A 54,935-nucleotide genomic window follows, 5' to 3' on the forward strand; every position below is an offset into this window, starting at 1 on the left:
CAAATTGAAATTAAAGCCCAGGACTCCAGACTCTCCCAATCTAGGGCTCATTCCACTCCACCACAGATACTTTTTAACCTTTAGCAGCAGGCAACACCTCCTACCACCAGACCCCCAAATGCACCCTAGGGCCACGGTGTTGACTGTGCAGTCTCTCTGCTTTACTCTGCTCTCTCCATTCTCCTAGATCTTTCATCAGCTGTCTAGTCCAAGTCTAGAAACTAATCCCTGATGATGGATGATGTATGTACTAACCACTTTATTCTTCAACTCCTGCCTCAAAGGACCTCACTGTTCTAATAGGTAAGTGCTTCCAGATACCCACTATTTCAGAGAGGACTCCAACCATGCTTTACTCTACCCTCCAACAATCTTTTCACCAACACAGGATGCCTTGCTATGGTGATTACATTTTCTCTACTCCTTTCTAGTTCTAGAATGATAATCAAATCAATAAACTTTACCAATACTCTAAAAATAGGTGAGTCAATTTACTCCCTAAAGACTTTATTCATAAACCAAAAGACTCACCAGGGTCCCCTCACTGGGGACCACACCCCTATTAGTGTCTTGACTTGCTTTTGCTTTTGCAGCTCAACTTGATTATAGCACTTGGCACTTAGTACATATTTAATATATGCTATCCATTCATTCATTCATTCAATCCATTCTCAAAGCCTGAAATACCTCTCCTTCCTCTGCCCACTTGCCTATATATATATATATATATATATATATATATATATATATATATATATATATATATATATATATATATATATCTCCCACAAGAAAACCAACCTCAAATGTCACATCTTCCATAAATGCCTTCTCTTATTCCTACCACTCCTTTCTCCGACTTTACTTAGCTCTTTGGCTTTCCTATACTGGTCTAGTTAGCACTAGATTTCTTCAAATAATAAGCCTTTGAAGTGATCACATTATTCAAATTCAAATTTACACTTTCTATTTCCATTAGGCTGAATCCATTATTATATTTTATACAATTATAAATTTGAATAGTGTGAATTTGAATACCTGTGAACCACTTCATGAGGTTCATCATTTGTACTCTCACCTGTGGCTCCAAGAAGCTGTAGTATGTTCAGTGGCCACTTTCCAGCTCTTCTGGAAACCATTTCAGCAAACAGGCTAAACCTGTCTTGAGGGTAACCGTTGGTGGGTTAAGGGCATGTCTACCCCAAGCATGTGGGTGAGAAGGATTTGTTTCAAGGCAAAGAAGGCTGCTGATGGAAGCTTAGAGCTTGATCAGACATCCAAGATGCCAAGGTCATTCACTGCATCCCAGGCCATCCAGTTGTTCTAAAATTTGTCCTGTCACTGGACTTTGATGATTCTGGAAGAGTGAGACTGATGACTTTGTACAACTCTGCCTCACTGAAATCCAATTCATGAACAAGTCAAGACATCACCTGATGATGTCATTGGTCCTCTGAAAACGAAGAACGAACAATTTGCACTCACTATATGCATTTATACTCCCTACTAGACTGTAACTTCTCAGAGATCTTGGGAGCATGAAGTAGAAAGAGCCTTGAATTTGTAGTTAAAGAATCTGGGTTCAAATTTTTAGCTTTATTACTTCCAGCTTAAATAACCGTCTGCTTCAATTTTCTCATCCGTAAAATGAGGGGCTTGGAACCAGACTTCTAGCGCCCTTTTCCGCTCTAACTCCTAGGATGAAGTCAACAGCTGCTTTTGGGTGGAAGGTGGGAAAGAATTGAACCACAGCAGTTCACTTGCAGAAAGTCACACCTCTGCTAGACTAAAAGTCTCGGAGGCGACATTTCAACCCAAAGCCTCAGACGCTTTCCTAAAGTCCACCACTTAAAAACGCTGGTTTTAAAAACGAAATGAATTTCTCCAGCTGCCAGTACTGACCAACCCCTACAAAGGAGGATGAAACTGACATTGCTTAGCCCGCATTATGTCGACAGACGGTGCTCCGTTTGGTGATCCTACGTCTAGCTCGGGGCTGTTACCAATCAGTTCATTTGGGATAGGGTGCTTGGGAACCCCGGGACGCACATTGGGGGGGGAGGGCGCTGTGCGCATGTCCATATAAAACGCTACTCTTGAGCAACTCTGCAGTAACACCCAGGCAGAGAGGGGACAGGAGGACCAAGAACAAGTGTGGGGACTCCGCAGGGCGCAATCGACACTCGTCATTAGGCTCTCCAAGTTAATGGGCCCCCTTAGGGGCCGGGAGCAAAGGCCGCGGGACTGCAACTTGGCCAGCTCACAGCAATTCGACATCTCCGCCCCACTACGACTCCTCCACTGGACAGCTCCTTTCCCAGACGGCTCCGCCCCCTGACAGCTCCTCTAGCCCCGCCTCCCTCCTCAACCAATGGACGGCCCCCCGGTTTTGGTGAAAGGGAGGGGGCGGAGGTAGGCGGAACGACGCAGTGACGTATGATACACGTCGGGAGAGGGGCGGGTCGCGGTTTCCATCTCGCGGAACCGTCGGCCCCGGGCTCTGAGAAGGCAGCGGCGGAGGCAGCGTCGCAGGAGTCGGAGCTTGCGCCATCCCGCAGCCGCTGACACGGTCGGGCCCGGCCGCCGCCATGGGGGCCGTGCTGGGAGTCTTCTCTGTGGCCAGCTGGGTGAGTGGCCCGGCGGCAGGAAGGAGGGCGGACTACCTGCCGACCCCCGGCCGCGAACCTCAGGGTGGCATCCCGGGCCGGCCGGGGCCGCGGAGCCGCCGCTCCAGGGTGGCCGCCCTCTCCGGCCCCGGTACCACCCGCGGCTCTGGCCCGGCCGCGGTGTCCTGGAGTTCAGGACGCGGAGTCCTTTTGTTTATTTACCCGGCTCTTTGCCCCACCCACCCCAGCCAGTCCAGGCTCCCGGGTCTGGGAAGGGAAATGGGAGGGGGCGGGGCGGGGCGGGGAGGGCGGAGCGCGCTGGCAGCCTGGGAGAGATCCTGGGGAAGAGGGTGGTTGTTTCTCGTCTGATGGGCCGAGGGAAAGGGAACTGGAGCCCTTACTTCCAGCTCTGCATCTGACGTTTATGGGGACTGGGGGTGGAGGGGAGAGCAACAAGCGTTTTAAACGCCTACTGTTTATCTCTTTTGGATCTCATCTGTCGGTTGGGGGCGGGTAGGGAACAAGCATTTATTAAACCCCTACTATGTATCTCATTGGATCTCATCTGACATTAAAAGAAGGAAAGGGAACAAGCGTTTATGAAGCCCCTACTATGCGCCAGGGACTCTGCTAAGGGCTTTACAAATATTATCTAATTGGATCCCATCTGACATTCCGTTGCCCTGTTGATCTTCATTAAAAGAAAAAAGTGTCTAAAGGGAGATAAGCAGGAATGAGTTAGGAAAGATAATAACAAGAATAATTCACATTTATATAGTGCCTGTCTTATAAATAACTTCGGTAGAGTAGATGCCTCTAGTGTTATTATCACCATTTTAGAGATGAAGAACTTTCTGTTAAGTGACTTGCCTTTGGTCACAGAACTGAATGGAACAAGGAGCAGTAGAAACCACCACCTCTGGTTCTTGTCTAGTATGCCCCAAAGTATTAATAGCTGTGTGATACTTTCAGGGTTCTCGACAGCATTTGGGGCAGCTAGGGGGTGCAGCGGATACAGCCGCAAACAGGCCTGGAGTCAGGAACATCTGAGTTGAGATCGAATCTCAGAGGACTTACTAGCTGTGTGACCCTGGACAAGTTCACTTAACTTCTGTTTACCTCATTTTCCTCATCAGTAAAATGGGGAACATAATAATAGCACCTACTTCCCAAGGCTGTTGTGGGGATCTAATGAGATAATTGAAAATCGCTCAGAGACAGTGCCTGACAAAAGTAAGCTTAACAGTATTGTTGTTGACAACTTCCCCTCTCTGAGCCAGAGTTTCCTTATGTATAAAATATAAGTAAATAATTTTTAACTTTACAGGATTTTTGTGTGGACAGCATTCTGTAAACTTTAATGCTTTGTCAAAGATGGGTGATTTCCATCTTTGCATCTTCTACAGAATCTATCACAGGACTTTATAACAAGCAGATGATGTTTTTTTTTTACTTGACCTGAGTTGACTTTGACTGGCTTGGGGGGTGTGTGGTGTGTGTGTGTGTGTGTGTGTGTGTGTGTGTGTCTCTCTCTCTCTCTCTCTCTCTCTCTCTCTCTCTCTCTCTCTCTCTCTCTCTCTCGGATATGTTTTCCTATGGCGAATCTTTTTCCTTTCCCAGTCCCGAAAGTCACTGTGGCTACTAATCCTGCTCTCAGCCCAAATCTCTCCATCCTGTTTTTCTTTTGACTGGGTATCTTGTTCAGACAGTTGATGTAGGCACCATACTTATACTGTAATTGAATTCAATCAACAAACACTATTAAGCACTAACCCTTTAGGCTAGGAGAGTATATTGGAAGACAAAAGTGAAAACAGTCTCTGCACTCAAGGAGCCTGTAGTCTAGCTGGGAGTAGGGAAATACCAAATAGATGCAAAATGATTTGAAGGTAGCTTAAGCTGAATCTTGAAGGAAACTAGGGATTCTGAGAGATATAAAGGTGAGAAGGGAATGGGGGACGTGGAGGGATGTGCATGGAGAACAGCCAATGCAAAGGCACAGACAGGAGACGAAACATTATGCATACGTGTGGGTAACAGCAAGAGGAGGTATCTTGGATAGACTCTTGCCTACAAATCAAGAAAACTGGATTTTAGTCACCAGTGTAAGCTAGTTTTGAGCAACTCAGTCCCTCTCTCCTAGGCCTGTTCCTTCTCTATAAAGAAAAAAAAAAGGTAGTCCAGATGAAATAACATTAAAGGTCTCTCTTGCAACCCCATTGTTCATTTTTTCCGAAATACAGAAGATGATTGGTTATTTAAATATGGTATCTTTAAGGGCTATAGGTAATATCTTTGGTGAGAAACATTACCGGTTCAGGGGAAGAAGGTGCCTTAATTGGGAGATTAGAATCAAATTGGCCTTCATTGTTTCTTGATGACATTTCTCATCAAAGCTAAATTTTGGACTATTTGGAAATTATTCTTATTTACTTACTTTTCACCAAAGCAGTTCTGTCCCTAGCTGATGGCCAAGTTTGAGACTTTAAAAATCACAGTTGAGTGGTTTGTTTTCATCTACTTTCATTGCCAAGCAATTTGAGTGACAATATAATCGGTTTCTGAAGGTGGAAGATAGTGATTTGCTTTATTACTTCATGCTGCTTTAAGATTTGGGATTTCATATACCTGTCAGTGGTACAGTATAATATAAAGCTTTGGTTTCGAACTTCTACTTTGAGGGATGCTTACTTAGTACAGTGCAAAGAGCTTTGGATTAACAGTCAGGAGACTTTTGTTTCTTGTCCTTATTAAGCCATTAATTTGCTGTGTGGTTTTGGATAATCTTTCTTATCCCTAGGTAGATTAGATGATAGATTGGGGGATTGGAGGGGGAAACTTCAGCCTCGAGGCCACAGGTTCCCTACCCCTGGAGATGATCTTTAGAGTATTGTCCAGTTCTAAAATTCTGTGATTCTGTTCTAAATGTAAATCCTATATTAGCTGCTGGAATCCTATCAGTCAAAAGAACTAATAATATCAGCTTAAAATAACATTTAAAGATCTAGTCAGTTAAAAATTTCATTTGTCAGTTAAAACTATTTGTTGAAAGTAACAGTAGTTTTTGCTTTAGAATGCCAAGTTAGGTGGTTTGTTCATTTTAGGTACTGTAAAAATTATGGTACTAAAAGATATATGAAGAGATCCACAGGCCATCAGTCAGCAAACATTTATTAAGCATTTACTAACAGATACAACTCATTTTTCATTGAATGTGACCACAAACTTGTTTTTGCCAAATAATGGATTTGTAATTGGGAGATTTGTAAAGTGCTTTGCAAACCTTAAAGTACTATGTAAATATTGACTACTGCTATTGTTCCTACTTATGAATTGGGACCATCTGGAAAGAGCCAAAGACAGCAAGCAAGTCATGATTTACTGATCAGTTTCAAGGGCCTTCTATCTGTCATCGCCATTTGTTACTTTAAGGCAACCACATATTCAAATGTAAGGGAGGCAGTAGTGCCAACTTGGAGGAGTAATCATTCCTCTTTGGTTGCCATTAGAATAAGATTATAGACTGTGCACTGTAGGCAAAAATTATAGGCTATTCCTTTATGGGAATGCATCAAAATATCAAGTTACTGTAGGGGTATGTGAATCAGACAGAGGTCCTTTACTCATCAGAGATATATACCACAAAGTGGAAAGTTATTTTAAGAATTGTGCAGAATAAGTAAACAACAAAGAATTAACAGAATTTTAGAGAGGGAGGGAACCTTAGAAACTTCATTTGACTGGGAGGAAATTGAGCCCTAGACTGAGATCACATGCTCAAGGTAATGGTAGAGAACCTTTAAAGACCCCAGGTCTCTTGACTTCAAAACTGTTCTTTCTATTAAATGTGAGATTGCATATAGAATAAACTAACTGGTGCTATTGTCTTAACCTGCAAAATGCTAAGTTGTTGGGTTTTTTTTTTTGGTGACCAATGATTAAGGTTAGGATTAAGGTTAGGTAATTTAGATCATTGACTGGTTCCTGTCATGGGGTAGGGACCACAGTGACACTTCTAATGTGGTATTTTATAAATAACTACATGAGTTGCTATGACCAAAAATATTTTAAGGAAAGAAAATTACTTTCTCAGTGGAATGGAAGTATTTGCTCTGGGATAATTCAAGTTATGTATGGCACAGTGAAGGGTTGAAGTCTCTGGTTGACAGTCACACAACTTCCTAGGCACACAGGAACAAAAGAAAATAGGCTTTATTAAGAATTCTCATTTTTCAGTGAAGAGAAGGAAAGACATATTTCCAGCTTTGTTTAGGGCATGTGAGAAAATCAAGTTGATTCCATTTTATAATTGATTCTATTTTGAATTGCCATGGAGAAATTCAAATTGATTCTACTTTATAATTGATTCTATATTGTATTTGAATCCATTCTGTAATTCTATTCTGTAACTGCCTGAACCATATTTCTTCGTCTCTGAGTCAAGTTCAGAAATTCATGAGTCTGGGAGTTCAGTCCCCCCCCCCCAGTTAGTTTAAAATTCAGTTGTCTTATATAAACCTTAGCTCAAAGAAATGCATTAAATCTATACAGCCTTGCATACCCACTTACAAGGGAGATTCTGTTATCCTACTAACAAGCCTTATAGAATGCAGGTGGGTGCCAAGAAGACCGTTACCTCTGTTCAACTAACTGAGCAGACTAACTATTTATCAATAGGACTCATCAATCAGTAAGGAAGTAAGGGGTTGTTGCTAGCCCCAAATGTCCAGCCAATCATATTGTTTTTGCCAGACTTTGTAACCAATCATATTTGTTTTCCATCTGTGATGTTCCCTGTTCTTCATTCTCTTATACTTCCCAAAACTATATGAAGGCTAGCAAACCGTACCTTGTAGTCTTTGGTCATTGAGAAAGGCCATTTTTTGTTTACTGTTAGCCTAACTAATAAATTGATCATACTTGAACTTTGTTTCTCAGCTTACTTTTATTTTCAAATGTAATACCCAGCACTGACGTTTTTGTAACTGCTTAAATCACATTTTATTGTCTCCGAGTTAAGTTTAGAAGTTCAGCTTTTCTGTAAAATATGCATTGTCTAAGTTAAGTTTAGAAGTTCAGTTTTTCTTTTAAATCAATGGTCTATTCTTTGTCAAGGAAATCTGTTATCTCTTTCCTACTAGGGGTCCTTTAAGGAAGTCTGGTCTGTTATTTCTGTCTTTCAAGGGAAGTCTAGTTTGTTATCCATGTACCACTAACTAACCTTGCAACTGGATGCAATCAATCAGCAAGAAGATGAAAAGAGTTGTTGCTAGCCCCAATACCTGATCTCCAGTCAATCATATATGTTGTTTTCCCCATCTATGATGCTACCTTTTACAATGGACGAGCTTCCTTTCATCTACAAAAACGATCTGAAAACCCCACCTTGAGGTCTTAGCTATCAATGAGGAATCTGAGACCCTATTTATTGGCAAATTCATGTTTTGCTAATAAATAAAAAAGCTCAGAACTTTGTGCCTAAGTTTACCTTGATTTCAATTACACTAATACCTTTTTGAGCTCTGCCAGTTAATAGATACCAAGTATAATCCATTGGCTTGAGTGATGGTTGAGATGTGGCTACAGATAACAACCCAAGGTAGATATTATCTATAAGCAGTGAAGGTTATATAACTTCTGTTGTATCCTGAGAGCCAGACTGTGGATATAGGAGACCAGGGACCCATGTGTTTCTGTCTGTTGAGTCATTAATGAATATGACCTTGGAATGTGGTTTGATAAGTTCATGCCTTCAAACAATTCAGTCTGTATTTCTGAGATAAACATATATGTGATTCATGTTGTATCATCTTTCTGGAACTCTCATTGTCAGTCTTGTGCTGACTAGTAAGACCTTACTGAGTCCTGATGGCCATTGGATGAATCTCGGCTGGCATTCCTTAATCCCCAAAACTGCTGTTCCATCTAAGGGGCATTATGCTGGCAGCCCTGGATAACCAGGAGGCCCATTAAATAAACAAGTAAAGTTTTATTAGCATTTATACCTTGTAAGTAATACTATAGTAAGATGATAGTAGCTCACATTTCTTTAGCACTTTACATTTTACAAAGTGCTTTCCTCACATTGTTATCTCCATTTTTTTTTTTTATAAATAAACATGGTGCATGGTCACACAGCTAGTAAATGGGAGAGCCAAAGTTTGAATTGAGGCCTTGTGGCTCCAGGTCTAGAGCTCCTTTTACTTGATATCACACTATCTTCCAAAAATAGACAACTTTTTTTTTTTACTAATAAAAATACATCTGTGACATACTCCCAATACATTATAACCCTGTTATTACACAGATGTGTATTATTCTCTGGGTTAGATAATAGCTACCAAAATGGAACTTATGTGACAAAAACCTAATGAAATGTAGGTTTCATATGTAACATAAAGGGCTTTCACTGTATTTGATTCCCTTTTTGTGTTTCTCTGTGTATAAGGAAAACATTTTATTTTGTCACGATTCCCTTGTAGATTCCGTGCTTGTGCGGCAGTGCATCATGTTTGCTGTGCAGTTGCTGTCCTAACGTCAGGAATTCAACTCTGACTCGCCTTATCTATGCCTTTATCCTTTTCTTGGGCACAGCTGTTTCTTGTATTATGTTGACAGAAGGATTGGAAACACAGCTGAAAAAGGTATTTGGAATTAACATTAAGCTGTAATTTACTAATTTATTATCATTTTAAATTTTGAAATAACTGCTCATTGGAAAAGATTCAATACATAACCTAGTGAGTTTTAATTGATGTTCTAATTCATAATTTTCAAAACTGTATTCCTAACCTGCTATTCCATAAGGAAATATTAATGTTGGTAGTATTTTTCCTTCTAAAATATTAAATAGAAAATTACATAAGTGAAATATCTTGGGATAAGAGGAATAAAATAAATTGTTTCCTTTACTTTGCTTTCATAGTTTCCTAATCTTTCCCCCCTCAAAGGTATTTCATACTTTCAGTATACCCTTTCAACCATGGGACATGCTAGTGCATGTTAAACCTCAAGATTTCTCTGACCAAATGAGTTTGGGAAATATGGGTTTAATGGTTCACATATTCATGATTATGAGATTAGGTGTAGCCTTTTGGGATGTGTTTTAGGAACATCATGGAGCTTTCACATTTTACTTCAGAGGTAAGGAAAGACTGTCATAGTAAACACATTCACACTTTGGCCTGGCAAGGAAGAGAAACAAAACGAGAGATAGTCATCCCACCGCTTTATTTCAGTAAGTGTATAAAAATTTATCCTTTCAAGCAAGGCTAGTACTTCTAAGGCTAGAAGGTATGGCGTGTAGGCTGAGAGAGAACCACACTAGACAGAAATGATCTAATTTACCCAAAACAAAGACTTCACATCTGATTCAGAAAGTTCAATTTATTGGAATATTTAATAATAGGATTTTATGTGAGTGGTAGGGCTGATGGTAAAAAAGAGAAATTCATATAGTCTCTATACTGAAGTAGAGATAGAGAGGGTGCTACCTCTGTCACCCCAAATTAAAGGACTTTGAACCCATTGTTGTCTGAGATACCCAGGGCTCAGGTAATGGTTGGGACAAAATTTTATTATCTCTAGAGACTAACTTACAAGCTTTCTTTTTAGAATTTATGTCACTTTTGCACTATAGCTTATCCAGGCATTATTAAACTATTTAAAATAGAAACATACCTTGCCTTACACAAAAATCCCTGAAAAGTTATTAAAGCAAACTTTTTTATAAAGTAAATCTCATTTCAGCATATGGGGATGCTCATAACTTAATGGAAACCTGTGGTGAAGCCTTTCTTAAATCATCATCACCCTCACTTCATCTAGTTTGTAAATACAGGTTTTCATATGGTGTATTTTCTCAAAATGGGGTACACAATAACACTGGAATTTCTTTTTCCAGGTTCCTGGATTCTGTGAAGGGGGATTTAAAATCAAGAGTGATGATGATACAAGTGACAACATTTGTGATGTCCTCGTTGGTTACAAAGCTATCTATCGGATCAGCTTTGCCTTAGCTGTCTTTTTCTTTCTATTCTTTCTACTGATGTTAAAAGTGAGAAGTAGTAAAGATCCAAGAGCTGCAGTGCACAATGGGTATGTGTGATACCTTAGTGATTTTTATCAGGCATTCTTTGTCTCCCTGCTCACATTTTTTCATGCCACCCCTGTTCCTGTTAGGATATTGTAGTGTAATCTTGGGACAAATATAGATAAGTGGCCTAGATAATTTTGGTGTAATGTATGTGAAAGCATTTGATCATCATTTTCAAAGTCAGAGAACAGTTAACCTGACAGGAATTCCCCAGGTCAGGCTCCTCTTTCTTGGATTTCACATCATAAGCAGTTTTGCACCTGAAGGAAAATAACCTTGGATACCAGGATTGTTAGCATGAAATAAATCCAGAAATATCATAGTAGGGCGTAGATAATCAAAAGTATATTTTAAAAGTCAGTGACCAGAACAGGAACTTGCTAGCTTAGAGTTTTGTCAAAACTATGCTATCACTAAACTAACTATCCCTCTGAGCTTTGGGGGTTTGGTTTTACTTTTTTCCGTGGAGGTACTGGCTGTGTTATCTATAGAAATCCAGAGCTCCAGCTATGCAGTTCTGTTTTAGCTCGCTCCTCAACCTAGGAATGGGTTATTATATACTTATAGTCCATAATATCATCATACCTAATGTTGGTTCCACTCAACTTCTGGTTGTCAAGGCTGATCCAATTTGCAAATTCCCAACCTGCATTTGGTTTACATAGTTTCTGCCCACATTTTCCCTTGTGAGCCCTAGCTAAGGCATTACTTTACTCCCTCTTCACCCCTTTTAAGGTGTCATGTGACCCAAAGTACATCTTTATGTAAGTAAGCCCAATATTTTAAATTCAGAAAAGTACCTGTGAACGTTCCCAGTACCTTTACAGATCTCTGTTACATAGGCCTCTTTACCTAATCCTTTTCCAATCACATTTGCTACTATGGAAGCATAAGAAACAGGCCTTAAACTCTGGTTAAATTTCATCGCATATGTGCTGTTAGAGAGCGGAGCAACAGGGAAAATGCGGAACAGCAACTAAAACTGTTGTGAGAAGTGTGACAAAAAAAAGACAAGCTGTTTGTTTAGAAGTTGCAACTTTTAAGATCCGGTGCTTCCTGGGCTAGGATGCAGCAGATGTGGGCATTGAGGCCTTAAATTTGTGTGCTATGTCCTGTCTTTTGAGTTTACTTCCATAAGAGAACAATCGTTGCTGATTTGTAGCATTCTGCATGTAGGAATCATAAATGTCCACCTACGTTAATTTTCAGTATATGATAACATCTACTTGATCTTGTCTTTTTCTCATAGTTATTGGTAACTATGCAGCTACATGTAAATAAATAGTGAATTCTAACAAATCTCTTAAAAGTCTTTTTTAAACACATGTTGTTTCTTTGATATTAGTATTCTTGGGATCACAAAATTTTTTAGCTGGACCAGATGTTAGCAGTAATCTCCAACCTTTTCATTTTATGGATGAGGAAACTGAAGCTCAGCAATGAAAAAATAACTTGCCTAAGATCATATAAGTAGTTGGTAGCAGATTCAGTGCTACAGTCCAAGCTTAACTGACTCATAGCCCTAAAGGAGTATTAGACTGACAGTCAGGTAATAATTTACTTAACATAATCTATAAGAGTCCTTCTAGCTATAAAAGTCTAGTTTTTTTAAAAAAAGTTAATTCAGTAGATCTAGCATTCTTCAGATTTTCTGTTTGTTTTATGAGTTAGTCATTAGTTATGGCCAGAAGTTTGCCACTGGACAGTGTGATTAATTTTTTTTTTTATGTAGCAATTTATGAAGATACTCTGGCAAGGTATTGAGAGGTTCTGATTTGCACTAGTCTAAGGTGTACCCACACTGATAAAATTCCCGACCTATGAAGTATTAAAGAATTATGATTAGGTACAAAATTGGTAAACATTTAAAACTTCATTTATAAAACAATGTAAAATAATGACATGTTATCTATGGTCATGTTTCTCCTTAGATTTAAAATGAAGAAATAAGTATGGAAAATCCAGTTGAAGTCAGTCCTTTTGTTAATGCTTCATTTAACTGGGCACTGTGTTTCTGCTTTTTAGCAGTCTGTTTTTGTATGATGGCAGAAACATTTCAGAGAAACATTTTTATGTCTTAATAGGTTCTGGTTCTTCAAAGTTGTTGCCATTATTGGTCTCATGGTTGGATCTTTCTACATTCCTGGGGGCCCATTTAGCACAGGTATGACTTCCAAATTATAAAATACCATAGTAATCAGTTTGTAACATATATATATATACATACATATATATATATATGTATATATAAAATATTATGGAGGCTAGGCATTAATTAATGGATGTCAGCAATAGCAAATTGCCTGGAAACAAAGGCTAATTTGCTTGCTCTCCTTGCCATGTTTTAATAGTATGTTTATTGGAAGTCCTTTGTAATATGGATGAGTTAACATAAGTCCCCATAAGGATTCCAATATCTTTGCTGTTAGTTTTTTTGTTGTAATTTGATATCTTTAACATACACTGAATGATATGTATGGATTTCTGGTATAGGTTAAACAAGGGCTGAAGCAGCCCAGCAAAAGAACTCCCTGATTCTCTTTACCATGTACTCATCTGAGTTGAAACCAATGTGACTGTCTTGCCTTAACCTATAATGTGAACTAAGTACTGTCTTCCTTTTGGCTTGTAGCCTGGCATTTTATTGGAATGTTTGGGGCCACCTTATACATCCTCATACAGTTGATACTGTTAGTGGACTTTGCCCACTCTTTAAACGAGGGTTGGGTCAATCGAATGGAAGAAGGAAATGCTAGGTGCTGGTATGCAGGTAGGTGTCTGAACAGATTATTATTAGAGCTTTATTTTGTAAATGAAACAAGGTTGTCAAATCTCATTAGTTTCAAATGTGTAAAAGCCATTGATGAAAAGTTTGGGTTTTTTTTTTTAAAGAACCGTTATTTATTTCCCAGTTCAACCAAATCTCAAGTTACAGAATATTAAAGCTGGAAGAGACTTTGGAACATAGAAGGTTACAGCTGGAAAGAGACTATCCTAACTCTCTCATTTTACAGATTAGTGGAGTTAGAGAAAAAAGGGAAGGAAGAATTTAAGATTATGTGGTTTTGTATTTATGTTGTGAGATGGTATACATGCTTAGATTAGGATGGACATCCCATGTTAGGGAAAATAATTGTGTGCTTTGACTTCCTGTCCAGTAGGTATCCTACATTTGTTCCACATTTGGAAATTGGCATACTTATCTTATCTTGAAGTGTCAGGTTTTAATCAGTGAATGCATTGCTGAGAATTTCATTCTGTTCTAGAAATTGTATTTCAGACTTCTGATTTGGAATCCGGATGCTATAGCCTAGTGTTTCTATCGCCTGAGAATAGAAGGCATGACATCAAAAGAAGTCTAGTGGGGCAGCTAGGTGGCATAGTGGATAGAGCACTGGCCTCGGAGTCAGGAGGACCTGTGTTCAAATCTGGCCTCAGACGCTTAACACTCACTAGCTGTGTGACTGTGGGAAAGTCACTTAACCCCAATTGCCTCGCCAAAAAAAAAAAAGTCTAGTTAAGGACAAGCATCAGACACCTCGACCTCATTTTAATTTTATTTATGTAGCTTGCTTTTTTTAGAGAACTTGAACATTTTTGGTTACTAGTCAGTAAATACTGGACTACCTCACAAAGGTAGTGAGGCATCCCTATCACTGAGGCATCCATTGTCAGGAGTATCATACTTAATCCTTTGAGCAGGAGACTGGTCTTAATGTGACACCTATGACCTTTCTAGATCTCTGATCTTCCAAATGAATAATGGCTCACATAGAAGAGTTGTTGGGTTTGTGCTCATCAGCACTTTCTCATGTGATATAATAAAAAGAGCACTGGCTTTGTAATCTGGACACTGGGGTTCAAATCCCAGGTGTCTTGCTACCTGTATAATCTTGAGCAAGGCTCTTCAACTCTCTAGGCCTCAGTTTTTGTTCTGTAAAATGGAGTTGCAGTAAATGACCTCTAAGTTACTTTCCAGCTCTAAATCCCATGATCCTACTGCTGCTGTGCCATGTAAAGAAGCATCTCACTATAGGACAGGATCTGAAGTCTGCTATAAGTGCAGGTCCCTTTCCTGCCTGCCTTAGGATTTTTACTATGTCCACTCAGCATGGTCCCTTGCAACCAGTATTCTAGAAATTGAACTGCCTAGAGGGTGAAAGGATCCTTCCCAGGTTCTCACTGAAAATTTAGGTTCTCTGATGGTTATTAAGTTCTTATTGTATACAGTTCTAGAGATACAAAGGTAGAGAGAATACATGGACCCTGCTTTTGAGGACCTTATAATATAACAGGGAGACTGTTATAATGTACCCAAATAATTATGATACCAGGAATAGTATAAGAAGTATGCAAAAGAAGTCCAGGCAAAGTACTGTTAGGGAGAGATCACTTTCAGTTAGGAGGTAGTAGGGTCATGGAAGGCTTCCTGAAAGAGGTAGCATGTAAGCTAAGCTTTTTGAAAAGATGAAGAAAAAGGAAAAAGACCTATATGTGCAAATATGTTTGTAGTATAGTATAGAAGCAAATATATTTATAGTATAGTAGAACAGGAAATTGAGGGGATGCTTATCAGTTGGAGAATGGCTGAACAAGTTGTGATGTATGATTGTGATGGAGTACTATTATGCTATAAGAAATGATGAGGGGGCAGCTAGGTGGCATAGTGGATAGAGCACTGTCCTGGAGTCAGGAGGACCTGAGTTCAAATCCAGCTTCAGACACATAACACTTACTAGCTGTATGACCCTGGGCAAGTCACTTAACCCCAGTTGCCTCATATGGGAAAAAAAAAAAGAAATGATGAGCAGGATGCTTTCAGAAAAATATGGCAAACCCATATGAAAAGTGAAGTTAGAAGAACCAGGAGATCATTGTGCACAGTAACAGCAATATTGTAATGATGATCAGCTGTGAAAGACTTGGCTACTCTGATGGATACGGTTCTAAAAGACTCATGATGAAAAATGCTGTCCACCTCCAGAGAGAGAACTGGTGAACTCTGAGTGCAAATTGAAGTATTTTTCTCACTTTCTTTGTTCTTATTTTTTTTCTGAAATATTATTTGGCTAATTTGGAAATAGGTTTTGAATGTTTTCACATATGTATAATTGATTTATTGTTTACCTTCTCAGTTGTGGGAGGAGGGGAAGGGAGAGAATTTGGAACTCAAAATTTGAAATGATAAAGATGCCAATAAATAATGATTTTTTTTAAAGAAGGGGATGAACTTTAATAGATAAATATGGGGGCATGGAAACACCAACTTTGTCAGATGGGATTCAAACTCAAGCCATTAGGAGATATTGCAGTGACTTAAACTATTTGTTTATCCCAAGTACAGGTCTGCCTACAGGTAATAAGAAATAATTCCAACTGGATTGATAAACTGCTTTTCCAACCCAGGAAATCAGAATGACATGACCTAGTACATGGTTTTAGGTGCTTGGTGAGCATATAACATGAGCAAAATAACTTGTTCTTATAAACTTGGGGCCTGCTATGTTTCCATTTGTAATCACTGATTATACTAAAAGTGAAAGAAAGTATGCCTCAGTTTATGCAGAGGGGGAAGAAAAGACCCCTTCCTAAATCCTATTTGGTGTCTGCTTCAGATTGTGGAAGTTAACATTGATTTCCTGTTTTGTAGTTTTGCTGTCATTTACAAGCTTCTTCTACATCCTGTCTTTCATCGGCGTGGTGCTCTTGTATGTATTCTACACCAAAACTGACGCCTGCACGGAAAACAAGTTATTTATCAGTTTAAATCTGATTTTTTGCATGGTGGTATCCATTGTCTCAATTCTTCCAAAAATTCAGGTATTGACACATGTTTTCTGTTTTACTTTTCTCCTGCTGACATTCTTTTTGTTAATATTTCATTTACAAATCATTATGACTTAACTAGCGTGCATTGTTTAGACGTTTCAGGAAGCTTGGATTCTGATCTCTGCCGCATTGGGATCCATTGACTTTTTGTCTCATCTTGGATAAGTCATTTCCCTTGGCTAATTTCTCTGTGAATTAGGGTTGTATTTAGATGTTTGTTTAAGATTCCTTTTGCTCTGAAAGTCTGTTTAGTCTCTCATGAGAAAAAAGAGTGGGAATTATCTGTAGGTTCATGTAAATATAATTTGTCCGCATGGTTTTAAATGGCCTGCTTTGGCAGCGAGTTACCCATTCCTGGATGAGTTAGGCAGACTAACCATGTGTCAGGAATGTTGTAGAAGGGACTCCCGTGTTGGGTGTTGCTTTAGATCAGGCATTCTGACGTGGGCTCCACAAGTTTGTTTTTAAATTTTTTTAATAGCCATATTTCACTATAATTGGTTTCCTTTGTAATCTTGTACATGACATTATGGAAAAAACCATGGAGTCTGCTGATATAGGTACTGCTACTAGTCAGAACTATCAACGTGCAAAGATCTAGGAAGCAAAACTAAGATTTGCATTATATTCTTAAGCTCAGACCTGAAATCCTTGATAAACTTTGGGTCCCATTCAGAGCGTAAAGAAGTTTTATATAGTTTTTAATTACATCAGAGAGACAAAAAAATTTTTTTTGGTCTTACACCCATGTCAGAGGGAAGGCAGAGTCTTACATATAACTTGAGGAAAGGAGAAACAGGTTAGCCTCTGAAGACAAACTAAAGAGAATTACATTTCAAAGCTCGGTTTGTGAGATTTACATTTCAAGACTCCATCTGGAGAGTTTACAGTGGGCTAATTGAGAGGGGCAGGATTCATATACCAAAAGATAACTAAGAGCCAGGGCTTCCTTGTGGGTACATCAATAAACAGAGAGGGTTTGTTGGGAAATTGAGGACCATAAATCAAGTCATCAATTCCTTTTATGTAGTCCTGGTTCCTTATCTTAAATAAGAAATACCTGAGAATCTTCAGCAAATTTTAACACATCATAAGAAAGGCTCCAGCCAGCTAGGGGACTTTTCCTAACATAAGTGGCAGCTCTAGACCCCAACTAGTAAATGATAATAATGCTAATAAGAAACTCTTATGACACTTTTATGCATTTAAAAACATTTTGAGAAGGAGTCTTGTAGGCTCCACCAGATGCCAGAGGGGCTCATAACACTCCAAAAAAGGTTAAGTCTCCTCCCCTCCCCCATATTAGCCGAAGCAGCATGGGGCAAAAGAAAACAGCACTGCACGTGGAGTGAGAGGACCTCAATCCCAGCTCCACCACTCACTTAACCTCTCTGGGCCTTAGTTTATTCACCTGTAAAATTGGAGATTTGGACGTGGCCTCTAAGGTTCTTTCCTTAACATTCTATAAATTTTATGAGTGATCCCTTATGGATCATTAAAATCTAAAAGGTTTAAAATTATTACAGCTTTCCAGAAAAAAAAAATCTGCAGTTTTTCTTACCTGAGACAATTTGGTCTTCCTTTAAATAAAAAAAAATGTTACTTTGCATTTGGTCTTCATATTCTATTTTAATGGGTTTATTTGAGTCATAAGAGCTGGAAAGAACCTTAAATGCCTAGCCCAGTTGTCTAATATTAATTACAGAAGAGGAAAATAAAACTAAAAATGGTGAAATGATATGACCAAGGTCATACAGCAAGTTAGTAGTAGAGCACAGGCTAGAACCCATGTCTTCCAACTAACTCCCAGTCAAATACCCTTTCATTATACTATTTGTTAGAAATCCAAAGTGTTTTAATGATATACTAAAGTCTCATTATAGTAACATGATTAGGATCCTATTATAAGTAGAAGCCATACTACCATGACACATACTTCTAATAACTGAAGCCCCCCCCCCGACACAACAGGATCTAAGACAGGTTTAAGGTACCCAAATACCATGCCATAATTATGTAGTTCACATTTATGTAATAATAATAGCCCATCTTATATAAGATCATACTGTTTTACAAAGGGTTTTCCTCAAAACAGCTCTGTGAGAAAGGTATATAATAAGTTGTGTCACAGCAGAATCTGGGGGTGGGGGGCGGTGTGGGGGTTACTAAGAACATTTATTCTTTTTCCTTCACTCATTGATCTATATTAGTTTTCATTTGAAGCCAAAAATTGTCATCTTTAAAGTTCTCAAGCAGAATACAAAACCCACTTAATTAATATTTGAGTAAAGAAATTGATCGGATTTGCAAAAACCAAAAGCTGTCAATAAAATATATTGACCTTTTTTTTTGGAGAGGTAGCCTATTGTAGTGGAAAAAAGCATTAAATTGAAGAGTCAAGAGATTTAGGTTCAAATCCCAGCTTCTTTATTATGTTTCTTTTCTTCTCTTATCCTTGGTTTTATCACCTACAAACTATATATCCCTATCCCATCTAAATCGCAGAACTGCTTCAAAAACCAAATATTTGTAAAGTGCTACATAAATATTAGCATACACACACATGCATATATGTATATGTATATATTTTCCCCTCTTTTTATTAAACAGGAACATCAGCCTCGCTCTGGCCTTCTCCAGTCCTCAATTATTACAGCTTATACCATTTATCTCACATGGTCAGCCATGTCCAATGAACCTGGTAAGGGCTTGTTGAAGTGAAAATTTGGAGTTTTATCAAATTGGTTTTGGATGAAAACTAGAACTAGATCACATGCAAAATAAACTATTCCTGGATGCTATTTGAAGGTTATGTTACAACTCTACATTTGCATACATGTTATCTCCTACTTTCAGATCGAACCTGTAACCCAGGCTTATTGAGCATCATCACACAGATAACTACACCCACCTTGACTCCTGGGAACACAACTGTCTCAGTGTCTACCATTGCTCCTCCATTGTCACAGAATGGGCGGTGGCTAGATTTAGAGAGTTTTGCTGGACTGATAATCTTTGTCGTCTGCCTCCTGTATTCCACGTGAGTTTGTGATCACAGCACACACCTAGATAGTGCCTCCAAAAAGCATTTAATTTGACCCTCACAGCAGACTTGTGGGGAGGTTTCAACAGTTTTCTCTGTTATGTAAGTGAGAAACCTTGAGGTCTCAAGGACTGAAATGACTTGAATCAAATGCCAATGATGGCAGAGGCCTGAGGAGAACCCAGGTCTCCGTATCCTGGCCATGATACCACACCTCTCTAAGTTAAGAAAGTCTCACACTCAGAATGAGGTAGGGACATCATCTGCAATAATGGGACCTTAGTTTTTTGGTTTTTTTTTTTATAAGTCTCACTCCATTTAGTAGCAACAGAGCCATTTTAGGCATCCTCAAAGTGAAAACTCTCAGCTGTCCTTTCTAACGGGAAGTGCAAGGGTAGTATCTCTAAGCATACCTGGTCCTTTCCTTGTATTACTGACCCAACTTCATTTACCTGTTAACAATAAGTAAGCTTTGCCAGCAGAGAATGTCACCTATTCATCTGAAAAGTTCCCAGTCTGAATGAAACAGGAGGGATGGGCTCCTTAGCTCCCCTGGACCAGCCAGGGTGGTCATTTTAGGAGCCAGATTGCATTTCCCTGGCCTCTCCAATATGGTATGGATAGCAGTAGTTGTAAATGTTGAAGCATACTGGCTGATTTAAATGGTCTTGTGGCAATCAACAACTACAGACTGTAAAAAGACAGTGAATCCTAAAATAGGTGATAGAGTTGAGAAATTCCATACCACCATGTAATGGCAACAACCAAGCGTGTTGTCTCCCTTCTGACTTTTCTTTCTGGGGGTCCATTTGCAGCATCCGTTCTTCCAACAACAGTCAGGTAAGCAAGCTGACTCTCTCAGGGAGTGACAGCGTGATACTGGATGATGCTTCCTCACATGGCCCGAAAGACATAGAAGATGGACAACCGCGGCGAGCTGTGGACAATGAGAAAGATGGAGTGCAGTACAGTTACTCTGTCTTCCACTTGATGATGTTCCTGGCCACTTTGTACATCATGATGACCCTGACCAACTGGCAAAGGTATAAGCCAAAAAATCAAATTGTAGACCTCATAAATTATTCTCGTTATTATAATTACTGACAATATAGAGGTCGGTGGTTTACAAACTGCTTTTGTGTAATCTCATTTAATCTTCCTATTCATATGAAGAGATAGGTAGCATGTGTCCTCACTTCATCATTTTTTTTTTGTGCCAGCCCTGTGATTTCATTAGTATAGGAACCTACCTCTTAGATGCCTGGGGCCCTGAGATGACCAGGCCAGGATCACATAGCTAGCCTATCTCAGAGGCAGGACTGGCACTTAGATCTTCTGGACTCCAAGGCCAGCTCTTAATCTACTATGCAATGTCACCTCTCAGTCCCACTTTGTAGATTAACAAATGAAGGCAAAAATTAAGTGACTTACCCAAAGCCATACAGCTAGTAATGGTTGGGTCTAAACTAGACCTAAATGCTGTCTTTTTTGTCCCTCTCAGACTATCTCTGACAGCTGATGCTAAAACACTGGCCTTTGCTAACTGTTCTGGAGGCTTATTACTAGGCCTTATGCAATGATAATTCATAGTCTTTTTATTAACATAAAATCTTGGGAATTGGAAGTATCAAATTAGCACTGCTAAACTTTGCCTAGATACGTCTGAGGAGTGAAAAATCAGGACAGACACCAACCAAGATGCAGAATGCTAGCTTACCAAAATACTTTTACTCATATGTGCATACAGCCTCAAAGATTTTTTTTTTTCACACTTTTCATCGCTGCATGAATGTCTGCACACCACTAGCTGGCTATCACTGGGGCAGCTGACCCCTGATGAAGAGGAGATTGTAAGTTGTACATACATACTAGGTGAGGACGAGTAGGTAAGCTCACTGTCCTCACTGCCTCATCTTTAGGCCCAGAGAGATGAGGAGAATGGGCAGCCCTGATAGGCTATGGTGGTGGTCTCTCTTCAGCACGAGGCCCATTCTGTTTTCCAACATTTTGATTGATCATAACTCAGGCAAGCTTATGCTTGCATAACATTTACAAAATGAAATTTAGATGCATAAAAGTGGTGCAAACTGAGGTCAGTGCATGGTCTCTGAAAAGAATGTTCATTATTTTCCTAACTAGAAGAGCCTGTGGCATTTTAGCTGGGACTTAGAAGAAATTACAGAAAGCAAAGATGGTAAGGACTATTCCAGGCAAAGGCAGGAAGAAAACAAGCAAGGGACATTTTGGTAGTTGGTCCTTAGTCCTGTTTTGTTTGTTTGTTTGGTTTGTTTTTGGGTTTTTGTGAGGCAGTTAGGGTTAAGTGACTTGCCCAGGGTCACACAGCTAGTAAGTGTGAAATGTCTGAGGTCAGATTTGAACTCAGGGCCTCCTGACTTCCAGGCCAAGAGCTCTCTCTGCTGCGCCACCTAGCTGGCCCTCCTAGCTGTCCACTTCTCCATGAAACAGGAACAAAGAGAACAGCTCCCCTCAAAGCCCGAGAGCACAAATAGCAGCCTGTCTTGGCTGTGTCGGCATCATTCACAACCGTATTTATTTGAAGCCTGCTTTCAACCAAATTTCATGTTAAAATGATTCCTAATCAGATGATGGTATCCAGTTCCTAAATATGACGGATTTAGGCAACAAAATCAGTCAAGAATCCCGGGAAGTAAGGAGGATGTTGTGTCTCATGTCCTCTTCTCTTTCTAGCCCTGATGTAGAGTTCCAGACAGTGACCAGCAAGTGGAGCCCTGTGTGGGTAAAGATCTCCTCCAGCTGGGTTTGCCTCATCCTCTATCTCTGGACCCTCGTGGCACCTGTTTTCCTAACCAACAGAGACTTCAGTTGAGCCTCCGGGAGCATCACACAGTCTTTGTGCCAAGAGCCAACATCCTTGTATTTCGCTTCAACTAAAATATTAAGTGAACGCTTCCTAAAAGTTTGGCTCTATTCAGGTATACCCAAGGTTACTAGGTGAATAATGCTTTGAAGCAGGATCTAAACTTTTTCTTTTTATGTATTATGTTTATTTGTAACACATAAAGTACAAGGTGAATATTATCGCGTTTTTTAAAAAAGAACTACAGCTGTGCTGTGAAGAGAATTCTGAAAAAAAAGTCCATAGATCCCTGCAGCTTAGATTTAAATTGTTTAAAAGAAAAACATTGAGGGTTGGAAACCCTTCTTAATATATTTGGATTGAAATATCTTTAAAAAACAAAGAAGAATGTACTGCTTCACAAATGCTTTGGTCTGTAGAAGCCCAGTTTTCTCTTGTATTTTCCATACATTCCAGTGTGCAGGTTTAAAGGGCATGCTTGCTTCTTCCTGAGGGAAGCCCTGCACTCCCTTCCCCAGGCCGGGAGTCTCAGAATGGCACGTCTCTTGCTTCTGTAGCTTAGTTCTTTTCAGATTCATACATTTTTTATACTATAATAATATAATGCTGCTTGATTTCAGTCTATGGCTTTGCCAAATATAATGATTTCAGTGAATGCTTTCAAGGTTTAATTTAAGTGGAAAATTAGCCTGGAAAATGGCTTACGTCCAGTGTAATTTTCAACATCAGAAGAAAAATGTGTGAAGCAAAAATGCACGTGAACTTTTCTGTCAGCACTTACGCCATTTGCACTGTAATATGTTTGATTAAAAATATGAAGATTTTAAAGAAATTTTAGGCTCTTCCTTAAACAGTTCAACATTACCTTATCAGCAGGTTTGGTGTAGTTTGGAGTCATATTGATGATTGTACAATAAACGTGAGTGGGAAAGGAGTGGGTCTGCTCACAGCAGAAATGAGAGATAGCAGATGAGCGTTTTGAGCTGTATGCTGGTACCTGTGGGGTACTAAAGAAAAGGGAAGGTGGCCTCCTCTTATGAAAAGTTTGTGGGAAATAAATACCAGAGTCATGGGACCAGAAGATGTGAAGGATTTATCTGCATTTGGGAAAAGCCCTAACCATGCCAATGAAATAGCTCAAAGTAACATAATATGGACTCTTTTATCATGTATTTAGCACTGTGTTAGGGGCAGGTAGGTGGTTCAGTGGATAGAGCACCAGTCCTGGAGTCAGGAAGACTCATCTTCCTAAGTTCAAATCTGTGACCCTGGGCAAGTTACATAACCCTGTTTGCCTCAGTTTCTTCATCTGTAAAAGGAGCGGGAGAAGGACATGGCAGACCACTCCAGTATCTTTGCCAAGAAAACCCCCAATAGGGTCACAAAGAGTCAGACATGATTGAAAATGACCAAAAGCACTGTGTTGGTTGCTAAGGATGATATAAAGAAATATACCATGGTCCCTGACCTTCAGAGTATTATAATTGAGTAGTTGAGTAGATACATGTTGAGTGCCTGCTATGTGCAGAATATCAAGAAAAGACATGACCTCATAGACCTTTGAAGCCCTTAAAATGAGCGGCCCAAAAAATGTGCTGTGGGAATTCAATGTGCTGTGTTGGCTAAAGCAGGTGTAAAAAGGATTCCTATGGAGGTTGGACTTGAGCTGGACCTTGAATTAATATGTATTTATTAATGTGCTAGGCACTGGGGATACAAAAACAAAAATGAAACCGTCCCTGCCCTTGAATAGCTTACATTCATTTGGGAGAGATGACATGTACATATGTAAGTATGCACATAATAATTATGAGGCGATTGGGGGAAGAATATTAGCAGCTGGGTGGGGGGGCATCAAGAAAGGAGGTAGCATTTGAGCTGAGTGTTGAAGGGAAATGGAGATTCGAAGAGACAAGGTGTTGAGGAGGGCATGCCTTTCAGGCGTGAGGCCCCACCTGTGCAAGAGCACCAAGATAGGATGTGGAATGTTGTATGTGGGGAACAGCAAGATGGCCAGTGTGCCCGGACTGGAGAAAGCATGAAGGGGGCAGAATTTATAAGACCGGGAAGGTAGATTGAAAGCAAGTTACAAAGAGTTATAAACATCAAATAGAGGAATTTTGTATTTGATCCTAGAGGTAACAGAGAACTATTGTTGGAGTTTGAGTAGGGGAATGACATGGTCAGAACTGTGTTTTAGGAAAGTCACTTTGGCATTGGTGTGGAGGATGGTTTGGAAAGGGGAGGGACTAGAGGCAAGGAGACCAGTTAGGAAGCTAGCACAGTGGTCTACGTGAGAAGTGATGAGGGCTCTAGGAGTGTAGAGATGGTATGTGGGGTGAGGAAAAGGGAGGCATTAATGATGACAGACCCTTAGGTTGTGAACTTGGAAGAATGGTGGGGCTCTCAAAAGAGAGCATGGCGTTAGGATTTTGACAGGCAGAAAAATGAAAGTAAAAGGTATTCCAGGTAGGGGAAACAACATGAGAAAAAGCTTTGAGTTGTGAATACCCTTAATCCCACCAAAGTGTACTACCATCCTCCTGATTACTCAGCTTCATGTTCTCAAGACAGGACATTGGACCTGTTGGAATAAAGGCTTTTGACAGGGCAGGAAGTTGTAATAAGCAGTGGAAGAAAAGATTGGATAGATTGAGATAAAGATAGAATATGAGGCCATCAGAAGTCAGGCAGAAGTATACATGATAGGTAGCACAGCACCATAGAGATATGTTTAGACTTTGGTATATAGGTCAATGGATAAATCAAACACCTTGCCTCACTTTGTCCTTTCTGTATACAGAATGGGAAGATTACTGAAGAAAATACTTTCTTAAAAATTAGAACAGAGCAATTGGAAGCTAGTGACTTTATGAGAAATCAAGACACTAAAACAAATCCAAAAGAATGAAAAAATAGAAGAGAATGTGAAATATTTCTTTGGAAAAACAACTGACCTGGAAAATAGATCCAGGAGAGAGAATTTAAAAATTATTGGACTATCTGTATATAGAATGGGAGATGGTAAAGCTTATGCAAGTATCCGATGAAAGCTAAAGGTTTCCTTATACATAGCCATTAGCTTTGTAGGGATAAATAACATCAGAGGTGCCATCACTTTAAACCATGAAAACATTCTGAATCATCAGCTGTTGTGATGGTGGCATCATCCCATTGCTTGCTAGTCAGCTGTCAGTCCATCCTTTGCTCTGTAATGATGAAGACATTCTCCCATTACAAACAGGAAAATGACCAAGACCTAGTCCAAATGCTGCAGGCATGTTTGGTATCTATAATGTACTTCATGAAGCTTTTGGGAAAGTCAACTACTTTTAGTAACAATCATAGCTGGCATTTTTTTTTTTAGAACTTTAAGATTTGTGAAGTACTTTGTATCTAGTATGTGATTTGATCCCCACACCATCCCGTTGAGGTTGGTAGTGTAAGTGTTCTCCTCATTTTACAGGGAAACCAAAGTTCAGGATAAGTGGCTTATCCAAATTCACATGGCTAACAAGTAGCCAAACCTGTACTCTCAACCCAGATGTTCTGACTCCAAATCCTTGACTCTCTTCTCTGTTCCATGCTGCCTCTTAATTCTGCCTCATCCCTGCTGTTGAGTAAGCTGATGTGAGGCAGTGAGAGAGACACTGAGGTTATATCACTGTGGGCAAGTGATATCATGGATTGGTAAGCTGTCCCTTTTGGTCCTCAAGAGGCTATGAAACAAAGCCTTTCTTTGAGAATCAGAACAATAGACCAACGATGGCCAGGGAAGACTTGGCTAACCATGCTAGCAGTGCTTCTCCACCTCAATCCCTTGGCCCACTAAGATGGTAGGCGATGCTTAACAACTAACTTTTAGACAAACGGGGAATAATGGCATTCACACATCACTAGAAGACAAAGTGCTATGGGAGGTTTAAGAGAAGGTTGCTGTGAAATAGAAGATTTCAGGCAAGGCTTCTTGGAGGATGTGGCTTGGGCTTTAAAAAATGGATAGAAATTCACTGGGCAGAGAAGGAAGGTTGTATTCTCCATAGATGGCATTCCATCTGCAGCCTCTGGGACTACATACAAACTGCCTTCTTGTAATCTCTGGCTCCCTTTAGGACTCAGTTCAAGGGCCACCTCTTAGACAAGGCCTTTCTGATCCTGAAGTTTGTTGATGTGCTCTTTGTCAACCCATAGCCCCTGTCCCACTAAAATTTGGATTTATACACCTCCATATATGTTTTATTCCCTGAATAGAATGTGAACTCTGAGGGTAGGAACTGTTCTATTACTGTCCTTGCATCCCCAGCACCTGGCATGCTGTCTTGCATATAATAAATGCTTATGGGATACAGTGCTTGAATTACAAGAATAGGGAATGATGTGAGCAAAACATGGATGATGAGCAGTCCAAATGAGCTAGAAGATGTCTATATCTGGATATCTAACTATCCCTAATCTGTCCTGATTTCTCTAGACCTGCATCAATGATCTCCACCCGTATGTCTCATAGGCATCATAAATTCACGTCCAAAACAAAACTTGTCATCCCCCCCCCTTAAACCTGCCCTTTTAAAACCAAGTTTTCTCCATTTCTATCAGAGGAACCACCATCCTAGTCACCCACCTTCATGAACTGGAGGTTCTTGTCTCTTCCCTCTTCCTCATTCCCCATTATCCAATCATTTGCCACGCCAGGATTGTCAGTTCTTCTCCCATAACATTTCTTCATCGTTCCCTCCCTTCTACTCACATAGCCACCCTCTCACTTAAGGCTATGATCACTACTACCCTGGATGATTATAATAGTGTCCTATTTGGTTTCCTTGCTTGCAGTGTCACTCTGATCCATTCTTGACGCAGCTGCCAGAATACTATTCCTAACGCCCAGACCTGACATATTACTCCCTACTAAAAAAACCTTTTTTAGATCCCTGTTACTTTTCAGATAAAAAAAAAGCCTGGCATTTGAGGCTCTCCATTACGGGTCCAATCTAGCTGTTGAGCCTTATTCCACATTACTCTCCTCCATGTACTCTTATGTTCTGGCCAAACTAGGCCACTAGCTACTCCTCCATCTCCCCCTCCCCCCCCAAAAATGTTGTTTAGTCATTTCAGTCATGTCTGACTCTTTGTGACCCTTTTTGGGGTTTTCTTGCCATAGATCCTGGAGTAGTTTGCCATTTCCTTCTCCAGCTCATTTTACAGATGAGGAAAATTAGGCAAATAGGGTTAAGTGACTTGCCCAGGGTCACACAGCTAGTCTGTGTTACTTAGCTGCCCCAAATATTAGTATCCCTATTTTACAGGGGGGGAAATTGAGCTTCGAAGAGATCATAGGATGATAGGATTTCCAGCTGATGATTTGCCCTAAGTCTCATGGCTAACAAATATCGGAAACAAAAGTCAAACCCACATCTTCTGACTCTTCTACACATCCAAGTAGCTAGAGATATAGAAGAGGAACTAGGAAATGCTTATCCAGTTAAGGAGATGTCAAGTCTACTTGGGGTTATAGGATTTATCTCTGAAGGTAGTGAGTTAAACTAACTGATCCCTAAACTTACTTCCAGTAAAACTGAAGCTCCTTGATGATGGACTCTTTTTATTTTGACTTTGTATTCTCCAGGACGTAAGTATATATATACATAGTAAGCACTTAATAAATGCTTGTTTTATTGAAATGAAGTAATGAGTGAGCCTGTTCATTAGGAAACAGAATGTTAGAGCTGGATGGAGCCGTTTTACATTTCAACTCATGTCACTGAAACACCTCCACACACACTCAACCCAAGATAGATTTTTATTGTGTAAGCTCCAGTCATGCATAATAAAACAACACATTTTCACCACACCATATTATAAAATGCATTATAAAAATAAACATCTTGTCAAAATAAACACAGAATTAGACTCAATCCACCTCCGGATGCACACTTACACCCACAGAGTGTCAGTTTCAAAGAAAGAATGTGACAAATGACTGAACTTGTGGCCAAAACTGGCCAAAGGATATAAGCAAGATCTCCTCTGGCCACATCAGAAGCAGAGGCTGTGCTTCCAGGCTCTAGGCCATGGCATACGTTCATGTTCTCCAACTGCAAAGAGGAACAGGTCTGCTCTCCACCCTCCTCCCTCTCCCCAGCCTTATCCTCACCCCATGTGCCAAGAGAAGCAGGCCTGATCCCAAGCAGCCACTGACTTGGTGCCCAAGGAAATAATTCTGCTTGGTTATGTTTTAAAAAAAAAAGAAACAAAGAAAAGAAAAATAACATGAACTAATTGCTTATTTAACAAACAAGCAACAGTTACTGAGTTATTACCCTCATATGAGTGAAAGGTCCTTCCTTGAAGAAAAAATGTTTGTGTGACTCAGAACCATTTTGGATCTTTTTCTAAAACCAGTTGGTGACTTAATATCTCAGTTGTACATACTCCTTTTGGATCACATGTTTGGAGAGAAAGCTTTGGTTTACCAAGTCATTCCTGGCTTCCCCCAGAACGAGCAATAGTGAATGGATAAGGACTCACAAAACTTCAGAGCTGGAAGGTACCTTAAAGCACAACAAGAATGTTAGAACAGAAAGGAATGTTAGCACAGAGACTATCAAATTTGGAAGAGGCCTTTGAGACCAATTAGTCCAACTTCATTCTGTAGCTAAAGAAACTGAGCCCCAGACAAGAATGACTTGCATACAGTCACATAGCTATTTAGTCACAGAGCCAGAACTAGAACTCGGGTCTTCTGGCTCTCCATACTAGGGTTCTTTCCACTATACTAGACTTAGGATTTCACCTTTCCTACTCAGGATGATCCCTGTTCCTTTATTTCATTATCAGGACACCACTCAATAACCAAAGGATGAGCAACCATACCACCATGAATAACTTAACTGCTGAAAAGTCATTCACTCTTCAAGTAGGAAAAAAAATTTTTTTTTTTTGGTTAGGCAATGGGGTTAAATGACGCCCAGGGTTACGCAGCTAGTAAGTGTCAAGTGTCTGAGGCAGGATTTGAACTCAGGTCCTCCTGACTCCAGGGCCAGTACTCTATCCACTGCACCACCAAGCTGCCTCTAAGTAGGAAAAATTCAAAGGAAAAATGCCACAAGCTGAAACATAAACATGAGGAAGCACTAGAGAATGCTTCCCTCCAGCTTCCTGGCTACCCACAATTCATCTGAGGATAAAGCAGACAGGGCAATTCAAAAACCTCCCCAGGGGGAGTTCTAAAGATTTCAGAGTCATATGGGACTGCAGAAGACACACATGTATACATCTGCCCCATCTTTGTATTCATTGACAAGTGACCTGACACTACATGCCCACCTCCCGGGACAACAGACTTCTGATGAAAGCTGGATGAACTCCCAGGCATCTTGAGTTTTCTTGGAGTTAATAAAGAACACGTTTTTGTCTCTCCCAGGCTGGTTTGCCATCAGGTGTCGAGGATGAAACATTCACCAGCAAGAAGAAGGTCTTGTTAAAAAAAACAATTTTCAGCTAGAAGGGTTCTTATACATCATCTAGTCAAGTCACCTCATTTTACAAAGGAAGAAACTCTGGCCTGAAGAGGGGGAAAATCATGCTCTAGGTCACAGGATTCAAAAACCCATGTCTTCTAACTACAACCAGAGATTTTTCTACTAAAACAAAGCTCCCTCTTACTTTCACTTGCTTCTAAAATTTGTCCTTAACTAAGGCACAAGATGAACTCAGGAGGGGACTACAGTGTTCTAGAATTCTGAACTAGGAGAAATCAAAAGGAAAATCAAATCAATTTGAATGGGCTAATTAATAAAAGAGGCACATCCTCTAAATACAACAGTTGATCATAAAGTCATAGACTTTAGAGCTCAAAGAAGCCTTAGAGATAATCTAGTCTTCTTTTTACAAATGGAGCAACTGAGAGCCAAATTGTGGATGGTGGCAGTAAGGGTGAGTCAGGCCACGGCAACGGCACAATATAGGGTTTAGACATGGCTTCAGACATTTATAAAATTGGCTAGGACCTTTCCTCAAAGGGAGATCCAAAGGAAATAATCCTATGCATCTGTGACAGCTGGAACTCTCACTTTTAAAAGTCATGATAAGTATGATTTATGGCACAATCTGCTTCCAGTACTAATATCCCTCTTGTTGGTACAGGTCACTTCACATCAAAACCAAAGGAAAAAAGCCTGACCCACAGATGCCTTTTGCTTTCCTTATTCACTGCCCAGAAAGAATTCCTTAAAATGCCTCAATGAGAGAGTGCAGGGATCACCTGTGCTGCCATCCGATCGAGTTCCCCACTCATAATCCTTCCTCAAATCTTCTAAGACATCTAATGAGCAAACATCCTCCCGTAGTCACAGGCTTTCAAGAAAGGATACTGCAACCTTGGTCCCATCATAATGAGGGCACACATTGAGAAGATTTGGATTCTGAGACTCCTGGAAGAGCTGAGGGGAACTGGACATGACCTGATCTTTGTGTAACTTCTCTAGATTTGCTACATCATTCATATTAGAGTTATGAACAAACAGTTAATGCTGGGTAATTCAAAAGGTCATTCACTGAAGCCACTAATGCTCAGGAACCTTGGACCAAGGTAATTTTTTCCATTTACCTCTTTTTCCTTCCAGTGACCAGAAGGAACTTATGATTTTCAACTTCCCTCTGCTAATCCTACTTCTTACTACTGGCCTAGGTGAGTCTTTATCTTTACCCCACTCCAAATCTAAATCCAACAGGCCCTGATGAAAGCTTGTCTCTACTTTCAGGAATGGGTTTTCCCTTCTGACATAGATGAAATTTTCACTTCTGAGGTCTCCCAAGGCTGAAAGCCTTTGTTTTTTCCAGGCCATTTCTGGTGATCTGAGGCACACTGCCATTGTCATTTTGGCATTCAAAACATGTCATGTCTCAGCTCTTCCTAGAGAACACAGTATTAATCTATGAGGAGATAAGCTTTCCCTGAATAAGAATTGGCACCAAGGAGGCAAAGTAAATGGGATTTCACCAGAAAAAAACCTGTCAAGAAAGTGCTTTTCAGAAACTGCTATACAGATCAACTACCTGGTAGTAAAGGTATAAACAAATGGCTTCTGTATGTCTTGGTTGCTCTGCTTCTAGGGAATTAAACATATGCCTTGCTCTTGGTTTTACAGTACATTAAAATAAATGCAGAGAAGAGGCACATCAAGGGTGAGGCTACAATTTTAAACAATCTTGTATATGCAATAAATCAGACATAAACCAGGTCTAAAAACAGCAAACCTCAATCCTACAGGGGTGCAGGGCAAAGGCAAAATCTTGACACCGAGGACGTAAAGTGCTAAAACTCCCAGCCCAGGTTTAGAATGGCTGACCTGACTCTAGCTGACACACTACAGGGGCTCTCAAGGTGGGATGAGGGAGACAAGAAGCAGGGGTGGAGTGGCAAAACAGCTCAGGAATCCTAATGAGCAGGTATAACTTACATCTACAGACAGAAAGCTCACAGGAAATCTTGAGAATGTATGTGCCTTTTTAACATCCTATCTCCATTTGGTTCCCAAAGCCCTATGAATTTTTAAGCACTCAGAGGCCTTTTGCTGGCTTCACAATATTATAGGTCACTAAAAAAAAAAATGATCTTTAGCAAAGATTTCAATGTCTAAAGTCCTGGAATGCAAAGTGGTGTGGGACCTCCCTCTAGTGACGCCTACGTACAAATAGAGATGACAAGATCTCCCTAGTCTGGTCCAGCTCTTCGTCTTAGTAGGGGGAAAGGGATAAGGACTAGCCTTGGGAACTCCAAGGTGAGCAAATCTCCTCTACGACTGCAGTTCAGCACCTTCTCTGTAACTTACAGTCTTAGAGCTGACTAGAGCACCAGCAGGTTAAATGATCTGCCCAGTATGTGCCAGAACCCAGGTCTTGATGCTGAGTCCATCTCTACCCACTATACCACAGCTGCCTCCAGCAAGTAGAAGACTGATGTAGGATACTATTCAGTAACTAAACTGAGTCCCAGAATCTTACAGCCAAAAAGAATATGAGGTCCACAGAGGCTGAGCTCCACTATGAGTTAGTGGCAGAAATGAGACCAGATGCCAGAGTAAACTATGGGGATCACTGATTGGTGCTCTTTTTGTTATACTACACTAAAATCTGGTGATTTTAAGTCTATTAAAATTGTACCCCTTCCAAAACCATGCTGCCATATTGGCTACCTTCCTGGGAATGATATTCAGTAAAGAATGAGGGCTGAGACCTTCAGGGCAACTGGAAAAATGGGATCATGGCAGCAGGAGTCTCCAAGGGGCCACAACGTCTTTGGCTCCAGAATTCTGAAAGGAAACTCTCTGATGGTGCCCTGATACTTCTACACTGAAGCAAGAAACATTACAGTTTAAAAAAAGGTACAGCTGATGAATCAGCAGCTCCTGATAGGTCACAGTGATGACAGTAAGGAGGAGCGCAGGGAAAGTGACCTTTAAGACAGATGGTTGTGGAGCCAGACATGAGGGGACCTCCAATAATCTTCATAATCTTACTAGCAATCTCCACTGCAATCGAATGAGCTCATCCGTCACACACAGGCTGGTTTCTCCAGGACAGCAGACCTCTCTTATCCTTGGACTGCCCCCTGCTGGATTTCTTTTTGCAACAGTTAATGATATTCCTTCCCTCAAATCCTCACAGAGTGGCTTTGGTTCTCAAAGACAATGCCAAGGGAGCACAAGCTTTGGCTGGTCCCATCAAGACGGAAGGATTTCAAGGAAAGCCCTAGCAACAGACTAGTAGGCTTGCTATCCAAGGATAAGAATAGCTAAGTGCAGAGAGGTTCATCCCCAGTGGGTTGGTCACTAAGTGGGAGATTGCTTTTGCTCAGAAGCTCATGAAACCATCTACCAAAGCATGGAAGTGTTGAAATCTGTGTTGAGGAAGGAAATACCCAAACTGATAGAAATTACAATATTCCAAAAGTACAGCTACCAGATGAATGATTTCAAAGTGGGGTTCATGAAACTTGACCACTGGCTATATTTCCAAGGGGCCTAAAGGTGGACTACAAAGGTCTGTCATAGACTGATTTTCAAGCAACTTACCTACATGTCACCTTCTGTAACATATTTGTATTTTAAAGCTGATCATAACTTTATTAGGTGTAAATTCTGTTCAGTTATAATGGATAGGGCCAAACTCATGGGACTTCAAATTCTCCTTTTACGCTTTAGGAGGGAGAAAGAAATTACTTAATGGCTGCAATGTATGTAGAAAACTATGTGACTTCTTCATTAATAGCAGGAGTACAGTTGTGACTTTACTCCCCGAATGGAGTCATCACCCTGAACCTCAGAGGTTATTCCTTCCACCATCAGGGTGTCCTGGAGAAGGGTACTGCTGGGAGGGAGAGGCCTGCAGAACTCCTTCACAAAGTCCTCCTCAGAGGCCAGCAGCACCTCCTTCCAGGCATTTGCATCCAGCTCCCCAGCAGTGCCTCCATACTCCTTAGGAAGGATGCTCTTTGGAAGATTCAGGTGTAGAGAATTCAAGTCAGATCCATGAAGGAAAAACTGAAGGGAAACAAACAGGGAAGAGTCCATGAAGCACATATCTAAAGATGTTAGGACAGAGCTGCATTTCCACCTGCTGCTACAAAATTTCACCGAGGTTAAGGAGACCAAGGCATGTCAGTGAATGAGAACAGCTCACGTTCCATAGCCTTTTCTTATTATACTATTTGAGGCATACCCCAAGAGGTAAGTAGGACAGGGGTCATCATAACCATTTTACAGATGATGAAACAGGCTCAAGGAAGGGAAGTAGACACACAGTCAGCAAGTAGCAGAGTCAAGAAAAAGACCCAGGTCTCCTGACCCCAAGTCTAGTTCCTCTCTGACAATGCCATGTGAAAATACTTGAGTAACTGTCCCCAAAGCCGACTTTAGTAATAGCAGCACCCTAGTAGCCTAGGGCTACTTCTTGTGGAAACACAGAGTGCAAAAGCTAACTTCTCCCCAGAGAACAAAACCAGAACAAAAAGGGGCAACTAGGGAGGGAGATTTCAGTTCTCTATTTCCAGTTTCTGAAAACAAGGCCAACCAACTATAACACTGCTATTAATAACTAGGTAAATAACTTTTGAAAATCACTCAGAGAGCCTATTTATGACTAAAAGTTCCATTAAATAAGAAATCACCAAAATTCTTTTGAGTCACCTTTCTAATGACTGTGGCTCCCTCTGACCTAACTTTTTAGACATAAGTCAAGAAATTAAAAAGTAAATAAGGCCAGAAATAGTGACAGCTTTCAAGGTAAATTCCTAGACGTCCTGAAACCAAGACTCATGAAGGTCACAGATGGAAGGGGCCTTAAAACTCAGAAAGTCAGAGCTGACAACTTAAGACCTCATAGGTTACCACAGAGAGTCCCCCCATTTTACAGAAGAGGAAGAAACTGAGATTGAGAGAGAGGGGCAGTGAATCACAGGATCAGAAATCTACAGTTGGAAGGAGTTAGAGGTCACTGAGTCCAACCCCTTTATTTTAGAGATGAGACAACTGAAGCTGAGGCAGAAGTGCAAGGTCATGTGGCCAGGAGGGAGCAGAAGGTAGGGTAGCCACTGTCTCTACAATGTTTTTGGGGGGGGTTTGTTTGTTTGTTTTGCTTTTTAGTGAGGCAATCAGGGTTAAGTGACTTGCACAAGGTCACACAGCTAGTAAAGTGTGAAGTGTCTGAGGCTGGATTTGAACTCAGGTCCTCCTGACTCCAAGGCCAGAGCTCTATTCACTGCGCCACCTAGCTGCCCCTACAATGTTGTTAACCTTGATGAATTTCCTCTTTTATCCCCAGAAGGTTGATTCAGTTGTTGGATTTAGATGACACATAATTTCAGAGCTAGAATGGACCATGGATCCTACAACATCAGAATTGGAAGGAACTTAAGAATCACGGAATGTCAGAGCTAGAAGGATCCTTGGAGGACCTGGAGGCCAAACCCCCTCATTTGAAAGAGGAAGTTATCAATTTGCATCTCCACACTCAGTCTGCCCTAACAACAACTTAAACTTCATTGATCTTATAAAAAATAAAACCACAGGAAAAAAAAGATTCTATAAGGAAAACATCTACCTTGAGGGGCCACTCCATGAGAAAAGGCCAAATTTTATTTTAAACTTTACAGTAAAACTTAAAATTACACATATAAAACATAGATATAATTACTTGTGTATAATATGTTATATATTATAATTACTATATTATAATAAAACTTATATTAAACTTTCATTTTAAAAATAAACTTGTATCAATATATATTTTTAACATCACCTACATTTCCCAGTACATTCCCTCTTCCTCCCCCTCCCAGAAAGCCATCCCCTATAAAAAAGGATAAAAAAAGAGGAAAAAAGTTAAGTGAAACTAACAATTTGAAAAAGTCTGATATTATCCATACTGCTCCATACCCACAATCTTGAACCTCTTCAAAGAGGAGAAGGAAGTGGGAGAAGGCCAACATTTAAAGCTGCCATTGACAGAAAGAAGTAAGTCACTTACTCTGTTAGCTATTTTCTCCTTCAGAAATGGTTTTATGATAGCAAAAATGCCTTTGAATATTCGAGGTTCATTTACAATATTGACAGCTTTTATTCTAATGGGAAACCCATCCTGTGGTAAGAAAAGAAAAGGTATTTTAGAACATCTGGAAACCTCTGTAGGAAACAAAGTCTGTATGCCCCTCCTTCTGAGACATCTCCCACCCCTCCATGCATAACATTTACTAACTGAATTCAATAGTCATAGCTCGCATGGATTTAGTGTTTTTACAGTTTATGAAGCATTTTCATATCAAATGTGATGATTCCAACCAGCATGTGAAGCAGGCAGGCTGGGGCTTATTGAACCCTTTTACAAATGAGGAATCTGTGTCTCAGAGAAGTTACATTACTTGTCCTACTGTAAGCAAATGAGGAAGCCATGATTCGAATCCAAGTCTCCAGACCCCCAGGCCCGTGTTCTTTTTTCTGTACCGAGATGCCAACAACAGCCAAAGCAGACGCCCATTTCTGGATCTGCTCCTTACACGTAAAACAAAGCTGAGACCTAAATCAGGAACTTAACGTCTGGGCAGGTGGCCCTTCTAGAGTGAGCCAGAGTTACAAGTATGGACCTATTCCTCCTAATGTTAAATATGATGCCTGGAAAAGACCCAGGAAATGCCAAACCCTGCAAATCCAGTCCCTTAAACACCTGTAAGCTCACCTGTGCTCAAAGAGCTGGGCAGAGCAGAGTACTGATGCCAAAGAAAAGCTAAATTCTCAGACAGAACCATGCCCCAAAACAATTTAGAACAGCAACTGGATAATATATGAGCTGGCAGAGAGCTTAGAACATGGACTGCCTGTGTTGGAACTTACATGCAAATGCTGAGGGACAGGTTAGTGCAATAGTGTTCATTCAGGAAGGCTGAGGACATAGGATGTCAGAGTTGGAAAGGACCCGGACCATGACAGGTCTGAGCTAGAAGGTTCTGGGCCAGTGTGTTGGGGGTGCAGAATGAGTGATCAGATGAGATGGAGTGAATTCAGGAAGACTGAGAACCTAGACTGTTAGAACACAGAACGGCAAAGCTGGAAGAGACCTCAGACCTCATTTTACAGATGAAGTTCAGAGGAGATAACTCACTTCCCAAGGTCACACTGTGAAGCTGACAACAGGAAAAGAAATAGGATTTCCTGTTGCCCTGCAATACCTCCCACAGAGGGTGCCCAATAATGGGGCTCCTCCCAGTAAGAAGCAAAGAAAACATCTTCACTGGCCTGTGGGGGAAGGAGTGGGGCCAACAGAAGAAGGAAGGTGTCCGAGGTGCCTACAGGGCACCAGAGAACTCTTAAAGATACACTGTAGCAGAAAGCAAGGGCCTCTGCTGCCTTATTTACCCATCAAAGCTGTCTTTTGCAATAAAAAGTTAATTTAGTGATGGGGAGTGGGGAACACCCACTTCTGCCTCTGAGATGAAAATGTTCTGGGTTGGAACATGTTCACCTTTTGTCAAGATTTGGTGAATCCAGAAAGCAAGAGATTCAAACAATCAAGAAGGGAGGCTTAGGATGTGCTCTACATACACATGTGCACACGCGTGCACACACACACATACCATCAAGTATCACATGCTCAGTTCTTCTGCCACATTCCTGATTCATTAATTCAATAAACACCAAAAACCTACTATGTGCAAACCCTTTTGAAGGACAGACAGGAGTAAGAGCCAATCCCTCCTTTTAGGAAGTCTACAGTCTAGTAAAGGAGGGAAGGCCCTCCAAGCAGAATATATGCTATACACGATGCTACTGAAGAGGGTGGAGAAACGAGTTCTGGCTGTGAGTTATGGGAACTGGTCGAGTCTTTATTGGAGAGGTGACAATTGTGCAGGGCCCTGAAGGATGAGCAGGAGTTGGAAATGTAGAGATAGAAAGGGAAGGGCATTCCAGGTTGGGCAAACATCAAGGGCATGGAGGTGAAAAGAAGGAGCATACTCACCGACTGATGAGGGGCACAGTTTGGCTGGAATGTTGGGGGCATGTGGGAGAGTCACAGGAGAAGGACCCACAGGCTGGATCACACTGTGGAAAGCCTTGAGTGCCAGGCTAAAATAACAGGGTTTGGTCTTTATCTGGACAACAATGGAACAATTGTACCACATCACACCTATCAGACTGGCTAACAAGACAAAACAGGGAAATGATAAATATTGGAGAAGACATGAGAAAAATGGAACACTAATGATTGTTGGTGAAGTTGTGAACTAATCCAATCATTCTGGAGAGCAATTTGGAACTATGCCCAAAGCGCTATAAAACTGTGCATTACCCTTTGACCCAGCAATACCACTACTAGGTCTGTATCCCAAAGAGATCACAAAAAAGGGGAAAGGACCCAAATGTACAAAAATATTTATAGCAGCTCTTCTTTTTTTTTTTGGTGAGCCAATCAGGATTAAGTTATTTGCCCAGGGTTACACAGATAATGAGTATCATGTGTCTGAGGCCAGATTTGAACTCAGGTCCTCCTTGACTCCAGGACCAGTGCTCTATCCACTGCACCACCTAGCTGCCCCTACAGCAGCTCTTTTTTGTGGTGGCAAAGAATTGGAAATTGAGGGAATGCCCATCCATTGGGGAATGGCTGAACAAGCTGTGGTATATGAATGTAATGGAATTTAATTTCCATAAGAAATGATGAGCAAGCAGAGTTCAGAAAAACCTGGAAAGACTTGTACAGACTGATGCTGAGTGAAGTGAGCAGACCCAGGAGAACATTATGCACAGGAACAGCCACGTTGGGCAATGACTAACTTTGATAGACTTAGCCCTTCTCAGCAATGCAATGACCTAAGACGGTTCCAAAAGACTGATGATGGAGATTGCTATTCACATCCAGAGAAAGAACTATGGAGTCTGAATGCAGATCAAAGCATACTATTTTCTCTCTCTTTTTTTTTTCTTTTTTTTTTTTTTGGTTTTTTCTTTCTCGTGGTTTTTCCCTTTGGTTCTAATTCTTCTTTACAATATGACTAATGTGGAAATGTGTTTAATATGATTGTACATATATAGCCCTACATCAGATTGCAGGCTGTCTTGGGGGGGGAAGGGGGGAGGGGGAAAACTTTAGAACTCGAAATCTTATGGAAGTGAATGCTGAAAACTAAAAATTAATTAATTAATTAAAAAACAATAGAATCATTGGATACGTTGGGGCAGGAAAGTAAGGTGAGTAGCCTCATGGCATATTAGGAAGACTAATACAAGGCAGTACATAGGATGGACAGTAGAGAAGGCAGTTTGGAGGCAGAAAGAGTAGTTAGGAGGCTGCCACAATAGTCCAAGGAAGAGAGTGAATGGGTCAGAGCAGTGGCTGTGAGAATGCAGAGGAGCGAGGAAGGCTGTAGCAGGAGTCACCCTGCTGAAGTTTCAAAACTGGGCACACCCTTATGTGGTTTCTTATTTCGTAAGTTGTAGTAACTACCACACATTTGTCTAGGAATAAACCCAGTCTAATGCTTACCCCCAGTGCCAAGGCTCCCTTTCAGCTTCCACTGACCCCTGCTGGATCTCCTGCAAGGCTTCAAAAGGGCCAGAACTTTCAAAGTGTAGACACGCCTCCTACCAGTATGCATCTTTCATACCCTCTTCACCCCTCAGCAGGGGTATTCTGAGTAGTTCTGGCCAAAAAAAAGTCTTCAATGGGGGGGCCAAGCTTCTGATTACCAAATTGTCAAAGGCCCTGAGCTGGCCAATGCTCAGATGACAGGCAGAGAGTCTGTTACCAGCTTTGGTCACCAAGTCTTTCCAGCTTGAGAGGCCCTGTCAGAACCTGGGTACTGATAGCACAGCCATGTACAATGCAAGGTCCCTTCCCCAGCACTGACAGAGCACCAGGCCTCATGTCTCAAATGTTAACAAGGTACTTTGAAAACATTATCATACAAAAAATGCTATCTGCCACCAGAGAAAGAATTGATGGAGGCCTGCACGTCAAAGTATACTATTTTTCACTTTTATTTTTCCTGGTGCTGTCTTTTTGGTCTGTTTTCTTTTGCAACATGGTTAATACTGAAATATGTTTTGCATGACTGCGCATGTATAATCTAGATCAAATTGCTTGCCTTTTCAAGGAAGGGAAAGAGAAGGAAGGGAAGAAAAGAATTTGGAACTCAAAATGAAAAAAAACCCATAAAATTGCTTTTATGTGTAATTGGGAAAAATATGCAAAAAAGAAAACATCATACAATTTGCTTCAACAATCTGAGGCACAAAAATACTCAAACTTTTCTATAGGAGGTTTGGCTTGGAAAAATTTCATTAAAAAAAAAAGAAAAATGTCATCCATGTAAGTTTCATATAAATAAATGACGGCAAAAGTCAGATTCTACCTCCTAGGAAAAGAAAAGCCAATTTCTGAGGAGCTGGCCTTCTTTGCTTTCTGCACTTCAAACTTTCAGAGCTGATCTTGTCTAAACTACAGGAGCTCAGGGAAACCAAGAGAGACGCTGGCAAGCCTACCATGTAAGGTAAAACTTTCAAATCATCCATAGCTCAGGGGAAAAATGGGCATTCCAGATTCTGGGAGAAAAGCCAAATCATCCCCCAACCCCACCACCCTAAGAATAAAGGATAAAGTGTCAGCTGACTAATGTATCTATGTATCGTTTCCCAACCCAAGTGGGGACCTTACCTGGAGAATTCCAATCACTTTTTTAGCTATAAAAGGACCAAAATGGGAAGCCTTGGCTAAGCCAACTCCTTTGTAGTCTGCAAGGATAACAATTCCGTTCACCTGGGTCTCCTCGGATTGGATCAACTTTTCTAACGTTAAGTATATGGCACGAATGTTCTCAGTAATTGGGTAGTTACTTGGAATCCACCTATCTGAGGTTGCAAGATAAAGAGGAGAGAAATGAACAATAATAACAATGCATAGCTCACACTTCTGTAGCATTTACAATTTACAAAGCATTTTCTTCAATAGGCCTGTGAAGGAGGGAACAGGGCTTAGACCTGTGCCTGGAATTTCATTCGGACTGCATAGGGGACTTCCAGATGAGGGGACTTTGAAGCTTAGAGAATTGCCTCAAGCACAGAGGAGCTCAGTGACTTGCCTAAGTTCATATAGCCCGTGTCAGAGGCGCAGGAGTCCAAGTCTTCCTGCTGCCAGCTCTCCATCCTCTTTAGCAGAGGTGCCCAGCTGCACTATACCAGCAGCTAGATGGCAAAGAGGAAGGGGTGCTGCACCTGGAGTCCAGGAGACCTGAGTTCAGGGATTCTTAACCTGGGAATCTGTGAACCTGTTTGTTTTTTTAAATATCTGGATCATTGCATTTCAGTATAATTGGTTTTCTTTGTAATATTTTCCTTATTTTGCCTTACTTAAAAACACTACAGTTATCCCTCCCACAATGTGACTTTCTTCATTGTGATTTTGATATATAAATTTTTGATTTACCATGTGTTTTGCAAATCTTTATTAACTAAGAAAATGATATTATTATTATTATTATTATTGTTATTACACATATTGTTATCCCTATTTTGCATATGAGGAAATTAAGGCTTAAAAAGCCTAAGAGATTTGCTCACTGTTTCCATGGCTGCTACTAATGACAATGATGACTGTGACAATAGTTCAGATTCCCATAATCCCTGCTTTACAGTTCAGAGATTATAAAATTCTGCCTCACAGTTCTTTCTCTGATTATAGACTAAAAGAGCTGGAAGAGATCGTGAAGACCATCTAGTTCTACCCCTCTCATTTTACACATGGGGAAACTGAAGCCCAGAGAAATCTGTTCAAGGTATGTGACCTTAGTGACTGAACCAGGAATACGGCCCAGGTCTCCTGACTATGAGTCTGTTTTATTTCCTTTATATAGCATTGCTGACAACACGCTGTAATTTTATTGGCTTAGGAAGTATCTTACTTTCAGTTCTAGTTGTTTTTAGTCTAATGGTTAATATGTCTATAACGTGGTGAGTGATTGTAAAGAGCAGGGAGACTTTGGTCAATGGGTAACATTAACAAATTGTTTCAGATCAATTTCAAATTAATGAAAGTAAAAAATAGTGAGCCATGTTAACCAATCAATCATCAATCAATAGGCATTTATCAATTGATTACTTTTTGCCAGGTACTGTGCTAGGCACTAGGGATACAAAGACAAGCAAAAAACACAGTTCCTGTCACCAAGGAGCTAAACTAGACTTCATACCATCATCACCAGAAACACAGGCCCTCTTAACAAGCTGTAAGGGCTTCAAGTATGGGCCCAGGGTTGGCCTGCATGTTTGCTGTCCAAGCTTAGGCCCAAACTAGTGGGACCACTCAGGGGTGGCTAGGTGGCGCCACAGTGCACAGAGCACCAGGCCTAGGGTCAGGAAGACTCATCTTTCTGAGTTCAAATCTAGCTGTGTGACTCTGGGCAAGTCACTTAACCCTGTTTGCCTCAGTTTCTCTTCTGCAAAATGAGCAGAAGAAGGAAATGGCAAACCACTCCAGTATCCTTGCCAAGAAAACCCCAAATGGGGTCATGAGGAGTCAGGCATGACTAAAAAATGACTGACTGAAATGGAACTACTCACTTCTAAGCTATTCTATCTGCTTGCAGTTTCACAGCCCTCTCTGGCCTGGGTGCCCCAAGCCATGGCACTTGGAAGAGAACGGGTAGTGTCTTCTAGCCCAGAACAGGCTTTCCTAGTTCTATAGCAGCAAAGGCTTTTCTCACAACCCTGAGGGCATGCAATGCTGGTATTATTTACCCACTTGATGGTGGTGATGAGCATAAGGTTCCGATGATGACGTGATTTAGGTCCCAGAGCTGGTTAGATCTCAGAACTGTCATGGGAAGCCAGGTCTCCTGACTCCCAGCCTATGGTTCTTGTCGCCATGCTACCTGCCCACCTTCAGATTCACCCATCTGGCCTTTGCTGGCTCACGCTCAGTGAAAGCGAAACCATGGTCTCATTGGTGAGCAAGCTCCCTCTGCTGGCACAGACTCCATCTCCTATGTGGTAGCTCTTTAAATACTTACAGCTAGCTAACATGCCCCTTAGCCCCCACCACAGCCCTCTCCATTGACACAGAGCGTGAACATTTCCATGAGTTTGAGTGGCCAAAAGTTCCTTGACTGGTGGCCAGCCTTCTGGCAATGAGTAATTAGCTAAGCCAGACCTCAGACAATGGTCGCGCTGTCCACAGAGGGGCCCACACTTCAAGGTTTCCCAGCTCTATAGGATCTACCAAGGCTCTAGTAGAGGGTTCCCCTCACATGACCAAATAATCACTAAGCTAAAACTAGACAGCTCCTTTCCCTTTGCTCAACGGCCTCCAGCAGACACAAAGAACTATTGTCTCCTACTAGAAAGAGAGAGCACTGGGTCAATCAGAGTCAGATGATCTAGGTTTAAATCCCCAGATCCCCATCTCTTGATGGGACCTTAAACAAGTCCCTTTCTTCCTCTGGGCCTCAGTTTCCTGTTCTGTAAAATGCAGGGGCTGCCTAGAGGATCTCTCAGGTCCCTTCTTGCTTGAAATTCTATCACCACAAGAACCAAATCCAACCCAAGCTCACAGAGACAACAGTCAAGAGACGTACCTGGACGAAGGCAGACTACCTGGCAGCCTCTAGGGTCTGAGTGAGGCAGCACTGTGAGAAAACCTGAACCCAGAACCTCCTTCAGGGCAGAGGGCTTCAGGTTGTCAAACACTTCGGGCCAGCTCCTCCGGCAGCTGTGATAGTTGACCAGAAGTTGCAAGGCTCGGTCATAGTCAAACTTTCGGGCTCTGAGAAAGCGTAGGAGAAAAGCATCATCCAGCGATGTACTTAGGTTGGGATAGTCTTTACACACCATGTCTCGAAGGGCTTGAACGTCCCTGAGCCGCCATTCTGGTTTCTCCTGCAGCTCCTCCCGGGCTTTGGTGATGAGCTCCTCCGTCAGGGAGCACACATACCCAGGCTGTTTGGGGAGCTGTAGCTCATTTTCAGACAGAGATGCCACAGATGGGCTTGTTCTCAGAGAGTCACTTTCTTCGGACATTAGATTATCAGAAAGCTGTCCAAAAAAATTTTAAAAACCCATTTTAAGCTCATTTACCAGCATGTTGTGCCACCCATAAAAGCCACCTGCCACAGAGTACAAGAAAGTAGTTTTGAAAGAGAAGCCAAATTGCCATGGGGAAGGAACTTAGTTTCCTTTGAGGCCCAGCTCAAGTAACACCAGAAAACACTCTTAATTCCCCCAGTTGTTAATGACCTTTTCCCCCAAGTTTTTGCAAATTTACCTTGTATACATCCTGTATTTATTTATTTTATCTATGTCTCTGTAAACATGTATATCCCAGTAGAATGTAAGCTCCTCAAAGGCAAGCACTGACTCAGTTTTGTCTTTGTATGCCAGAACCTAGCACAATGCCTGGTACACGGTAAGCACGTCATAAAGGCTTGCTGGCTGACTGCCTGAAACTAGCAATATCCAACTTTGCTCACAGGCCCTCAGGAGCCTCCTCCTCAGGTGAAAATAACGTTGGGGCACCTTATAGTATATGACCTTGGACAAGTCCCCTTCCCTTTCTGGGCCTCCATTTTCTTCTCTGTAAAATAAAAGAGTTGGAATAAATGATGTCGGGGGTACTTTCAGTTCATATATTCTATGCTCTACTTTGGGCTGCTGTCAACAGAAAACTACCAGATAACAATGGTGCCTGGGTGATGGGCCTGGGACTTGGCCTTTCTATTTAGACAAGTCTGCAGAATCCTCTTCCAGTCCACAGAGAGGGCAAGGAAGTAAAGAAGTAAGCAATATTCAACAACTCCCTAGCTTTCGGCAGTGTTGCCCTTTCCTGAGATCTCTCCTTTTATAAGTTATTCCCTTCCCCTTATTCTCCTTTCCCCTGAGTAACCTTTCCCCCTTTATCTCCCTTTCCACAGGTTCTTTCTTCCTCTGATTCTCTCCTTCCCAATATCCCATTTTCCCAAGTCTCCCCCCAGGTTCTCCCTTGTCTCCACTTCCTCATTCTCTCCTTCTCCAGTCTCCTATTCTGAGTCTTCCTTTCTCAGGTCCCTCTTTCCAGGTTTCCCATGCCTTGATTCTCCCCTTCTCCTTTCCGAAGTTCCTTGATTTTCTCCTTCCCCTGTTTCCCCTTTAATTCATTGATTACCCTGATTCCTCCTTGCCCAGCACCCCCTACCCCATTTCCTGATTCTCCTCACTCATTCCACAAGTATTTTTAGGTACCTGCTATATGTAAAGCACTGTGTACTGGGGATACAAATACAAAATGAAAAACATTCCCTGCCCACAAGGAGTTTACATTCTAGTGAGGGGATACAAAATGTACACAAGTAGCATGTACAAGGTAATTTGAGGATGGAAAAAACAATCACATCTAGATCAATGGTTCTTAACCTCCAGTCGGAGAACTTGGGTTTTTTTTAATAACTGCATTTCGATGTAAGTAATTTCCTTCGTAGTCCTCTGTATTTTATTCATTTAAAGACATTATTCCTCACCAGACTGCCAAAGAGCTCCATGACACACAAAAAGGTTCAGAACCTCTGTTTTAGAAGAATCAGGAAAGGTTTCCTTTCAGGAGAGGGTTGTTGAGTTGGGCTCTGCATGAAGTTGAGTATTCTAAGAGACAGATGCGAGGCAGGGCTGCAGTTTCTGGCACGTGCAGAGCCTGTGGCAAGGGCACGGAAAAAGGAGATGCAATGTTGTGCATGCACAACAGCAATTAGTACAGTTCGGGCTAGCTGAAAAGGGCTTTAAATGTCAAACAGAGATGTTTGCATTTGATTCTAGAGGCAGCAGGAAGCTAATTAAGCTGTTTTGAACTAGGGAGTGACATGGTCAGACCTGGGCTTCAGGAATATCACACTGGCAGCTGCGCTGGGGAGGGGGAGGGTCGGACGGACGGGAGAGTGAAGTGACTGGAAGCAGAGAGACCAATTAGAAGGCTGTTGCAATTGGCCCAGTGAGGGGAACCAACATGATGACTGGAGAGAAGCCAGATGCGAGAGATGTTGCAGAGATTGACGGACAAGACCTGGCTACTGATTAGGCGTAGGGGGCGAGGAGGAGGGGAGTGTCCAGGAGGAATTCTAGGTTGCAAACCTGAGTGCACAGCAGGATGGGGTAGACTGCCTTCACAGGTTTTTTTTGGGGGGGGAAAGGGGGTGAGTTCCGTTTTAAACGTGTTGCGTTTGAGACTGGGGATGCGGGCCTGGAGGTCGCGGGAGGCCGGATCCTCTCCCCTAGTCAGTTTCTTTACTTCTTCCCTCCCGCCTTTTCCGGCCCCGCCCCAGACACGCGCAAGCGCAAACAAGTCGGCCCTCACCGGCTGCGGCCCCGCCCCCGCGCCCCGAGCGCGCGCGGACCCTCTCCAGTCCCCCCCACCCCAGCTCCGGGCGCGCGGACACTCACCAGCTCCCCGGGCCAGAACGGAAGGGAGGGTGGACCGGGTCACAGGCAAACCTGGAGCCTCCGCCAGCACCGCGGACAGGTCCGACCCACCGACCGCTCCACCCGCCCCTCCACACCAGAAGTGACGTATGCTGGGCCCCAGGCGGCGTGCACAGGCGCAGTGGAAAGATCGAAGTCTCGAGTTCTGGGCTTGAGGTCCTGGCACAAGCTCCTCAGTTCTAGTGACACTTTCACCTTCCCGCCTCCCCCAGTCCCTGCGCTAGAGGGAGACACAGAGTTCCTCAGCTCGCTGTGCAACTTGGAACAAGGCCCATGCCCTCTCTGGGCTTCTATTTCTTCATCAATACTGTGAGGGAATTGCATTGATCCACATGTCAATCTATTAACCTTCTTTGTGGTTATAGAATCCTCTGCAGGATGTAATATCTGTGGGCCTCTTCTTAGAATAGTGTTTTAAATTCCTAAAATAAAACACAAGATTACAAAGGAAATCGATTATCTTGAAAGGCAGTTATCAAAGTTGTTTTTTTTAAAGAGTTCACGGTCCAAGTTAAAACCCCCTAATCTACACTTTATTCCAAGCATAAAACAGAATATCCTAGTGGGAAGGACCTTAGAAATGATTATCCCAACAACCTCATTTTATTGATGAGCAAACTGAGGCCCAGGCAGTGACCTACTCAAAGTGAATGGTTTTTGGTTTTGCCAGCATTTATGTAGTACATTTAGGTTTGCAATGAATTTGATCCTCACAGCAAGGTGAGCTAGGTGCTATTATTATCCTCATTTTACATTTGAGGAAACTGAGGCAGACTGGTGGAGTGACTTGCCCAGTATCAACTGGGCAGTGAGTCAGGCTTCTGAGGCAGATTTGAAGGCAGATCCTCTGACTTCAGTCCAGATCCTTCTATGGAACTGTAGGCTGTTTGATCCTAAGGTGACCGCCAGCTATATACAGGGTTCCTATCTTTAAGGAAATCTGGGTTTTCTCGTCTGTAAAATGAGGGTATTGGATCAGATGGTATGCAAAGATCCCCCAAGTCTAATATTCCCTGTTCTAAGGTCTTTCCTGGCTCTGACATCATAACATACAGCCCTAGAACCAGGCTTTTTTTGGTTTTTTTTTAAAACTTTTTGTGTGTCATTGACTCCTCTGGTAGTCTGGTGAATCCTATGGACTCCTCAGAATAATGTTTTTCAATGCACAAAACAAAATACTTAGGATTACAAAGGAAACCAGTTATTGGTTGATAGCTGTTGAAATACATCTATCCATCTTATCTATCTTTTAAAACAAGTCCACAGACCCCATTAAGAATCACTGCCCAAGAGGGTCCTTTTGCCATCCTTTCCCCTGTTTCCCATCCCCTCATCCACTTCCATGTGGTCTGTAGGTGGGTGGGAACAGGGCTATGGGTGCTGAGCAGAGCTGTCCCTAAGACTGACAACTGTCCTGGACCTGGGGCCTTGAGGGAAGCCCTGCAACAGTAGGCAGTGTGTCAGGGAGGCAGCTGGTGGCAGAGATGGTGCAAAACCCATTAGCATCTTCCCCACATGCACATAGTCTCTGACTTCTTTTTCTCTTTGAGAGCTCAGGATGTTTACTGTGACCTGATGTCACCAGGATAATTGGGAAATTATAATGGTAGAAAGGATGTGAGTAAGAAGTGTACAGTATACTACACTCCCTGGAACAAACCCTGAGTGGTCATCTTTTTCCCCTTTCTGGCCTCCCAGGGCTAGCTGCCCAGGCCCAGGTTCTGGCTCTCCATTGCCTGGTCTAGACTGTGCTGAGGTGTGTTTCCTCCTGTTGACAGCAGGGGGAGCCTAAGACAGGGATAAGATCAGAGAATCCAGGAAGCCTCAAGATGGCACCCAGGAGTCTTGCTCTTCTAGAAATGGCCCTTGGCTTGGTTTTGTCTCTTCCCCATGCTGTAAACTACTCCTCCATCTTCCATTTGGCCTCATTTTATAATTACAGAATCATAGAATGTCTATGAACTAGAAGGAACCTTAGAACATAAAAATGTTAAAGCTGTAAGGGACAGACGTCCTAGGCCTTCTAGTGAGAGGATCATAGAGCTGGAAGGACAATAGATTTAGAGACCTCAGAGACCATCTATTCCAACCCTTTCATTTTACAAATGAGTAAACTGAGGCCCATAAAGGTTAGGTGACTTAGACAAGATCATACAGCTAGAAAATGGCAATCAAGAATTGAACCCAAGTCTTCTAAATCCAAATTCAGTACTGTTTCCACTGCATCAACTTCATTTTACAGGGGGAAGCTAAGTGGCAGAGTGGCAATCAAACCCAAAGTTAGTCTTCTTTCCATTACACTTAAGAAATGTCTAAATAAATGACAGGACACTGATAGGGAGAAGGCCAATGGTCAAATCCTGGTTGAGATGACCCTGGCATCTGGAACATCTACAGTCTTCAAGTCTCAAGCAGCTTCAGCCTGTCAGGACCAGAACAGGCCTCAGCTGGGCTGGACACTGGGGCTGAGGCTGATTTTGGTTTTTGGTTTTTGGGGTTTTTTTACGGTTAAGAACATCTTGTAATTTGTTGGGCATTGTTTAGAAAGGGCTCCAGAATATATTTTTTATACAACGTAGTTAATTCCTTCCTCTCGGTTCATTATGAGGAAAGCTTCCTAATTAAAGTTGCCTAAAAACAAAATGAGCTGCCTTTATGGGTAGTAAGCTTCCTTTCACTAGAGATATTCAAGCAGAAGCTGGAGAGTCACTTTTAGAGATGGTGTAAAGGAGATTTCTGCATGAAATGGGAGGTTAGACTAGGTGACCTTTCCAGCTTGGAGATTCTATGAATCTGTGAAAACTTGTTCTCATGGCAGGTGGCTCACCCAAATGACAGGGAGTTAATCATTGGCCACACATGGTCCTTCTGCCACATTCATCACCCAAACCATAGTTTGCCAACCTCTGATATAATCCTTATATTAGGCACTGGTCTTATGGGAGGCAATGAGACCCAGGCTAGAAGAGGCCCTACCCTAGTGAATGTATCCTAGCCTCACCTGGGATCAGTAGTGGAAAGAAGACTGGTCTGGGAGTCAAAAGATGGTCCCTTCTAACTTTTCTCCACTGTCACCATCTCATATCTGAATTTTCTCAGGCACCCCTTGAGACCAAGGCTGGTAAGGACCAACTTCCAGATAACAAAGCTACTGAGTCCAAGAATCTAGGAATCCTTTGTCTAAGATCCCCCTAACCTAGCTGCTTAAACCATGCAGCATTCATCTTCCTACCTGGAATCTTGCTTCCTTATTCTTTCTCAGTGCAGTCGCATTGCCAATAGGCACATGCTTTGTCCCCTGGGACCCTGAAAAATAGAGTTGTTGGGTTTTCTTTTTTTAGGCAATTGGGGTTAAGTGACTTGCCCAGGGTCACACAGCTAGTAAGTATTGTGTTTGGTCTGAGGCTGGATTTGAACTCAGGTCCTCCTGACTTCAGGGCCAGTGCTCTATCCACTGTACCACCTAGCTGCCCCTAAGAATAGAGTATTTTTGAGCAGCAATTCATTCATCAGGCTTAAAGCTAGAATGGCCTAACCAATCCTTTCTTTTTACAAATAGGGAAACTGAGGTCCAGAAAGTAGAAGCTATTTTCTCAAGATCACATTGATTCAAAGCAGAATCAGAATTTGAACTCAGGTCCTCTGACTCCAAAACCTGGGTTCTCTCTACTACAATGCACCAGCCTAGATTCATTTAAACAAACATTGATTAATTATCTACTCTTTCAAGGACCCAGCCTCAGTATTGGGAATATGGGGATAGATATGGCCCAGATTCCCCTCTCAAAAAGGTATGAGGCAATGAGTAGGATGAGAATGGAGGGTCAGAGTCTGTAGGAAGAAGCATTTGTATACGAGAAGACTGGAAAGGTAGAGTAGAACCTGGAACGCCAGGCTAAGAAGTTCATGATTTATTCAGCAGACAGTGAGGAATGTCTGAAGAGTTGTCCAGTGGAAGGAGGCTCATAATTATTCCACTTTGGCCCAGAGGAAAGAACTAAGAACATGGGTAGAAGAAGCTGTGGAACCCAGGTCTTCTCCCTGTTAAATCCAATGTTTTCCATTAGCCCAAGCTGGTCTTCCTATTAAGGACTCACATATCTGTAGAGGACTCCGATATTAATAGAACTTTCAAATCTAAAAAAGATTTATCGGTGGATGATCTCACAACTGCTCCATAAAAAAGATAGGGTGACTGATATCATCATTTTACAGATGGAGAAACTGAGGCTTAGAGAAATGATTTGCTCAGGGTTAACACAGTTAAGTGTTGGGGACAGGATTTGAATCCAGGTGCCCTAATGACAAGACTCTTTTCACTTTATCATCCTTACTCTTTTACTATTTATTTGACTGACAGGTCTGATCCAGGCTGAGACTGTGGGCCTTGGCACACAGCACATCAGGCCTCTGGCTGAGCCCTAACTAGACCATGTTTTTCCTGTTGTTTATATTGCTGGAGCACGCTCCGTGGAGTAAACGTTAGCTCACCCTCTGTGTCCCTTTATTAACAAGCGTTGATATAAACAAATTGCCCCAATATACACGTCTCTTTGCAGAGGTTCTAAGCCACTTTGTTTGAAGAAGCACCACTTGGAGGAAGACTGCCACGGAGGAGTTTCCAAACAGAGATGAGGGCGGAGATTGTGTTTTTCCAGTCACTGATTGATTTGCTAACCTTCTGAGTCAGCACAGCACAGCACAGGTCTCCTGGGAGGGACAGGGTGTACTCACTGTTCCCAGGTGCCCTGGAGAACAGACAAGGCGCAAGCCATTTACAGAACAGGGCCCCTGGGGGTGGAGTGGAAGGGGTGGAGTTTTGGAAAGATACCCCTACCTGGTATCCAGTGGGAGAAGGGAACTTAGAATATAGAGTATTAGAACAAACGACAAAAGAGCTAGAAGGGACATCCAAATCTAAAACCCAAAACATCAGAGCAGAAGGGCATCTGAGAACACGGAACGGGAAAGGGCCTTACATATCAGCACAGAACGCCAAAACTGTTAAATAAGGGACTTTCTGGTCCAGCCTAGGCATGGATGTGACTTGTTCAAGGTCACCAAGGATTTTGAGTTGAGGTTCAAACTCAATTCTCCTGACTTCCAGTCCTGAGCTCTTTACCATAAACCAGGCTACCTGGTTCATCTACACATCCTCCAACGCTCCCCATCCACAACCCCAGCGTATACTAGGTATGTCCCCAGCAGAACTGCAAGCTAAGCAGAATTTTTTTTTTTTTGCCAACTCACACCTCTTCTTGTACCACCAAGGGTTCTCTAACCCAATGTCCTTTCACTCCTGCTACCTTCCCAGAGGCAGCTAGGTGGCCTAGCCAATAGATCGCTGTTCCTGAGTGTAAATCCAGCCTCAGACACTTAATAGCTGTGTGACCCTGGGCAAGTCACTTAACCTCTGTTTGCTTCAGTTTCTTCAACTGTAAAATATAGATAATAACAGCACATATCTCACTGGCTGGTTATGATTATCAAATGAGGTATTTGTACGAAGCACTTAGCATAGTGCCTGGCACATAGTAGGCACTATATAAATACTTAGTCCCTTCCCCCAAAGTCCCTTCTCTTGCTTTGACACTCTATGTTCTAAGGTCCCTTCCCTTTCTAACAGAATTCTCTGTTCTCTGCCCCCCATTGACTCTGATGGTCGATTTTCTGTTGTAAGATCCCTGTGGATGCTAACATTGTGTGTTCCCTGGGCTCTCCCTGTTCTAACCTTCCATAATCTGAATCCCAGGGTTCTTAGGTTTGTGGATATTTGTATCCATCTACTATAATAGCTTTGTTTTACAGTTGAGGGAACTAAAACTCCAGCATGACTTGCCAGGCAGTAAGTGGCAGAGCAGGGATTTGAACCCAAGTCTTCTAATGCAAATCCAGCCCTCTTGCCATCGTACCAGGCACCATTGACAGGGTTCTGCCCCCTGCTAGTCTGAAGAAGGGCTTGTTGGGAGCTTTTTGTGCACATATCCTAGTTTATGACCCTAGCTCCTATCTGGTGCTCAGAAACATGCTGGGCCAGCCAAGGCCATAAATTCCTGCTCTCTTTGGTCAGTATCTCCCCAGCACTGGTTGTTTACTAAGCTCCTCATGATTGTTCTTTATCACTCCTTACTCACAGAGAGGAGGGGAACACATTGTCCCCTTGGCCAAGAGAGTGGAGGTAACTGGGGGCCTCTTGGGGGTTCAGCTTTGCTCAGAGACCCATGGCGGGTCATGGTGGGGCTCACAGATTCCATCATGATCCTTTGGGACCTTAGCCCACTGAAGCCTAATACAAACACAATGAAGAGAGCTCCAGACTTAGAGTAAGTCAAGATGGGCTCGAGTTCTGGTAGTACCACATGCCTCACAACCCTATAAAATACACAGACAGATGTCAAATGGACTCAACAAGTAGGGGTCTTGTTCTCAGGACCACCTAATCTGGCCATAGAGGCCATCCCCCACCCCCACCATGTACTCTTCAGTGTTCTACCAACAAGACACTCCATTTCTCTGCTCCCAGACATTTCTCTGGCTGTCTCCAGTGTCTGAAATGTTCTTCCTCCTCATCTCCACCTCTTGGCTTTCCTGAAGTCCCAACTAAAATAAGATAATCATCATCATCATCATCATCTTTCTTCTTCTTCTTCTTCGCCTTTTTTTTTTTTTGGTGAGGCAATCAGGGTTAAGTGACTTGCCCAGGGTCATACAGCTAGTAAGTGTCAAATATCGGAGGCCAGATTTGAACTCAGGTCCTCCTGTCCACCGAGCCACCTAGCTGCCCCATCTTCTGCAAGAAGCCTTTCCCAATCCCTTTTAATTCTGTTGCTTTCCCTTTGTTGATTACTTCCAATTTACCCTGTGTATAGCTTGTTTGTACACAGTCGTTTGCACATTTGTGTCCTCCATTACATTGTGAGTTCCTTGAGGGCAGAAACTGTTTTTCTTTTTATCTCCAGTGCTTAGCACAGTGCCTGAGCACATAGTAGGCACTTTGTAAATGTTTAGTGACTTACTGACTGGCTAGTGGTAACACACACCATGGTTGGGGTCCAGCTGGCTTTACCTGCTTCTGTGGTCATAGACTATACTCTCCCTCAGGCCAGATGTCATCAAAGTGTGTACTTAGTCTATGGGGAGTGAGAAAAGTTCCATGAAAACCAGCCTGCTCATGCTTGGAACTGGAGATTAGGCATAAAGAAAAATGAACATTCCTTGTCTATAAGGTGGTAAACCTGGGCACAGCCATGGGAGGGCAACCAGAATGGTTAGGGGACTCAGGCAATGGCATACAATGATGGGCAGAAGGAAGTGGGAATGTTTCTCCTGGACTTGGTGATCGGGGGAGAGGGGTAAGGAGAAGACATGCTATTTGTCTTCATGCATTTATAGGGCGTTACCTAGAAGAGGGATTATTCTTGTTCTGATCATTCTGACCAAAGGCCAGAACTAGGGGCAATGGACAGAAGTTCCAAAGAGATCAATTTAGGCTTGATATTAGGAAAACCTTTCTAATAATTAGAGCTCCTTGAAGTGGAATGGGCTGCTTTGGGGAGGAAGTCCGCTTACCCTTGACACAGGTCTCTAAGCCAAGTTTGGATGGCCATTTGTTTGATATACATCCAGGGAATTCCTTTTCAGTTTGGGGTTGGACTAGCGAGATGCTGAGGGCCCTTTCAATTTGAAACTGTGTGATTCTGAGTTCGTAGTCTAGTTGGAGACACAGGTCATATGTAAATGGTACAACTAGAGAACAGGGCAAGATGATACATGGCAGAGCGAAGGATAGGAACACGGTCTCCTGACTCTTTGGCTGTAGATTCAAGGACTGGTTTCTTTCCCCTGAAGTACCTGTTCTGAAGAATGAGAGAGAGAGAGAGACTTCAAAGGGCCCAGCCCAAGGTGGGTGAGGGAAACAGTTGCTACACTGGGCAAACAGCCTTCTGGTAATAAAGATAATGCTTTCTCAGGGAGGGCTTGGTGGTGAGGAAGGTCAGAGGAGGTTTCCTGAACCTATGGGAAGGAACACCAGTGCTCAGATCTGCCTTTGGGCCCTGTGAGATAGGTGGGCCTCAGGGAAAAAGAGACTGGGATTCTTCCCCCTCCCCAGACCCAGAGGCAGGTTGTGAAGCTTCTCCCATTGAACTTGGCATGCCTTTTCTCATCAGCTGCTATGGAATAGGGATGCTTATTGGGTGGGAAATCTGACCACAAAATGAGAAGGCTGGACTATGGTGTTTCTAGTGTCTCTTCCATTGCTAGGATTCCTTCCAAATCTGTCACCCTTCTTGTTCTAAAATCCCTTCCAGGCCCTGGCATCCATCAGCCTCTGTTCTAAGGTAATCACTAGTTCTAACATTCTGGATTCTCACATTCTGTACTCAAAGTCTCTTCTAGAATTCTACCACTCTTCAGTAGAAGACCTACAAAAGACAACATTTTAATCTTGAAAAGCAGAGCTGTCTCCCTTCAGTCTCCTCTCCTCTAGATTAAGGAATCCTCATTTCCCCCTCAGCACACCCCCCCCACCATGGTCTGCCCT

General features: G+C 41.9%; 2 protein-coding genes across 4 annotated transcripts; one reads left to right on the forward strand and one right to left on the reverse strand.

Moving 5' to 3' along the window:
* Positions 1-2,450: 2,450 nt before the first annotated feature.
* SERINC3 (serine incorporator 3) lies at positions 2,451-23,244 on the forward strand. Its single transcript, XM_020984118.2, has 10 exons — positions 2,451-2,627; positions 9,089-9,250; positions 10,510-10,703; positions 12,786-12,865; positions 13,334-13,471; positions 16,352-16,521; positions 19,141-19,231; positions 19,387-19,570; positions 20,389-20,616; positions 22,283-23,244. Exons 1-10 carry the CDS (start codon positions 2,589-2,591, stop codon positions 22,419-22,421), a joined length of 1,425 nt encoding a protein of 474 aa, XP_020839777.1. The 5' UTR covers positions 2,451-2,588; the 3' UTR covers positions 22,422-23,244.
* Positions 23,245-28,191: 4,947 nt separating this feature from the next.
* On the reverse strand, positions 28,192-46,501 carry TTPAL (alpha tocopherol transfer protein like). Of its 3 annotated transcripts, XM_020984126.2 has the most exons (6): positions 46,355-46,499; positions 45,442-45,611; positions 43,528-43,984; positions 40,614-40,807; positions 35,937-36,047; positions 28,192-33,952 (listed from the first exon to the last, which is right to left on the reverse strand). In XM_020984126.2, the coding sequence occupies exons 2-6, from the start codon at positions 45,460-45,462 to the stop codon at positions 33,674-33,676; spliced, it is 1,062 nt and encodes a 353-aa protein (XP_020839785.1). In that variant the 5' UTR covers positions 45,463-45,611; positions 46,355-46,499; the 3' UTR covers positions 28,192-33,673. The 3 variants fall into 3 exon arrangements, with proteins under 3 accessions (XP_020839785.1, XP_020839786.1, XP_078005974.1); XM_020984127.2 differs by lacking the exon at positions 45,442-45,611 and having other exon boundaries at positions 46,355-46,498; XM_078149848.1 differs by lacking the exon at positions 28,192-33,952 and having other exon boundaries at positions 35,954-38,052; positions 46,355-46,501.
* Between the last annotated feature and the right edge of the window lie 8,434 nt (positions 46,502-54,935).

The sequence above is a fragment of the Phascolarctos cinereus genome, unplaced genomic scaffold (assembly GCF_003287225.1).
Source record: "Phascolarctos cinereus isolate Bilbo 61053 unplaced genomic scaffold, phaCin_HiC Scaffold_2;HRSCAF=192, whole genome shotgun sequence".
NCBI classification, from domain to species: Eukaryota; Metazoa; Chordata; class Mammalia; order Diprotodontia; family Phascolarctidae; genus Phascolarctos; species Phascolarctos cinereus.

Excerpts from the sequence above, each read along its gene's own strand:
- TTPAL (XM_020984126.2), bottom strand. The coding sequence starts at position 45,462 with ATGGAGCTCTTTGGCAGTCTG. Across the intron at positions 43,985-45,441 it reads TGGAGCTCTTTGGCAGTCTG|CTTTCTGATAATCTAATGTC; the intron begins GTGAGGAATAAT and ends TTTTTTGGACAG. Across the intron at positions 36,048-40,613 it reads AAGTGATTGGAATTCTCCAG|GATGGGTTTCCCATTAGAAT; the intron begins GTAAGGTCCCCA and ends TTCTTACCACAG.
- SERINC3 (XM_020984118.2), top strand. The coding sequence starts at position 2,589 with ATGGGGGCCGTGCTGGGAGTCTTCTCTGTGGCCAGCTGG. Across the intron at positions 10,704-12,785 it reads AGAGCTGCAGTGCACAATGG|GTTCTGGTTCTTCAAAGTTG; the intron begins GTATGTGTGATA and ends ATGTCTTAATAG. Across the intron at positions 16,522-19,140 it reads CAATTCTTCCAAAAATTCAG|GAACATCAGCCTCGCTCTGG; the intron begins GTATTGACACAT and ends TTTATTAAACAG.